This window comes from Pseudoliparis swirei, chromosome 18 (assembly GCF_029220125.1).
Source record: "Pseudoliparis swirei isolate HS2019 ecotype Mariana Trench chromosome 18, NWPU_hadal_v1, whole genome shotgun sequence".
NCBI classification, from domain to species: Eukaryota; Metazoa; Chordata; class Actinopteri; order Perciformes; family Liparidae; genus Pseudoliparis; species Pseudoliparis swirei.
The window spans coordinates 6,138,458-6,199,405 of record NC_079405.1 but is presented as its reverse complement, the minus strand read 5'-3'; the positions used below and the strand labels follow the sequence as shown (position 1 = coordinate 6,199,405).

At 44.6% G+C, this 60,948-nt stretch overlaps 4 protein-coding genes and 2 long non-coding RNA genes across 8 annotated transcripts; 1 reads left to right on the top strand and 5 right to left on the bottom strand.

Moving 5' to 3' along the window:
• The first annotated feature begins 409 nt into the window (after nucleotides 1-409).
• Nucleotides 410-25,745, top strand: LOC130208209 (solute carrier family 2, facilitated glucose transporter member 1-like). 2 transcript variants are annotated; one of them, XM_056437205.1, is made up of 10 exons: nucleotides 410-818; nucleotides 10,211-10,306; nucleotides 16,176-16,336; nucleotides 17,285-17,525; nucleotides 17,617-17,779; nucleotides 18,410-18,597; nucleotides 18,686-18,790; nucleotides 20,481-20,582; nucleotides 20,668-20,871; nucleotides 21,505-25,745. In XM_056437205.1, exons 1-10 carry the CDS (start codon nucleotides 804-806, stop codon nucleotides 21,703-21,705), a joined length of 1,476 nt encoding a protein of 491 aa, XP_056293180.1. In that variant the 5' UTR covers nucleotides 410-803; the 3' UTR covers nucleotides 21,706-25,745. The 2 variants fall into 2 exon arrangements, with proteins under 2 accessions (XP_056293180.1, XP_056293181.1); XM_056437206.1 differs by lacking the exon at nucleotides 410-818 and adding an exon at nucleotides 5,147-5,242.
• Nucleotides 25,746-29,446: 3,701 nt separating this feature from the next.
• LOC130207882 (uncharacterized) lies at nucleotides 29,447-33,972 on the bottom strand. The gene is made up of 20 exons (XM_056436619.1): nucleotides 33,948-33,972; nucleotides 33,772-33,867; nucleotides 33,564-33,688; nucleotides 33,103-33,246; nucleotides 32,958-33,032; nucleotides 32,696-32,860; nucleotides 32,527-32,623; nucleotides 32,230-32,444; nucleotides 31,995-32,151; nucleotides 31,713-31,921; nucleotides 31,503-31,620; nucleotides 31,108-31,304; nucleotides 30,926-31,040; nucleotides 30,677-30,846; nucleotides 30,524-30,606; nucleotides 30,315-30,445; nucleotides 30,038-30,227; nucleotides 29,822-29,963; nucleotides 29,630-29,747; nucleotides 29,447-29,549 (listed from the first exon to the last, which is right to left on the bottom strand). Exons 1-20 carry the CDS (start codon nucleotides 33,967-33,969, stop codon nucleotides 29,467-29,469), a joined length of 2,652 nt encoding a protein of 883 aa, XP_056292594.1. The 5' UTR covers nucleotides 33,970-33,972; the 3' UTR covers nucleotides 29,447-29,466.
• Nucleotides 33,973-37,261: 3,289 nt separating this feature from the next.
• LOC130207880 (uncharacterized) lies at nucleotides 37,262-41,754 on the bottom strand. Its single transcript, XM_056436618.1, has 19 exons — nucleotides 41,694-41,754; nucleotides 41,484-41,608; nucleotides 41,014-41,157; nucleotides 40,869-40,943; nucleotides 40,606-40,770; nucleotides 40,437-40,533; nucleotides 40,137-40,354; nucleotides 39,922-40,059; nucleotides 39,621-39,848; nucleotides 39,413-39,530; nucleotides 38,919-39,115; nucleotides 38,737-38,851; nucleotides 38,488-38,657; nucleotides 38,335-38,417; nucleotides 38,126-38,256; nucleotides 37,849-38,038; nucleotides 37,633-37,774; nucleotides 37,441-37,558; nucleotides 37,262-37,364 (listed from the first exon to the last, which is right to left on the bottom strand). The coding sequence occupies exons 1-19, from the start codon at nucleotides 41,752-41,754 to the stop codon at nucleotides 37,282-37,284; spliced, it is 2,598 nt and encodes an 865-aa protein (XP_056292593.1). The 3' UTR covers nucleotides 37,262-37,281.
• A 3,461-nt stretch (nucleotides 41,755-45,215) lies between these two features.
• On the bottom strand, nucleotides 45,216-46,243 carry LOC130208212 (uncharacterized). Of its 2 annotated transcripts, none has more exons than XR_008834375.1 (2): nucleotides 46,202-46,243; nucleotides 45,216-45,426 (listed from the first exon to the last, which is right to left on the bottom strand). It is a non-coding gene; the product is annotated as an uncharacterized LOC130208212 (long non-coding RNA). The 2 variants fall into 2 exon arrangements; XR_008834374.1 differs by lacking the exon at nucleotides 46,202-46,243 and adding an exon at nucleotides 45,752-45,920.
• Nucleotides 46,244-47,232: 989 nt separating this feature from the next.
• Nucleotides 47,233-47,920, bottom strand: LOC130208211 (uncharacterized). Its single transcript, XR_008834373.1, has 3 exons — nucleotides 47,726-47,920; nucleotides 47,459-47,567; nucleotides 47,233-47,338 (listed from the first exon to the last, which is right to left on the bottom strand). It is a non-coding gene; the product is annotated as an uncharacterized LOC130208211 (long non-coding RNA).
• A 7,003-nt stretch (nucleotides 47,921-54,923) lies between these two features.
• LOC130208204 (uncharacterized) lies at nucleotides 54,924-59,647 on the bottom strand. The gene is made up of 21 exons (XM_056437201.1): nucleotides 59,604-59,647; nucleotides 59,449-59,525; nucleotides 59,273-59,368; nucleotides 59,063-59,187; nucleotides 58,593-58,736; nucleotides 58,448-58,522; nucleotides 58,186-58,350; nucleotides 58,013-58,109; nucleotides 57,713-57,930; nucleotides 57,478-57,634; nucleotides 57,194-57,402; nucleotides 56,984-57,101; nucleotides 56,589-56,785; nucleotides 56,407-56,521; nucleotides 56,158-56,327; nucleotides 56,005-56,087; nucleotides 55,789-55,919; nucleotides 55,512-55,701; nucleotides 55,296-55,437; nucleotides 55,104-55,221; nucleotides 54,924-55,026 (listed from the first exon to the last, which is right to left on the bottom strand). Exons 1-21 carry the CDS (start codon nucleotides 59,621-59,623, stop codon nucleotides 54,944-54,946), a joined length of 2,730 nt encoding a protein of 909 aa, XP_056293176.1. The 5' UTR covers nucleotides 59,624-59,647; the 3' UTR covers nucleotides 54,924-54,943.
• Between the last annotated feature and the right edge of the window lie 1,301 nt (nucleotides 59,648-60,948).

The following is a 60,948-nucleotide window of genomic DNA, read 5'->3' as shown; positions in this document are numbered from 1 at the left end:
AATACATACATAAATATAACAGCTATATTTACATGTATGTTTTTTTTATATAAAAATAAAATATAGCCAATTAGCCATTATGCTGCATAGTAGCTATGTAAGTACTTTTTGTAATACTTTAAGGAAATTGAACTACTTTAAATATACTTTGGTTAGTGTTTGAATGCAGGAATTTTACTTCCAACGGGTGTGTATTTTTATTCATGATCTTACTAAAGTAAGGGATCTGAATACTTCCTCCTCCTCTGTGTGAGCGCGTGCGTGTGTGCGTGTGTGTGTGTGTGTGTTACGATGTAACCGCTCTGTTCTCGCTCATTGGTTGTTGAGGAGGGGCTCGAGCGTGGGCTCAGCCCATCGACGGTTGCGTCAGCTCTAATATATGAACCTCCGCCGGCTCGCGTCTCCATAGAGCTGGACAAGGCGGCCCCGACATCCTGGAAGAGTTTACACGTCCACGAGGCAGCTACCGTTGCTGTGACGACGCGGGAAAGAGAGAGAGGGGAAATAGAGAGAGAAGCTACTCGAGCTACCCGGGACTTTCGTAGAAGAAGAAAAAACCGCCACACAAAAGACTCGGAGCATTTCTCTTTCTTTAAAAAAGAAAATAACAACCGGGACAGTTGAAGGTATTTGCAACGGAGCAAAAACAACGACGACAACAACTACAAACCGTTACGATGACTGCCTTCTGAGCGAGAGCCAGCGGGAGACTTCCAGAGGACGTTCTTCCATCGTCGTGAACTCTACACAAAAGACTCAAAGACGAAAGAATACAACAAGAGCGTTTCGCCCGCACCGCAGCCATGGACTCGGGGAAGGTACGTTGTCGTACTGCCGCTGCGCGCGACTCCCTTCAGGCTCTTTAAATCCCGTCAAACCGGTTCCGTTGCACGTGTTTGTTGTGTTTTTCTCTCCAGCCCCACGCTGTCACTGAGCACCGGTTCAGCGAGTTCACGGGGGATTGTTCGCCCCCATTTTTTAAAAAAACCATGAGATACCTTCCACATGTGCCATGATATGACGGAGAGTGGTGATGCAGCGGTTATCTACTGCGTCGTTACGACTCATCAGCAGTCATTCAAAAGTACCTTTAGTCACTTTTATATGACACTGTTCTCCTGTATTAGATGTATCACAATCAACACTGTTGCTGGTAATATGATCCTCCTCATTGTGTCCTCTCTGTGGTGTCTCGCGCTTTGTGGGTATGATGCCGGATGACGTCACAGCAGACCGGTCATTGTGTAAAAAAAAAAGGCTACGTGACTGAAGTCTCATAGGAGCTTTTTAACCCTCCTGTTACCTTCACATTTACTAACATATTTTACCCTCTGGGTCAATTTGACCCCAGCAATTAAAATCTCCAGAAAATTATTAGAATGAATATTGTTTACCAAGTTTAAGTGTGAGGTACTTTATGTTTGTTTGTTGACTACCTAAATAGCCCTTTAAATATATAAAAAAGTTGATATTTCTTATACGTTTCACACAGTGAAAAACAGCCTGGGGTCAAATTGACCCCAAAGAACTCCGACGTTAAACATTGAATGGGGTAAAATTGACCCTAAAGGTAACAGGAGGGTTAAACCAAATAGTCTTTATAAGAGCCTTTTGAAGCAGTGTTTGTTTTAGTAATTTATAATACATTTAGAAATAGAAGTAGCATTATTCTAAGTATAAAGTACAGAAAATGTGCAGAAGTATTGGCAAAATCCACTTTAAGGACTCTTCATGCAGCAGGATAGTCCCTGCCACTTATTATGTCAACACTGATGGCAATCTCTCAGAGCCAAAAGTGCATTATCAAAGATAATGAAACCCAAAACATCTTCAGATTTATAAAGCTGGAATCATCTCACGATCAGGCAATCCTTATCAACTCATCGATTCATTGACGAATCGTTCCGGCTGTAACACGCTGTGGTTGAAGTAGTTGGAGGTAATTTCTACTCCAGAGTATATACTGTTGGCAGATTAATCCTTAGCAATGCATCGTATATTTATGTTGTTTATGCAAAATCTTGCTCTTCAAAGAAACAATAGATGTCATGAGTATGTATATTGTAGAACACAGTATAACGGTACCCTCTGACACATATGTTACTTCAGTAATTGTTCTGTTTTTGAAATAGTTTTCCATCTACAATCAATTAAAAATGTGAAGCCCCTGCTTTTAAGTTCGGGACAAAACAAGACATGGGAAAACATCCTCGCCGTCTCTGAGGACTTGTGATGGACTCTTAATCTGGCGTCTCATCGATTTGTTTCGTTGCAGCCCTGAACTCTGAATATTTGCAATACTTCAACAAACCGCTCATTTAAACCTCTCCTCAGTCAGAGACTGAGATGCTTTCAAAGTCAACATCTCGAATATGGCTCTGGTTGATGCTGCGTGTGGCTTGTGGTTATTGTCACACACGCAGACGCGCTGCACAGTGAAGCACGTACGCCAACATCCGCCCTCCACACACACACACACACACACACACACACACACACACACACACCCTCCCTCTGTGACCAGTTGGACCCAGTGGAGCAGCACCAGGCAGCCCAGTCTGACATGGCGGTCAGAGATTGTTTCCTTATCTGTCACCACTCGACTGAGCTGCTGTGGGCCTTTAGCTGGACGAGGGAGGGGACGGGGGGACGGGGGGTGAGGGGTCGTGGACGTGATGGGAACAGTTCGCCCTGTTCCCAGTTTCCACTGTGACACCGACTCAGCACATTTCCAGAGGGAGTGCGACTCTACAGAGGGAATACGCAGGTTGCAAACCCCGCGGTGTTAAAGACTCGACCCGTAACTTCTTCCCAGGCTGTTCGCCTCCTTCCCTCCAGCGGCTGTTTTTACCTCCGCATTGAAAATGCGGAAGGTTATGTTTTGATCGCTGTGTATTTGTGTGCGTGCGTGCGTGTTATTCGCATAAGTCAAAAAGTATTAAAATGAATCGCATGAAATTCGGTGGGATGATTAGTTATTATCCGGGGACCATTTGATTAGATTTTGGGATCGATCGGGTCAAAGGTCAAGGTCAAGGTCATGAAAAGGTCAACATCTTGAATCGCATGACATTTGGTGGGATGATTGGTTATTATCCGGGGACCATTTGATTAGATTTTGGAATCGATCGGGTCAAAGGTCAAGGTCATGAAAAGGTCAATATCTTCTTTTTACCATAGCACGGTCAATTTATATCCAATTGGCATACAACTAATGCCAAAATCTTTCATAATTCAATGCCCAATCTTGTGATATGCGAAGGTATGCGCTCTACAGAGTGCCCGTTCTCGTTAAATTTGCTTTGCCAAGTGAAGTTTTTTCTCCATCAAAACACGCCGCTTTAATAACGTCTTTTTTGTTCGTCGTCGGAAGGCTTAATCCCCATCAAGAGTAAGCTCTGTTCGGGTCTGAAGAACTCGCCTCAGCGCTGTTATTTACCCAACTAAGAATTAAAATGGTAATGAGGGTCAAGCATACAAGTGACCTGCGTTGTTTTGAAAACAAAAACATCCACTAAACATTTTATTCCCGACAGACTTTGACAGCAGAGGTATTCGGATCGGGAGTCCAGAGCCAACAACCCGCCTCCATTGTACACACTTAATTGCACAGGCCTAATACCTCTCCATCCACCGCCTTTCAGCCACCTGCCAACTCCTTCTCCTTGAGACAGTCCGGTAGATTTACTCCCATCCGCGTGACTGCCCCCTTCAGCACGTCTCCCGGCGTAACGGTCAGCCGCCGTTCCAATGAGGCGTAATGAGGCTTTGCTGCAACAACAAAAATAATTGGGATGGAGAGATCTTGGAGGTTTTAATTGAGCCGAACGGGCACGAGAGAGCGCTTGTTTAATTACCTTCGCATTGAAAATGCCGGAAGGTTATCTTATGTCAAAGACTTGACTTGACTTGACTATTTATTTATTTATTTATTTATGTGTATGCGTGTTATTCGCAAAACTCAAAAAGTATTGAACCGAATCGCATGCAATTTGGTGGGATGATTGTTTATTATCCGGGGACCAGTTGATTACATTTTGGGATCGATCGGGTCAAAGGTCAAGGTCAAAGGTCATGAACAGGTCAAAATCTTTCGCAGAACTCAAAAAGTATTGAACCGAATCGCATGAAATTTGGTGGGATGATTGTTTATTATCCAGGGACCAGTTGATTAGATTTTGGGATCGATCGGGTCAAAGGTCAAGGTCAAAGGTCATGAACAGGTCAAATCTTCTTGAATCACATGGAATTTGGTGGGATGATTGGTTATTATCCGGGGACCATTTGATTAGATTTTGGGATCAATCGGGTCAAAGGTCAAGGTCATGGAAAGGTCAAAATCTTTTTTTTACCATAGCACGATACATTGTTGTCCAATTGGCATGCAACTAATGCCAAAATGTTCATAATTCAATGCCCAATCTTGTGATATGCGAAGGTATGCGCTCTACCGAGTGCCCGTTCTAGTTCCCCCTTTTTTGTATAACCTGGAGGACCGTGAACGCCGCGCCGATCTCCGGTCCCGAGGACGAGGCGGCTCGGACGAGTCGACTCGAGCAGTTCCCTTTTTGACTTTCTCGCGATTTTCAATTGAAATGAGCTCGCTGTGACGAATCAGAGCTCTCTGGAAAGGGGCGGGGCTTAACCGATGCGTTTGACCTCTCAACTCTTGCAGTCTCTCGGAGTCGCTCTGAACTGTCTGCCGTCGTCTCAGCCTGTCGTTGCATAATAGGAGGAATAGTTCCGCTACCTGAAAATAGCTCTACGACTGAGAAGATAAAAAGGCTTATAGGATGTTGTAGGGACCTGTACAACTACTTTAAATATTGACCTTTTCAGCTGTTCTACTCCTTAATCTCATAATTATGAAATTATTCCACGCCTCACATTTGTGTCGCTGTGTTTATTTGTACTATTGGTGTCCTACATGGTCCCCTCCCTTCTTTTATATGCTGGATATTGATAACGATAATCCCGCCAGGGGGGGGGGGGGTTGCTTGTCTGAAGCCGTGAGCCTCACGGACTTGTGCATGCACAGAGGAATCAACACCCATCAAACCTGATCTCAAAGACCACATTCTGCACATGTAGTATCACGTCTCGAGGAAATGATCCTATGAAATAACAGCCCTTTTGTTTGTTTTCGCCACCTTACCGTTCCCAAACATGGAGTCCAACTGTAAATACATTCCTATCTGATCCCGCTGTGACGGGCTGAAGCTTCACTGGCTCCTGCAGATAAGTACTTTCCATGTTTACTAATAGTTTGTGCAGCGCAGAGAGATAAATAAGCACTTTTTTAATAATAACCAGCAGCACCAGGAAACTACATGGTGCATATTCAAGCCGTCGAGTCATTTTGCATGAATTTGTTTATGAAAGTTTCCATAGGCAAATATGCCGATCCCTTTTACATTATTACATTATTTATCACGTTGTCTGCCGATTGATTGGCTGCTGTTGAAATCAGTCGCAGAATTTGACCGGTCGTGAGGTAGATTCTGTTGATGCCATTTGTTTTGTTTTTCAACCTAAGTTTCTTTATTCAGGGTTCGTACGGTCATGGAAAACCTGGAAAAGTCATGGAATTTTAAAATGGTCATTTCCAGGCCTGGAAAAGTCATGGAACAAATTTTAATCATAAAAGTTTTCGGAAAAGTCATGGAAATATGTTATAATCACATGTTCATTTACGCCGAGTTTGAAATAATTAATATGTTTTTTGAAGAAAGACGCTCAAAATATAAGCCGGCGTACGCTCTCTATACGCAACTTTTTCTAAATTGTTCATGTTTATACCGAGATTTCAGTTTGGTCATGGAAATCTGGTTAAAAGTCATGGAAAAGTCACGGAAAAGTCATGGAAATCCATTGGTTAAAATGTGTAAGAACCCTGTTTATAGTGTAAACCCCCCAAACGGTCTCTGTACGCATGAATATAGAAGGCATTAGGGGCTTTAACCCTCCTGTCACCTTCACATTTACTAAGATATTTTACCCTCGGGGTCAATTTGACCCCAGCAATTAAAACCTCCAGAAGATTATTAGAATTAATATTGTTTCCCAAGTTTAAGTGTGAGGTACTTTATGTTTGTTTGTTGACTACCTAAATAGCCCTTTAAATATATAAAAAAGTTGTTCCTCGCATAACAAAAAAAGTTTAAAACCGAATCGCATGAAATTTGGTGGGATGATTGGTTATTATCCGGGGACCATTTGATTAGATTTTGGGATCAATCGGGTCAAAGGTCAAGGTCATGGAAAGGTCAACATCTTCTTTTTACCATAGCACGGGCAATTTTTATCCAATTGGCATGCAACTAATGCCAAAATGTTCATAATGCAATGCCCAATCTTGTGATATGCGAAGGTATGCGCTCTACCGAGTGCCCGTTCTAGGAGCCGATGCTGTTGGGAAATCGCTGTGCACAGTGTGCAGTAATTCAGTCTGGAGTTCAACAGCCTTTTTCACAGTTCATGTCCATTTTCTTTTTCTTTCTCACATCGTTAACTCGAAGGTAACACACCAAAAGTCGCTGAGACCCGCGCCGTCTGAATTCCAGAAGCGATTATTTACTTTCACTCATTACTGACGTTTATATAAACCCAAAACCTTTTGAAACACGACTGAAAATATCCGTAAATCCCTCTGAAACCCTTGTTAACGACGAGGCATTAACTACTCACTCCAAATCTAGCTTTCACTGATTAACAGTCATATTGTTTAAACCATTCACACGCTTCGTGGATGATTAGATTTTTAAAAATGTCTTTCATTCCATTCTAATTACCGTTAATCATAATTATCGTAATAGTTATTTTGCCTTTCTATATCCAAATAATATCCGTCGAGCAAAGTGAACTCCTTTAATCAGCTTTCAGGTGGTTGTAGATGAGCGCGTTATGCTCTTTAATGCCGGGGCCCTTATGGTTAGCTTAGCCATCCTGTGCGAATAAACAAAAACTCTATTTAGAAACGTAAACAAAGAACAGGATTGCTGAGCGACAATAAAAAGGGACTGGTTGGCCTCGTGTCGTAGCTCATATTCAAAGACCATGAAATAGCTTATTTGGGTGTGACTTCATTGTTTCTCCGGTGAGGAAGTAAAATATAATGCTGCTGCTTCTAGTTCCTGTACATACGAGGGACTGCCTCAAACTCACCTTTTTATGTTGCGTTGACAGGTAGCGGGGGGGGGGGGGTTGGCTGAAGGCCGGGCTCAGGGAGGTCTGCTAGTATCTAGGGGAAAGGTAAAGATGTCACACAGGCACAGACGGCACTGCTGGAACCCCACCCACACGTTTGACATCCCACATTTAGGGTAGTTTCTGCACATATGTGCAGCTATTCTCTCTGGGAGGGGGACGGAGGGGATTAAACATCCTGTTCGTTTACATTTACTAACATATTTTACCCTCGGGGTCAATTTTACCCCAGCAATTAAAACCTCCAGAAAATTATTAGACTTAATATTGTTTCCCAAGTTTAAGTGTGAGGTACTTTATGTTTGTTTGTTGACTACCTAAATAGCCCTTTAAATATATACAAAAGTTGATATTTCTTATATGTTTGACACAGTGAAAAACAGCCTGGGGTCAAATTGACCCCAAAGAACACCGACGTTAAACATTGAATGGGGTCAAATTGACCTTAAAGGTAACAGGAGGGTTAAACAAAGTCGAAGTGATTTTTTTCACAGTTGGGGGAAGACGAGATGAATCTGTTTACAGTATGAAAAAAGCAGCTGGTAGTTGTTAACTGCATTGCATGCGGCTCCTTTAAGAGGCCAGCCCACAATGCTGGAAAAGGGTGTGCAGTGTCTTCTGTTTATATACTAAACGGCCCTGTCCTGGACTGGATGACCTCACAACAAGACTTCCTATTGGTGCAGAAATGTAGGCGGGTCTTCGAGGTTTCTGCCTCCAAAGACACACATATGTTTTTTCCGCCCTTGTTATTATGGATCCTGGTTCACAGGAAACGAGCGCTGGGCTCCGGCTCCTGTGGTGATATTGCAGAGGAGGATGCACAATCATTTCTGAGGATTAGTATTTGTTTACTAAACATGGCGGGGGTCGGTTCTTGCATTGTTGTTTTTTTCTATGGGGGCTTAAATGAAAATTCAAACAGCAATGTAGCCTCAAGCTTTGACTCATAGTCTTAAGGAAGGAATCCAACCCACTGTACCTTTTATATTACAGCAGACAGGAAGTTAGAGGCAAGCTAGTTAAGACTCAGTGGAGCATTTTGCATCTAAAGAGACACATGTTTCCATCAAGAGTTGGTGAAGACCGATAATAGAGCTCTTAAGAGAGTAAATATTGAACTCCCGTGCTCTACAAACACGACTCCAAATCAATGCTTATGTTGCTTTTAATCCATCTCAACAGATTCTGTGTTCATAGATAATATCTAGAGGCAATGGGAGAAGAATTGGTGTTAAAAGAGTTCTGGTTTATCTTTGTCGTATTGACCAATCTTAAATTTAGAAGAAATATAGCTCCTCCCCCCCCACCCTTAGATGGTGCCAGACCGATAAGCCGATTGGTTCCCGGGATTCGCTTCAAGTTAAATTCGCCAAATCCAAGGAAGCACCAAGTACAAGTTCCTACATTTGGGTACTTGCTGATACTGAGTACCAAAAAGAGAACTTAATACCAAAGGGGAAAACATGTTGTATTTTCATCCGATGTTCCTCATTTACTTAACTGTAAAATGATCAGATGCACAACACGATGCTTGTTGCATCTCACCAGAATCCACCTCAGGGGTCACTCTGGTCTCCAGGGCAACGTGTGCAGGCTGGACCCTCTGCAACGAATTGATTTGGGTCCCGACTGTTTCATTTTGCTCGTATTGTCTGCATACGTTAAAGCAACTGTGGGGAAGGTCAAATCCTCTGTTGTTATAACACAAGGAACTAATCTGGTGTGAATCACTGTGGATAAAGGGCTCGCTGTGAATCACCAGCCGACACCTGAGTCATCCAGACAGGGTGACTGATGGTGAGATGTGAAAGAAGGAACTAGGAAGCAGCTCCTCTGCTGTTTATGTTGCTCTACATCTGATCAGAGGTCCGTGCACCTTTAGGGTGGATTAATGCGATAACGTGATATATGTTTAAGTCAACACTGAAACACTCAGACTTACAGTTCATTGACGCACACGAGACACCAGATTTGAACAACAATAAAGTCAATTGTAGCTTGAAGCTGTTTTGTCGTCCGTCTGTGAGGAGAACACAGACAGCGACGTACTCCACTCTGCTTTATTAACTTTGCGGTATGAGGGAAATCTCCACTAATCCACCGGGCTCGAGCGAGATCAAGCAGCACGTGAACTCTGTAATAACAGAAACAGCTAAAACTAGAACGGGCACTCGGTAGAGCGCATACCTTCGCATATCACAAGATTGGGCATTGAATTATGAACATTTTGGCATTAGTTGCATGCCAACTGGATAAAGAAGATTTTGACCTTTTCAGGACCTTGACGGTGACCTTTGAGCCGATCGATCCCTAAATCTAATCAAATGGTCCCCGGATAATAACCAATCATCCCACCAAATTTCAACTTTTTGAGTTATGAGAGTAACACGCATACAAATAAATAAATAAATACACGGCGATCAAAACTTAACCGTACGCATTTTCAATGCGACGGTAATAACAAACGTCCCGCGAAGCAGGTTCATCCGGTTATATCTGGGAATGTCTGGCGAGTAAAACATGGACCCTCCGCATGCCTGAGTCTCAGGAAAAGAAGTCAACAACTCAGTAAACAAGGTCAATAGGTGTTGGATGTACGCAGATATTTCCTCATATGTTTGTCACATGGTTTCATGTCTCAAAGCATCTTCTATGAACAGTCCAAATGCCGCACGTTGCTTGAAGTGGCCCGATGCCAAACATCTTTCAAGACATTTTTAGGATATTTAGATATCAAATTAGCCACTGACCAACCTGAACATTTTATTCGGTCTGAAGCACAACCGCGAGTTAAAAATAAGAGCGCACGATACCGCGGCATGGTTTTCCCAGAAAAAACTGGCATCAGCTTTATTTAGTAAAACGTACTTCATTGGAAAGATGATCTAACTTTTGGTCACACTATTTGCAAAGCAAATAATAATTGTTTTCTGCATTGGCTGAACGGGTCAAACGGGTCTCCCGGCTAACGGTGCTTCCTCTTCTCTCTATTGTCTTGCAGCAAATAACGTTTACGTTGATGCTGAGTGTTGGAGCGGCTGTCATCGGCTCCCTGCAGTTCGGCTACAACACCGGAGTCATCAACGCCCCCCAAAAGGTGAGTGGAAGGTCTGGATGGTTAGTTTCTTCTAGCTTAGCTTAATATATTGATATTTATTTTCCAAATACAATACATGGTGAGGGATAACAAGGCCAAGCTCCCTGATCTTTCCACCTGTCCGTCATCACCATAACACAGACTCACAATCACTGTATTGACAATTCATAACACAACAATCCACTTACAGATAAACATGACAACTAAAAAAACAACTTTATATATATATACACTACCGTTCAAAAGTTTGGGGTCATCCAGACAATTTCGTGTCTTCCATGAAAACTCACTTTTATTTATCAAATGAATTGAAAATTGAATAGAAAATATAGTCAAGACATTGACAAGGTTAGAAATAATGATTAAAATTTGAAGTGAAATTTTGTTCTTCAAACTTCAAGCTCAAAGGAAGGCCAGTTGTAGAGCTTATATCACCAGCATAACTGTTTTCAGCTGTGCTAACATAATTGCACAAGGGTTTTCTAATCAGACATTAGTCTTCTAAGGCGATTAGCAAACACAATGTACCATTAGAACACTGGAGTGATAGTTGATGGAAATGGGCCTCTATACACCTCTGGAGATATTTCATTAGAAACCAGACGTTTCCACCTAGAATAGTCATTTACCACATTAACAATGTAGAGAGGGTATTTTTGATTAATGTTATCTTTATTGAAAAAACAGTGCTTTTCTTTGAAAAATAAAGACATTTCTAAGTGACCCCAAACTTTTGAACGGTAGTGTATATATATATATATATATATATATATATATACATACAGACATATTTCAACTTGTTCTTAGAGGTGTGTTGCTTCTGTACCTCCTGAATTGCAAGAGGTTGATGTTACGCAGGTTGTTCAAACAGTATCTCCGAAAATATTCCACGGTGTGTTTTTAGCTCACCAATATTGGGTTTTGCGCGATATGTAAACAATATAAATCGTACCAAATCATTTCCTCCGACAAACCAGCCCCAGTGCTGCTTATTCACTCACTTGTTGAACTGAGAACAGGACATAAAAAGGAGGAGGAGGGGGGTGGGGGTTGAGGGGTGATATAATAATAGCAACATTCAGGCCGATGAGGTCCAAGGACATCTGCATTAACAGACTCTGAGGGATTGCTGTGGAGAAGAATGTGTACATGCCCAAAAATGGCCCTCGGCTGACCAGCGACAGGCTGGGAAAACCGAGACAAGGAAAGTCAGATGAGATGGAATGAAAGATGGAGACAGTCGCCCCCCCCCCCCCCCCCCCGACCAGGTACACCAAAGAAACCTCATTTCCCGGGGAATGTCGATATTGCATCGTGTGTCAACACCCTGTGGCTGCACAGCTGTCGGCCCACAGGTCACAGGTGTGTCGCTCCCTTTTCCTGTTGTTGTTTACCTTTGGCATGTGCAGAGCCCCCCCCCCCTCCCCCCCTGTGCGCCGGAGACGGACTTTCGCAGCTGCCGGCGGCCTCCTGCCTGTGAGGACGGCCGGAGCTTCAACCGCGTCGCCGCACGGTCAAAGCTGTGTTTTTTTTTCCTTACAAACTCCGCACGGGCGCTTTTGCACGTGGCGGCAGTTTTTCGTCGGTTGTCTGCGAAAAAGAGAGAGACGGGATAGAGCAGGGGTCAGGAACCTTTTTGACTGGGAGAGCCATAAAAGCCAAATATTTCTAAATATATTTCATTGAGAGCCATATAGTATTTTTAACGTATAATAAATAAAATATGTCTTGCTTTTAATGCGACTTCTGGTGCTGCATGATGCTACGGGGGAGGGGGTGCAGGTGACTTTTTCTTTGCTCGAGACGGCGAGCCGGGAAGTGTTAACGCGACACGTAGAGACAGAAATGACATGCTGTTGGTTAGAGACGGTCAATAACAGACGTTTAGTTTAATAAAAGAACTAAAACGTCTTTAAGAAAAGGACCTGACATTACTTCTGCTGTAATCTGGCTCGATAGAGAAAATTACAGGGGGGCGGGCGGAGTTTTTTTTTTTTTTCCAACTCAAAATTGTCTGCGAGCCATATGCCGTCACCGGAAGAGCCATATATGGCCCGCGAGCCGTAGGTTCCCGACCCCTGGGATAGAGTCTCGGTAAAAGAAGAGGGCAGTGCATGTCAGAGAGGGGATCTTTAGGCATTCAGACATTTGGGCAAGACATTGCGCAATCGTCATGGACTGCTAAATGACGGAAGTAATGAAACTCGATATTAGAACGCCTTTTTTTTTTTTAAGAATCATTTTGATTAAGAATCATGACACTTCTTGATGAATCTGCTGATCATTTTCTAGACGAACCAGTTACACGTTGTGCGAGGAGGCTCCAGAAACGGTTCCGGAACCGTAAGATATTTAATGCAGTTTACGGTCAAAACGGATCCTCACACTCGAGGAGCTCGGTGCGACGAAGGTTCGCTCGACATTTCCTCCGCATCAAAAAACGTGGCCAAGACCAGAGAGATGGTGGTGGACTTCAGGAGGAAGGCGACAGCTCCTACACCTCTGAGTGTCCTGGGAGTGGACGTGGACATGGTGGAGGAGTACAAGTACCTGGGCGTCTCCATCGACAGCCGACTGAACTGGAAGGCCAACATCAACGCTGTGTACAAGAAGGGGATGAGTCGTCTCTTTTTCCTGACAAAGCTTCGATCCTTCAACGTGTGCAGCAAGATGCTGGAGTTATTCTACCAGTCGGTTGTCGCCAGTGTGCTGCACTTTGCCATTGTCTGCTGGGGGAGCAGCATCGGAGCCGGTGACACCAGCCGTCTTAACAAACTGGTTAGGAAGGCTGGCTCCATCATCGGCTGCCAGCTGGAGCACCTGGAACAGGTGGTGGAGAGGAGGTCGTTGAAGAAACTGGTGTCCATATTGGACAACCCGGACCACCCTCTCCACCACCTCCTACAGGGACAGAGGAGTACTTTCTCCAGACGTCTCCTCACGCTCCGCTGCCACAAGGAGAGATACAGGAGAACATTCCTGCCGACGGCTATGAGGCTCTACAACAGTTCACCTCTTGCCAGATCACCCTAACCCTTCTTATATTTTGTGTTTTGGTTTTTTATTCTTGTGTGTTGCTGCTACTGACTCGACAAATTTCCCCTTGGGGATTAATAAAGTATATATCTATCTATCTATACCCCAAAAATAATCTGAATAGTTGGCTAATCTTCGCGGCTCCCGGGGGCCTAACTCGCCATTAGGTAATCCGGATTTACCGGACGTTGGGTAATATCTAATCCAGCATTGTGCACCGCTCCTCGGTGTCGCCGCTCAGGAGGGCCACAAGAGTGGCTGAGTGAAGGGGCTGGGGGGGGGGGGGGGGGGCTGGTACACACTGGGCCAGTGTGAAGCTGCCTCTTGGCTCTTTATCCAAACTCTCGCTCTCTCTCTCTTGCTCTCTCCCTCTCGCTCTCCCTCTCGCTCTCTCTCGCTCTCTTTCTCTCTCGCTCTCTCCCTCGCTCTCTCTCTCTCACTCTCGCTCTCTCTCTCCCTCGCTCTCGCTCTCTCGCTCTCTCGCTCTCTCTCTCTCTCGCTCTTTCTCGCTCGCTCTCTCGCTCTCCCTCTCGCTCTCTCTCGCTCTCTTTCTCTCTCGCTCTCTCTCTCTCTCGCTCTCTCTCCCTCTCTCTCTCGCTCTCTCTCTCTCTCTCCCTCTCTCTCTCTCTCTCTCTCATACACACATCATGCAGAGAGGTCAGAGCGATTTCAAGCGCTGAGGAACAGTTACTCAACACAGCCTCTCAGGCTCTCATGACTTAAGGACCACTTCAGAGGCTGTAATTCCACCAATGCAACTTTGACAGAGCGACAGCACTCCACATTATCTCCGGCGGCTCTCCGGTGCGATAAACGCCGCGGCGATGCGACGCAGGCGGGGCGCCGTGGCCGAGCGCTCCGACCGCGGGTCAGTGGGCAGCAGGTCCGTCTTTCAATCAGGGGGTTGGAGGTTCAATCCCCGCCCTAGTCGATGTGTCCTTGAGCAAGACTCTTAACCCCGAGTTGCTCCCTGAAGCTGAGTCTACGGTGTGTGATCGTAACAGGATGGTAAGTCGCTTTGGATAAAAGCGTCAGCTAAATGACATGTAGTGGAGTGTAATGATTAGATTCTCTCTTTCAAGGCAAATAATATCCTTGTTTGGAAATGTAATCAAAAGGACATCTGTGTTTTGCTTGTACAGTACGGTTTAATTTCGGAAACAACTCGAGAGCCTTTTATTTGCTCCCGGATGTTTTCTTTCTGTGCGTTTATCGCCGTTCATGGCCAACTGTCCGGCTGCTCCCCCCTAAAGCAGCAGCAAGTGATTCTGTTCCTTAAAGATGGCTTCCTGTGGGAGAGACGACACATGTAAAAAAAAAAAAATGTAAAGACGAGGAAAAGCTTTCTTTCTTGTTCGAAGACAATTTCACTTTTAAAAATATATTTTTTACCGTGAGCTGAATACGAAGCTCCACCTCCACATCTCACCAGCTCGTCAACATGATGCTGACGGCCTGCCAGCATCCACACACAGCCGGTCCCACTGTGTGCTCAGAGCCAGCTGCTCCGTCCCTCCAGACAAAGTCCTGGAAAAGAGACTTTAAATAACATCTCAATTATAACTTTTCAACATCAGCCACTCAAGTTAGTGTACGTGTCTTTGTGACTGTAGTCTTCATTTCACTTCATTTATTCTCTTCTAAGACATCTGGATAATGAGTTGTAATTATCCTGAAGGATTAAGAGCAGAACATGTTTTATAACACTTTTATAACATTTTATATGTTAGCAACACTGTAGCACGCGAAATTAACTACGAAAGGAAAAACTATACCGGCGGTGAGCTTTTTAAATGACGTCCTATGAGTTTTAACAATTAACATATCCTGTAGGTGCGTGACAGCAAATGTAAAACTCAGCAATCAGCTGGAGCTTTAAAAATAATGCCATTTTTTAATAAAGAGCAGATTTTATGGGTACAGCGTCGAGAGCGTAGGTGTGATATCACTGAGCAAGGTCCTGGGACGGAAACCTGATAGTGGAAATGACCCAATCATTGTGTGTATATATATATATATATATAATATATATATACACACACATATATATATATATACACATATATATATATATATAATATATATATACACACATATATATAATATATACACATATATATATATCCACACATATATATATATAATATATATATATACACACATATATATATATATTATATATATACACACATATAAATATACATATATATATAATATATACACATATATATATATATATATATATATACACATGCATGCACATACATACACACATATATATATATATATATATATAATATATACACACATATATATATATACACATATATATATATATATATATATATATATATATATGCCCCCCCATCATAGGTAAGCACTTAATAGATAATGGCATTGCTATTTTGAAATAGTTGATACGGACACTGAGTTTTCATTCCACAGTGGCACATGACCGAGCCGAAGCTGACATTTGGTTACGAGATGGTGGGGGCGGTGGGGGGGGCAGACAGGGTGTTGATCTTTCTGAATCAGTGTCACCATGACCCACACATAAACAAACAGCGCAGGCTCGCACGACTGTATTTGTCAGGGGGGTGGGGGGGGGGGAGGGGCTTGACGGTCATCCCTGGCTCTTCAACTTCCTGCCAAAAAGCAGTAGTGATCATACTGCCCTCAGCTGGTCACACAGCTCTACCATCACGGGACAGAATACAACGGGATCCTGTTTAGTCCGCTTCAAGAAAAAGAAAAAAACACCAATTTAAATGTTATCTTTTCTCTTCTTTCTTTTCAAAAATATTTCCATTTGTCTTCTTTCCCCTCGCCACAGGTGATTGAGAAGTACATCAATGAGACGTGGTTCGAGCGATACCAGGAGCCCATCAGCAAGGGCTCCCTCACCGCCATCTGGTCCGTCTCCGTCGCCATCTTCTCTGTCGGGGGCATCTTCGGCTCCTTCTCCGTCGGCCTCTTCGTCAACCGCTTCGGAAGGTGAGGTGGAAACGAGACTCTCGCTGCCGTTGATCTTCTTCTCTGGAACACGCAGACTTTGCCGGAAGCATTTCTTTCTCAAATGCAGTCAAAAACTAAAATATACATCCGGGATTATTTTCTATTATACCGTTATACTGGTATTCTATTACATCTTTTCTATGTTTAATGAGGCCTTGGGGTACTTTAGGCACTTCTCACTTCATTTAATATAAGGATGTTTTTAAACCCTCTCTTGGTTGTGGCGTGGAGGACCGGGCAGCGCTACCTTTCAACGATTTCATTTACATTTTATGGAAGACATAATTACTTGATTTTTACCTTCGCATTGAAAATGCGGACGGTTATGTTTTGATCGCCGTGTATTTGTATGCGTGTTATTCGCATAAGTCAAAAGGTATTAAACCGAATCGCATGAAATTTGATGGGATGATTGGTTATTATCTGGGGACCATTTGATTAGATTTTGGGATTGATCGGGTCAAAGGTCAAGGTCATGGAAAGGTCAAACTCTTCTTTTTACCATAGCGCGGTCAATATGTATCCAATTGGCATGCAACTAATGCCAACATGTTCATAATTCAATGCCCAATCTTGTGATATGCGAAGGTATGCGCTCTACCGAGTGCCTGTTCTAGTTTAAAAATGTAGAGGCGGACCAGACTCGATCGATAATTAAAGTGTCAGCAGGCGGTTGACTATCACTTTAATCTTTAATGATATGACTGTAGTGATAAGATTATATTGATTCTTCTCGGCGTTCATGTAGGAAACGAAAAAGACAGAAATAACATGACTATCACAAGAAAAAGAGAAAAAGTCAGAAACAATTTGGTTAAATTAAGAACGTTCAGGTCATGAAAACACACGAACCAAATGCCATTTGTAAATATCGTCCCGCGTCTGAATGAACTTGGTTAAATGTCTCTCGTTGGCCGTCGCCTGCAGGAGGAACTCGATGCTCATGGCCAACGTCCTGGCCTTCGTCGCAGCCATCCTGATGGGCTTCTCGAAGATGGCGAGCTCCTGGGAAATGCTGATCGCCGGGCGTTTTGTGGTGGGCCTCTACTCCGGCCTCACCACGGGCTTCGTGCCCATGTACGTGGGCGAGGTTTCCCCAACGGCCCTCCGCGGAGCCCTGGGCACATTCCACCAGCTGGGCATCGTCGTCGGCATCCTCATCGCGCAGGTCGGTAAACGGGGGGAGTCAACTTCTTCTTCTTCGCTTCTTTCTTCCATGTGGTTCATGTGCGTTCCCCGTGCGTCTGTGTCGACTCCAGATCTTTGGAATGGAGGCCATCATGGGCAACGACGACTTGTGGCCGCTCCTTCTGGGCTTCACCTTCCTCCCCGCGGTGTTCCAGTGCATCCTGCTGCCTCTCTGCCCCAAGAGCCCCCGCTTCCTGCTCATCAACATGAACGAAGAGAGCAAGGCCAAGGCCGGTGAGTTCACACACACACACACACACACACACACACACACACACACACACACACAGGGTGCGTACGGTCATGGGAAACCTGGAAAAGTCATGGAATTTTAAAATGGTCATTTCCAGGCCTGGAAAAGTCATGGAAAATACTTGAATATTAAAAGTTTTGTAAAAGTCATGGAAATTTGTTAAAATCACATGTTCATTTACGCCGAGTTTGAAATAATTAATATATTTTTTAAAGAAAGACGCTCAAAATATAAGCCGGCGATAGCTCTTAAAAGACAGTTTTCATGTTTATACCGAGATTTCAGTTTGGTCATGGACATTTGGCTTAAAGTCATGGAAATCTATTCGTCAAAATGTGTAAGAACCCTGACACACACACACAAAACTGTTGTAACCTGTAACTATTTTGTATTTATTTTGATCTAATAGTTTTGTGTTCATTCAGAAATTGTGTAGAAAAGGTATTTCTAACCTAAAATCTTGACAAAACTCTCAAATGTCACGCATCTAAAATGTACAAAGATGTCATCAAAACAAACGCACACAAAAAAAAAAGCCAAATAACAATGTCGCTGAGCCGGGGGGGGGGAGTGCAGCTTTGTCGAGTTAACGGCCCGCTCTCACATGCCAGTGTTGAAGAAGCTCCGAGGCACCACCGACGTGAGCTCCGACATGCAGGAGATGAAGGAGGAGAGCCGGCTGATGATGAGGGAGAAGACGGTGACCATCCTGGAGCTGTGCCGCTCGCCGCTCTACCGCCAGCCCCTCCTGATCGCCGTCGTCCTGCAGCTCTCCCAGCAGCTGTCCGGCATCAACGCCGTGAGTTGTCCACGCCTTGAGGATCCAGGACACGTGGAAATGAAATGAGACGCCCTGGTTCTAAATATCTGTTGGTGTTGCTCGCCAGGTGTTCTACTACTCCACTCGTATCTTTGAGAAAGCCGGAGTGGAGCAGCCCGTCTACGCCACCATTGGAGCCGGCGTGGTGAACACAGCGTTCACTGTGGTGTCGGTGAGTGCGGTCACAAATGCTCAGGTTTCCAAAAAGGGGGAAATCCTCTTGACGGTACGGATCAATAAAGGCGTTAAAAGGATTAAAGAGACTGTGGTGACGATGGTTGGAGGTTTAGTTTCGACGCGTGCAATAAACAGATGCAATGTTCAGCTTTTCACGTTAACGGTTATTCATTTTTTAAAGTCGTACGGCTTCCAACACAAATTAAAATATACGTTCTCTGTCCAAACCCATTCATCTGTTCCCAAACGACGAAATAAATCAAAACACATTCTCTGATCTCACAAGATCAGAAAACGGTGTGCTCCTGAAATCGAGCATCACCTGTCCCCAGTGCTCCTCCTGTTTCTATTGGCCGCTGTCTTAATTGACAGTGGCCCCCCGCCCCCTAGTGGCCAGGTGGGTAGTAAAACAAAAACAAACTAGAACGGTAGAGCGCATACCTTCGCATATCACAAGATTGGGCATTGAATTATGAACATTTTGGCATTAGTTGCATGCCAATTGGATACAAATTGACCGCGCTATGGTAAAAAGAAGATTTTGACCTTTTCATGACCTTGACCTTTGACCCGACCGATCCCAAAATCTAATCAAATGGTCCCCGGATAATAACCAATCATCCCACCAAATTTCATGAGATTCGGTTTAATAGTTTTTGAGTTATGCGAGGAACACGCATACAAATAAATAAATAAATAAATAAATACACGGCGATCAGAACATAACCTTCCGCATTTTCAATGCGAAGGTAACAAAATGGCTCTTCCAGAGACACCGTGTAGGATTTCACCTCTCGGCTTTCTCACGTGTTCACTCACGTTCCTGCAGTTTTTCACGGGTGTCGGGGAACTACGGTGGCCTTTAAGTTCAGTAGAAAAGTCAAAAGGCCCTCTGGAGGGCCAGAGTTTGGTTTCCATGAAGAGCTCCCTGTGGAGTGACGAAGGGCTCTTTGTAAGCTCACGAAAACACAGAGATGTTATGATTTCACTTCTTTCACATAGTCATTAATATTATATTCCACTTCTGCTCAGAGATCGCCTAAAACGCTACACTCCTCCTTTTAAGGTATTAAGTTTATAGAGAGATTTTCTCAAAATGATTGTGAACTCAAGTCATTTTCTAGATCCTTTATCACCTTCGCATTGAAAATGCGAAAGGTTATGTTTTGATCGCCGTGTATTTATTTATTTATTTGTATGCATGTTATTCGCATAACAAAAAAAGTTTTAAACAGAATCGCATGAAATTTGGTGGGATGATTGGTTATTATCCGGGGACCATTTGATTAGATTTTGGGATCAATCGGGTCAAAGGTCAAGGTCAAAGTCGTGGATATGTCAAAATCTTCTTTTTACCATAGCACGGTAAATTAATATCCAATTGGCATGCAACTAATGCCAAAATGTTCATAATTCAATGCCCAATCTTGTGATATGTGAAGGTATGCGCTCTACCGAGTGCCCGTTCTAGTTGTTGTTTGTGGACATATCCGAGGCGTAAGACGGTCATTGTGTCTACAAAGTAACGTAGTTTTTCCAAAACTATCCATGTAAAATATTTTCCAGTGCACTTAGTATTTTTCCCCAGCATCAAATGTAACCTCTTGGATGAACTCCGTATAGTTTGATAAAGGAGTGCATCTTTGGAGCACTGCACTCACCTCCTTGTCTATTTCCCCGTGCAGCTGTTTGTCGTGGAGCGAGCGGGACGCCGGTCTCTGCACATGCTGGGGCTGCTGGGAATGGCCGGATCCGCCATCTTGATGACGATTGCCTTGGCTCTGTTGGTAGGTCTCTCTCTCACGCGGCGGTCAGGAGTCCCACCCGGTGCGGACCGGTGCGTCACCTCCCTCTGGCCCTCTGCTCTTGCAGGAGCAGCTCAAGTGGATGTCGTACGTGAGCATCGTGGCCATCTTCTCCTTCGTGGCGTTCTTCGAGATGGGACCGGGTCCCATCCCCTGGGTCACCGTGGCAGAGTTGTTCTCACAGGGACCCCGGCCCTCGGCCTTCGCCGTGGCCGGTTTCTCCAACTGGACCGCAAACTTCATCGTGGGAATGGGCTTCCAGTATGTCGAGGTGGGTGGGAAAACAAAAACATTCAGGCATCTGGTATCTGTGGCACGTTTGTATTTTCGGGAAGTTTCCTGGAAAGAGTTCAATCATTTGGGGTTAATTATAGAGAAGAAACACAATTCTTAAGTTTCATTGAATTTACACAAATATTTTCAGGGGATTGTCACTAAATGTGAAGAAAATAAATATAATTTGTCACTCATTTAAATTTAAATAAATGTATAGTTTTATTTCAGGCTCACGGTCCAGATAGTACAACACATTAAATAGAATGAAATACATACACAATCACAAGTAAAATACATAGAACTGAGAAGGCTTTATAAACTATATACTGTACTAATGTCTCCACAGCTGGGACTGGTAGAACTTTATATGAGTTCATTTTCACAAATGTATAAATGTATTCATAACATCTCTTAAAACAGGAAAGTATGAACTCCTGCAGCAACAAACATTTCTTCACGTATCCTTTCTCCTTCCTCACATTTGGATACAAACTTCCCAGATTACTGCAACTAATCACGGCATATTTGAACAATCGTCACCACATGTGACGACATTAAGATTTGATCAGTTAGTCAGATTCATTGAGGATTCATCGCGTCGCTCTCCTCTCTCTCGTCTCTCTCGCAGGAGCTGTGCGGCCCCTACGTGTTCATCATCTTCACCGTGCTGCTGCTCCTGTTCTTCGTCTTCACCTTCTTCAAAGTGCCGGAGACCAAGGGTCGGACGTTTGACGAGATCTCGGCCGGCTTCCGCCGGTCGGCCGGCGGCAGAATGGAGAAGCACTCGCCGGAGGAGCTCAACAGCCTGGGAGCCGACTCTCAGCTCTGAGCCCCTTTTAACTCGTGGACGAGCTCTTCCTCAGAGCGAGGAGGAGGAGGAGGATGGGAAGGCTCGACCAGCTAGAAGTAGACACATCCATATTGGTAGAGTCGTCTTCACACTGTCACCACATTTCGGGCCTTTCTGACCAAAACGAAGGCCCCGTGTGATTCTCCTACATGACGTCCTCTGCTGCCCCCTTGTGGTCACACGAAGAAGCACACGCTCAATGGGCACTGTGTCGCCCCGGGGCGGAGATAAGAGGGGAGCTGAGGATAGACGGGGAAGGTTTGAAAAAAATATTTTAAAGGGTATTTTAAAAAGATTTAACAATCTTTTTGTTTTCACTGAACATACATATATAACTGCTCTGTGCTTGTGCTCTGCCCTTTGTAGCCTGTTACCAGACAGTCAGTCTGTCACTCTCTGGCTGAAGAGATCAGTTCACAAACACGTGTTTCTATCACTCTCACTGTAAAGCTGCATCACTGGAGACGGCAGCGCTGGAGATGCTGCACAGCTCCGCCTCTCCCCACCAGGTGGCGCTCTGCCCTAAAAAACACAAGCAGGTCCCAATGCACCGCTGATGTGAAATAACTTATTTGTACCTTTTTAGAGTTACTGAGTACACAGACTGATCAGTGCACTGCTGCGAGGATTCAAATCTCACTCATGAAACTAGAGCTCCACACATTATACGTGTTACTTATTCGACTCTTGCTGGACAATGTTTTACTCCTTTTTTTATTGTTCGATAAAAGACTTTCCTTCGTGAAGATGTTTTAGACTCTTGTCCGCAAAGAGAGTGATACATCAAGAAGCTAATCCACCATTTATGTATCTTTACTCCTTTTTATAGCAGTACGATCTGTGCGAGAGGAACATAATCTACACACGGCGGAGTAGAATAAATAAATCATCCGTTTGACTGACAAGAGATAAGTACGCGTTCACAATCAGCATCCGTCTCCCAGAAACCAAACAATTGTGAGATGTACGTTCCCCCTCTGACACAATAGAGCAGGCCTATTCAACTAGCGGCCCGCGGGCCGGATGCGGCCCGTTTGAGTTTAACTTTGGCCCGCAAGACTGCCTGCAAATCAGTATAGCTTGGTAAGAAAAAATAAAACTGACGGAAATAAAAATAAAAAGATCGCCCGACCTGGTTTCGATCCCTTTCACGCAAAAGGAGTCTGCACTCAAAGACACGCAGTCTGTGCGCTGCGCCACCAGATATTAGTTTCATCCCAAGTCATTTATATATTGGTGGCTGTAGCTCAGTGGGGTAAGAGGGCCGTCCTTCAACCGCAGGGTTGTGGGTTCGATCCCCGCTCTCCCCATTAGTTGCAAGTTGAAGTGTCCTTGAGCAAGGCACTGAACCCCCAGTTGCTTCCCGGGCGCTTCACCGCAGCCCACTGCTCCTTAATAACTAAGGATGGGTTAAATGCAGAGAACTAATTTCCCCTTGGGGATTAGTAAAAGTGTATATTATTATATTGATCCATTAAGTCACATTTCTTATGTTTTCATGGGAACAGTTTGGTTGAAGGGACCTGAAACAACTGGTTACCTTGAGCGGATATTTACACTTTGAAACATGTTCATAGTGATGCTTGTTCGCAACACTTTTGCCACACAATACCGACGCATTTTCGTGTGTGACTGTTTACCTGTGGAAATATACATTACTGTTTTTAATTTTTAGCCATTATTTGATCAATATTCTGTGCGGCCCTCACACCCCCCGTGATTTTCTTATTCGGCCCACTTGGTACTGAAGTTGAATAGCCCTGCAATAGAGCCTCTGACACAATAGAGCCTCCTCTGTAACAATAGAGCCTCCTCTGACACAATAGAGCCTCCTCTGACACAATAGAGCCTCTGACACAATAGAGCCTCCTCTGACACAATAGAGCCTCCTCTAACAATAGAGCCTCTGACACAATAGAGCCTCCTCTGTAACAATAGAGCCTCCTCTAAAACAATAGAGCCTCCTCTGACACAATAGAGCCTCCTCTAAAACAATAGAGCCTCCTCTGACACATTAGAGCCTCCTCTGTAACAATAGAGCCTCCTCTAAAACAATAGAGCCTCCTCTAAAACAATAGAGCCTCCTCTGTAACAATAGAGCCTCCTCTAAAACAATAGAGCCTCCTCTGACACAATAGAGCCTCCTGTGACACAATAGTGCCTCCTCTGACACAATAGAGCCTCATCTGACACAATAGAGCCTACTCTGACACAATAGAGCCTCCTCTGACACAATAGTGCCTCCTCTGACACAATAGAGCCTCATCTGACACAATAGAGCCTCCTCTGACACAATAGAGCCTCCTCTGACACAATAGTGCCTCCTCTAACACAATAGAGCCTCCTCTAAAACAATAGAGCCTCCTCTAAAACAATAGAGCCTCCTCTGACACAATAGAGCCTACTCTGACACAATAGTGCCTCCTCTGACACAATAGAGCCTCATCTGACACAATAGAGCCTCCTCTGACACAATAGTGCCTCCTCTGACACAATAGAGCCTCCTCTGACACAATAGAGCCTCCTCTGACACAATAGAGCCTCCTCTGACACAATAGTGCCTCCTCTGACACAATAGAGCCTCCTCTGTAACAATAGAGCCTCCTCTGACACAATAGTGCCTCCTCTGACACAATAGAGCCTCCTCTGACACAATAGAGCCTCCTCTGACACAATAGAGCCTCCTCTGCCTTCACAGCCTTCCCAGCCTCGTCCCTGAGGAGCGGCGTGAGGTCCGGTCGGCCCGATCCAGACTGAACGCTTCTGGAGGATCTTCACTTTCACTGTTCCCTCTATCGTCCCATCACCTGTCGGGCGATCCCAGAGTCTGTTCACTCACACTGCTCCTCTGTGACATCGAGGAAGCATCTTCAGAGAAAAAATCAAAGAAAAACCACAACTACAACAACAGCAACAACAACAACAACAACGGTGGACCAGAGGGAGCGTCGGCCTTTTGGAAGTTGCTCTATGTCCTGAAAGCCGCCGGTCCGTCTCGGGCCGAGCCCCCATCGCTCCTCCACGCGTCCGGAGGAGGTGGCCGCGCGTCGCTCTGCTGCCTCGAGTCCTGCGCTGTTGGTCGAGTCGCCGGCGGCGCCCGCTGTGTCGCTCGTTGAACCTTTCTTTTTTTTAAATGGTGTTTTCTTTCAATTATAAATTTGAGGAACGTTATCTTTTCTTTTTTTTAGCAGCACTTTATTTCTCACACAGACATTTATTTTTGTCGTTTTCCTTTTCTTTTTTCTACTCTCAGTGAGAACCCGTCGTGCCCGAAGAGAGGCCGACTCCTTGGCACTCGGCACACGTGTGTGAAACGGTGTCATGGGTTCAGATCTATTACGGTCTCGTATTCAGCAAATTGAATCTCATGAGGATCCATAATTGGTTTGTTAATTATTGTACATAGCCTCTCCATATGTTGTCATTTGACGGGTCTCCTCTCCCTCCCTGGAAAGCATTGGAACACTTTTTGTGCCTTTTGTCGTATCTTCACCAGCAAAACTCCTAAAATGGCCCCAAATGATGTCGTTCCCCACGCAGACGGATGTCTAGCAAATATCAAAACTATATTTGATGTACATTTTAACTCGGGCATTTGATTTGAATTGTAGTCTTTGAAAACAGATGTAAATATGAAACACTATCGCCTCACCCACTCCACATTTATTAAATATTTAACTGTAAGAAACTTTTTTTTCTCATATAGATAAATTAATTATTAGTACTGTAGCTGTTTTAGCCTCCATACTTACTACTGTTCCCGTTTTGATTTTATACCTGAAGACATGTGGCCTAAATAACAGCATATTCATTTTAATTCAGATTTTATCGAGACAAATTCAGTAGAGTCTTTTCATTTTTAGTGCACAGAGTATTCTAATGTTTGTAATAATAAAAAACATCTGCGTGCATGGTTGTTGGATATTGTACATATGGGTAGAGATGGAGGATGTGCTGAGCGGGTTGACGGTCTTGTGAAAGTGGTTTAAAAGACGAATAAAAGAAATCATGCATTCGGATTTAGACTTCTGGGGTGTCGATTTGTCGCTCGTGTTGGAATCGACTGCAGCGATGCAATAAGTGACGACCGTTGTCCACTCGGCTGGAGACGATGTGCATCGTCAACTTCTGAAGTTTAGATGAATGCTAAATGGTGCTGAGCTGCAGGCTGTGAAACCAGAACAATGAGCTGGAAGATGCTCAGATCACGACTTCACGACGTGTGCACGTGGGGACAGTCATCTCATCATTTCATAAGATAATCATTTACACATGTTGATGAGCAGCTTCAGCTAAACTCCAGATTGGGAGTTCATCTCGTGCATCTCTACTCAATGACTCGGGCGTTGTCATGTTTCAACGTTCTAAACTGAGCCGATTAAGAACATATGAGCCGAAACACGGACAGTAATAACAAACATTTATAGAAAAATAGGTCCTCCGCTCCGACTGTCAGAGTTCGGGCCCTAATAATAACAAGCAGCACGGCTATGAGTTTGAGGCCCCGGATATCCATTGTTAGAGACAGAATTTCAGGGTCAGAGGGATATTTTATACTCATTCGGACACGATCACTGAGATAAAGATGAACTAGCTCAGTATCAAATACACCATTCAATGGAGAAAGAATATCATAATAATATCTATTAATGCAAAGAATAGAGAGATGTCGATCGTTATTACTTGTATTTCTAATCCTCTCGTGCACTCTCGCTCAATGGAGACAGTTTCTATGTTCCCTTTCATTTGCCTCAAGTAAAGCTAAATGTAAGCAGATAACACTCATAAACAACTACCAATATATTATATATATAAATATATACATACATACAGTCCATATATATGTATGTATATATATATGTATATATATACATATATATATGTATATATATATATGTATATATATACATATATATATGTATATATACATATGTATATATTAGGGCTGTCAATCGATTAAAAAAAATTAACTAATTAATCGCACATTTTGAAATTCATTAATCGCGATTAATCGCAATTAAAAGTTAAAAGTTAAAAGTTCATTCTTTTTAAAGACCAAACTTCACACAGAGCTGTGTTTTCAAAGAGGCTTCTACCTATAAAGTGCCAGCGAGGTATTTAATATTGTGGATGATAAATTGTTTCTTCAGTGAAACATCCAGATTAGTAAAAAAAAAATAAGTATATTGAACACAGCAGAACCAGTGGCCTTGGTAAACTGACTGACATTCAACTATGTCACGTTAACCCTCTGGAGGCTGGGCTCATTTGATATATTTTACAACAACAACTAAATTCACCTTTTAAAGGCGTTTGCATATGACACACCCCCACGTGTGTTATACATCAAACATTCCAGAACAATCTCAGCTCTATTCAATGAGGCTCAGTTGTCCAGGTGCCGTGTTCTCTGCTCTCTGACTGACAGGCTGCTAATGAGCCTCACCTGTGGTGGGAGGTCCTTTGTGATTTACTGAGTGTTCATTGGTTGTTTTTTTCCCAAAATGTTGACAGACAAACGGATTGACCAATCACGGTGAAGGTTTCGTGTGACGAGTTCTTTCCGCGCCGCGTCACCCGACACGTCGCCCCTCCGTTCCTCTGTGTATCAGAGGGGGAGACGGGAGGAAGGAGGAGCAGGAGGAAACCCGACTGATTCATCCACGAGTTAAACTGATTTCTGCTCCTTATTTTCGCGGAGAAATAATTGTTTTATAAACGGAAACAGTGTTAAACCGTACTGCCGCGGCTTGACACTCGGTTTGAGTGTAAAAACTTCAACGAACACCGGAAGTAAACAAAGTTGCGTTAATTGCGTTAAAATATTTTAGTGCGTTAACGCGGCCAAATTAATCGCATAGATTAACGCTGACAGCCCTAACATACATATATACAGACATATATATATATACATATATATACGTATATATATATACATATATATATATATACATATATATATATACATATATATACATATATATATATACATATATATACATACATATATATATATACATATACACACATATATATATATATACATTCTTGCTGCACGCATTGAAGTTTCCCCAAGAAAAACTCATCTTTCACCCCTCTTGTACACAAATTTGCTGTTGGCCTTCCAGGTCAGTCTGTTGTTAGTGGAGACACCCAGGAACTGTTACAAATCTTCAGCAGTTGGAGCAATCAGCTTCCCCAAAGTCTAGCACCATCTCTGGTCTTGGCCACGTTCAGAAGCAGGCGATCAACCTGCCCACGACAATGCCATCCACTACTGCGCTGTACTCGACATCCATCCTAGATACACCCGACCACTGCACAATCAGAGAACTTCTGGAGATGGTCCGTCTAAAGTCGTGGTCTTGCAGCTTCGACCACATCTGCATACAAGCCTTTGTTGATCCGTCTCATGTGCCAAAAAAATAGCGGCCCTGAATGTATCACACATGCAATGCAGGGTTAAAACCAACAGGATATAAATTAAGTGAAGAGATAATTGCAGAAGTTCAATTTAGTTTATTCAGAAGTTTGACCAGAGGATAACACAATAGGCCCAGAGGTGATTTGCCTTTGGTTTGAGTCCGTTACTCCAGAAGATGATGGGGGAGGAGTTGAGGACACAGTTGTTTAACAAGAGAAACACCTTTTATCTCTCTCTCTTGATTGACTATTAATCAATTACAAGGTGGTGTAATGTGCATCTTTAGTTTAATCAGATTCAAGTAGGGCACCTTTTACAACTGGGTGAAGCAATGATGAAAGTGTAACATGTAATGAATGATGTTAGAGGCTAGGTGGAGTTGGACGGAGGTGAGACTCTTTAGTTTTGGGCCATGGTGCTTTGAATAGTGTCGTTTGCACACCTTTACAATTAAGACTTAAGGCTTTCAAGTCAATATTTGAACACTATTGTAATATTGAACTGAACGCTTGCCCGGAGGTATTTCGCATTTCCTCCAGTTATCCCACTTCCTTTCCTCACCTCGCTTCTCAGGCCGGTTACAAACTTCAAAATAATGTTCTTATCGATGTGTAATATTGTTGCCTTTAGCTGCTGTTTATACTCACATCAAGTACCAATTAAAGCAGTTGAATTGGATCTCAGATATTTGTACTTGTGACGTCTCAGTTGGGCGATACCTCTCGGGCCTCGGGGAACATATCGTTCATTGAGGGTCCAACTCTAGACTAATATTTACTCACGAAGAGCCCACGTTGACTTTCTGCTGCATACCCGTAACGACTGGGTGCTCGCTGATCTCGTCCTGCAACTTCCCCTTGAAAATGTACAAATAAATAAGTGTATACAGTGGAGCTAAAGTATGAAGGGAAAGCGGTGCGAGGTTTAGTGATGTTCAATTTGAGGAGGATGTGACCAGAAGTGATTTATTGTAGTCAAGAATGTTCTGCTGAAGCAGTCTGTTGAGAACGTACGCTACTGTTCCTGCAGCAGGAGGAGAGGGTGGTCAGGGTTCTCATATGGACAATACTTTCTTCAGTGTCCTCACCACCTGTGCCATCCTTTATACACCCGACTACTGCACATCAGAGAACTTGTGGAGATGGTCCGTCTAAAGTCGTCATCCTGCTTCTACCACATCGGTATACAACCCATTGTTGATCTGCCTCATGTGCCACAGTAAAAGTTGCTGCCCTGAATGCATGACATGCAACGCAGGGTTCAAACGAGCTAGATACAAATTGAGTGAAGAGATGATTGCAGAAGTTCAAATTAGTTTATTCAGGAGTTTGAGCAGAGGTTAACACAATAGGCCCAGAGGAGATTTGCCTTTGGTTGATGGAGTCCGTTCCTCTTTGTACTAGAAGAAAAAAAAAAAAGACAAAGTTGATCACCAACTGCATGTAGTTTGTTGACAAATGTTTCCCATATGTCCCGTACCCCGTTTTCTCTCTCGTCTGTAGTTCATCTGGTGTGCAGGTTCAACACACTGGCCTCTGCATGAACCATCTGCTTGCCGATGCGAGTCACAAATCTCTGCATCGCAGTGGACAAAGATCTGTAGCCGGACAGAAGGGTTTATTACACAGGGCTACTATGAGATGTGGACAATGCACACTGCTCATACGTTACCTCGTTCTTCAGAACCGCCTCATCTTTAGTAAAGGTGAACATCTTCATAGAGAAGCGTTTGATGTGGGATGGGACTAAAACCCTGGCATCTCTCACAACAGGATGGAAAACTGTCACATAGCTGTCATCAGGACTCACACAGCTGGGGAGGGATTGACAACATATTTGATTAATCACATATTTTGAGACCTTACCTAGCTTTATGCGACTCATTACCTGTCTACAATGATATCCCAGCTAGGCAGAGATGTCCGGTCTTCATCAAGTGTAGCCCAACAGTTCTCCAAGATGAGCTCCAAATTTGGGTCAGTAGCCTCAACCAGCTCTACCTCAAAATAAAGAGGCTGCCTCAGATATTTTACAACTGGATAATCTTCCGCTTGGTAGAAGAGCGTGTACCATGAATCTGGAGGAGAAGAGTCCCATTAGAAAGAGGCATTGTCCTGACTGGGTACAGACTTGCAAAAACAAGGTTTGATAAAGTCAACTTTACCCTGGGCTAGCCTCATTTGAACCATCAGCTGTCCTGAGCCGATCTCCGCGGTGGGTTCATAGAGTCTTGGTTTTGAGCTGAAGCCAACAGTCTGAGTCTCGTTGACCACATAGTAGCAGGAAATGGTTTGTCTTGGAGAAAAGAAAATACACTGAGGTGGACCTCACTAGAAAGTATATTCGATTAAAAGATTGGACGAGTCCCTCTACCTGTACTGAGGACCAACTGGTGATGCTCCTTTGTTGTAAGGCAAGGCAATCTCATTTTCATACAGCATGTAGTGGTCAAAGAACTGAGGACAAAAGGACAGAGGCATTAGCATTTAACAATAGTGTGGAGATTTAAGGTGAACCAACACTTACTGTTCTTGTGGTTCCACAGGACGCAACATTGAAAGAGAAATATGCAAAGCGATCACCACTGAATGCCGGTTTGCAAGACTGGTCCATTAGGGTCAGCCTACTTGGGACCATATTGGTCACAGAAGCCACCTTCACAGCCGTAGCCGTCATCGTTCCATTGGGGTAGCACTCTGCGAGTAGAGGTAGTAAGGGTGAAGAACATGTCCTATAGTCCCATCAGCAGAAACCCTAAACATGTTAAAGTCTTACCGGTTGTTGTTAAGGGAAAGTTGCAGGATAAGAAGAGATCAGCGAGCACCCAGTCGTTACGGCTATGCAGCAGAAAGAAGTCAACGTGGGCTCTTAGTGAGTCTGAGGTTATCAGCTGGAAGACAAAGAGGGAAGTTATCCAGTGCAGAAGCTTCAAGGTGAGAGGTTACAGTGAAACATACCTCGAAGGTCACGTCCTTGGCATCGTATGGAAGACTGACGCTGAAGTGTGTGCCGTTTTCTTGGAACTGGTAGTCAGCCATCTCAGGCGTCAGCTGTTGATGTCCAACCATTGCCTTGAAATCGTTGCCTTGACTCCCGTATTTCACACTGATGTCAAACTGGTTCTGGTCACATGTGCCAGTGATGGTGGGTAGCTCTAAAAGCAGACACAAGGTTGACCATTGGACTATCTTTAGCTTAAACTCTACGAGGTTGTGCAATGTTATATTTAAAATTAGACACCCAAGGTTTTTGGTCAGTTGGCATCCATATCACATCTTTCAGTCGTTACATTTCTCCCCACGCGACGCAATTGTGAGCTAGATACAGTGAATAGCGAAAAGTTCAATCTCACCAACATCTTGCAGAGACGCCTGCAACTCAACTGGGTGGGCAAATGGAGTTTCTTCAGGAAGGATGATAAACCCAAAGATCAGAGAGAGGAAGTATGTTGTAACCAAGGGTTCAGGATTCTGCAGATGTAAACAACTCAGTTATGTCACTGAAACCAATACAGAGCAAATAAGCTGGCGCCAAGTGACATTTAGCATCTAATTTCACTTGCATCTTTCAGGACAATATCTGCATCGAAGGGCACTAAAACAGAGATGCTCTTGGTTCCATTGGCGTGGCGATGCTCCTGGATGGTAAAACCTCTGGCATTGCTCTCTTCAACAGTGAGCACGCTGGTGAAGAAGGTGATGTTCCTCAGCACCACATCATGAAGAAGGGGCCCCAAGACAACGCTGAAAAGGCGAGCCTCTGGGACAGTATCTGAGGAACAGGAAAAAGGCTATAAACCTTCCTTTATTAGCCTGAAGTTGTCGGCTTCCAGATAATGACTTACTTTCTTGGACGTGGGGAGCGTGAAGAATAAGAGGGGTGGTAATGGGGAACAACACCTTGTATCTGGTATCATCTCGGGTGCCAGTGGTCCTCCACAGTACCTCGAGCATGGGCTCCACAATGTAGGTGATGTGGTACTGGTAATCTGGGGCATGGCTCTGCAATTATTCATGACATTTTAATAAAATATGCAAAGAAAAGTGACCATGCATTTCTAAGCTAGAGGACTTCCCAACCTTGTAGTGACCATCAGGCGAGCCCACTGGGATCTCAATGATGATGTGGAAATCTGTGGCGGACAGCGTGTACCCTCGTGCAGCCATCTGAGATCCATCAAGCCTCCTTCCGTTAATGCCCATGTGCATTTCTCTGATTTCAAAGCTGCCATCTACCAGTGGTGTCATACGGAGTACGTGCCAAGAGATTACGTTGTTGGTGAAGAGGACGCCACCTGTTAATGATAACAAAACTGTTGACTCATCCATATGACAGACTTAAGAAAACCATGTCCACACAGATTGCTCGAGACTTGCCTGTGGGACAAGCAGCTGCCAAGTCCACCACACCCAGACCATGTGGTGCCTTGTAGTAGGCTCTCACCCTGAAAACTTCCATGGAGACTCCATCCACCTAAGAGATGTCAGGTTTATAGTTATGCTTCCAAAGCCAACTTTTATGCAAACCACTTTGTGTGTTGCTTACCTCTTCTGAAGTGGTCTCTGCTGTATTGTAGGGGGATCGCATAACCAGACGGGTTGAGGTCACCATGGCACCATAACCGGCTTGTTCAGCCTCCCTCAGCACCATTGACACTGGTTCTGGGGTGTAAAATGTCAACTTCCAGATGCCATGTGCTGCCCCAGAGGCCTATAGGCAAGGGGAGAATTAATAATGTCCTCTGTTGAATGAGATAAGAGTGCAGGTTGAAAAGCAAGCCCACTGTAACAGGAATGTATACACATACATCAGGAATGACGTCGGTCTCTTTAACATCTCGAGTCTGCCCCTTAGCTTCAGGAGTAGCAATGTGGTGGGACACCTAAAAGAAATGGTGGCTTAATAGATTGTTAGAAACAAGTCGGTAGAGCTTTCAATATTAAGTGACCTACTTCCATGTAGTTCCTGTCACAGAGAATCTCTCTAGAGGCCCAGCTAGTGTAGCTGCAAGTCTGGCTCACATCATGGGTAACCACGTCTGATCCACTGCGGCCATACATGCGGAGCCTTAAGCCAACATTAAAGGTTTGATCGTCCTACACATGAAACAAGAACTTGGCTTTAGGAGAGTCAAGAGCTTAAAATCCTGCAATTTTTTAAACAAAAATGGCTCCAATTAGTGTTCTCCAATTGGGGAAACATCTTTATTATTTTTATAGTGGCTAAAATATATAAGGTCAAACATTGGCCATTTTAGATGGCCGCTGTTTAAAACGCATAGAATACTGATAAGCTAAAATAAATGCTCGTAAAAAGTTCAATTCTTAAGTCATTAATGCAACAAATGTGCAAACATGTTTCTCACAGGCAACTCATAATTAAATGTCCTCAAATAAAGTAAACTCAAACATACCTTATTGTCCACGTAGCAGCCCAGCAGAGACGAGTAGATTCTGGTGTTACCCCACGGGTCGGACTCCATGCTGTAGCCACACTGAGCAGCCAAGTTGGGTGTTATCACAATGTGCTGGGTGCCATCTGGGGGGGAAATAAAGACGAGCATGACAGGACACCTCTCCTCGTGTTAACCAACCATGCTTATTAGCAGACTGCATACTTACTGATGGCCTCCACCTCAAGCGCATTCCCCACTGCTAGGGCCTTGTCCAATGACAGCCTCATTAGATTACCCACGCAGTCTGAATGCAAGCCACTGCCTGTTAAAAGAAAAGGCTTGTGATGAGCAGTACACTTAATGGAACAATGGTAATGTCATTTAGTTTAAAGTCAGGCTTACTTGATGGTAAATTGACCTTCATATTTGGCCTTGCTTGAGCCAAGAGGATTACTGCAGCCATCAAGTTCCATAACAACCTTTAAGTAAAACACATCATTTAGAGACATTAAGTGTGCAGCTAGCAGTCGTTAAACAAAGAAATTAGAGTAACTCACATGTTCCCAAGTCTCCACATCTTGCAGTCTGAGAGCAGCCAAACAAAAGAACTAGAGGACTCCAAACACTAGCTGAGCTTGGCACTGACCACCCAGCACACCTGATAACAGACCCACTCTGAAGAGAAGTGACTGACTGCTTGCTGAGACATCACCAGCTGTTTTATACATCAGTTAATTACAATACACATGTGAGACATCACCAGCTGTTTCAAAAAGGACCTGTAACAGGTGATCTTCCATCCTGTGGGTGAACTCCAGTCTCTCTGGGAGAGGAGGACACAAAAGGGAGAGGACAGCAAAGGGAGTGAAGTTTGAAGGGAAGTCAACAAATGAAGAGAAGTTTGGGAGAAAACCGTTCTGATAAAGGAAATAGAGTGGTTTACCGGAAGGTGATGAGGGGGAATTTAAAGTAAACCCTTAAATTCAGAAAGGAAGATGAGCATGTCGGTCTTAGCTCGATAGCCCTGACTAGGGAAGTGACAAAAAAGATCGGAGACGTGGAAATGGCAAAAGTCCTGAGGGATGGAAACTTGTTTACACTATATTAATACGGAAGAACCGAAAAACAAAGCAATGCTAATAGAAAGTATATGTAAGAGCATTTTAAGTGAGAAAAGAGTGTTGGGTGAGAATTGAGTTACACGGTGTGTGATAACAGGTATTGCAGTCGATGAAGATCTCTAAAAAATCCAACAGAGTTTGAGAGTGGGGGAGAAGTGAGATGAAGAGATTGATAAGAACAGTTCATGGTGAAGGGCTTGAGCTAACATTACGTTAGATAGCGGTTAGCTACATTTAAGGTATGGTTTTCTGCAGTTCAAAGGTCGCTATGTCTATCTACGTCTGGCATCCTTGTAACTCATATCTGGGAGTAAGATGTGTGTGCGCTTTAAGTCATCTTTGCCTAATATAAAACAATCCACACATGTAACACACTTTCCTCTATATGTTGTGGCAGCACACAATATAATACAATACATTTTATCTTGCACAGGTAGGACAGACTCACTGTCGACCAATTGGAAGAATGGGTAACAATGGATTTTCCTGAGAAGAGCAGTATTAGCCTAGAACAGGGGTGGCCAACCAGTCAGAGACTAAGAGACACATTTTTTACTGTGTTACCGCAAAGAGCAACATGATGCGCACACACGCACACAGACACACACAAAACACGCACACACACACAGTCACACACACACTCACACACACACAGACACAAAAACACAGACACAAAAACACAGACACACAGTCACACACACACACACTCAGTTCAACCAAGTCCACAAACAATAATATAATATTTTACAATAGCGTTTTTCTTTTACTATGCATGTTGCTTAGTGGGACTTCCTGCATTCTTTGCCTTGAACAATCCTCTTCAATATGGCTTGATTCTGTTGTTGCCACAGGAAGCAATTCTTTCACATGGGTCAGTCAGAACAGGTCGATGCTTTGATTTCACATGTTTCAGGAAACAGACTCGCACACGCACGATCTTCAGCGAATTAACGTCCGCGAACCCCTCCGTAGAACGGCCCTCTCGACATTCGGCTGTGGAGTTTCTGCGTTTGGCCAGCGTGCCGCGAGTTTAATTTCATCTCGCCCACTTGCGCGTTTGACGAAAATACCGTCTTGAACTCATGCGGAGCGAACACCAACATAAAAAAACCCCACAAACTTCGATATGAACGTAAGAGCCGCATGGCCTAGAACAGTGGTCCCCAAACTACGGCCCGCGGGCCAGATCCGACCCGCCTCCACATTTGGACCCGCCCCCTGAACAATACCTTAGACGCTTTCCGTTTTATTATTTTTTACACCTGGCCCGCTGCCGTTGAGATTGCAGTGAGACGCGGAGAAAATGTGAAGTGGTGCTCTTCGCAATAAAACATCTTTGATGGGACGTGTCGCGTCTCGGCCAATCAGCGTTCAGATGTCCACAGCGTTTGGGAAGTTAGGTTAGCTTGAATGTTAGTCCGCTACATCTGCTGCTGTCACGCTGCACGGTGTAGCGATACTAACAAAGTACCCGTACGTTAAGAGCGATGTGATTTAGCATATTTTTAGTATCGATACTTCATTAAAAGAGCGATCAGAGCGCACGCGCTGCTCCGCTCCGTTAAATGCAGGGTTAGTATTAATCCCCCCCCGGCTGGCCCTCCAGCAGACAAGGGAAACGTTATGTGGCCCTCAAAGGAAAAAGTTTGGGGACCCCTGGCCTAGAACAATTGGATTGTTTGTTTTTTACAATACCGGTGCTAAACGGGTACTTTAAAAACGATACCGGTGCCTGAACCGATACGTTAAAAAAGATACACAATGAGGACATTTACAACCTCTTCGGCCATATTACCTGTAAAAGCCGTTATCATGGCCGCACTGACATCAGACTGTCAAACTCGTAGCTAGCTACCAGCTACGAGCCAGCTTAAACATGGTTATAATGGCTCTAATTTATTATTTGTTGGCCTACTTTTATGAATGCAAGAGTTGCAATCAACATTACGGTACTAATGAGTTCAGGCTGCTCTTGTCATCATTGGTATACACGTTTTCAGGGGGACCGGTATCTCCATCTCGCTCAGCCTGACCGCTGATGTGCTCACGCAGACAAACACGGCGCATGCCTCTGCTTTCAAAGTTAAATATGATCGGCTGTCGTAACCTGCTGACAGGGCGGAGTCAGAGAAGTTCAAAATAAGTTTCTCAATCGGCTCAGGCACCGAAAGGAAGCCCCGAAATGTGCGTTGCGTTTCGGTCCGGGTGGCACGTGTTGTGTAGGAACCGGTGCCACCCGGAACCCCCAATGTGGCACCCAACCCTAGTCAGGAATGTTCTGCTGAAGCAGTCTGTTGAGAACGTGCTCTACTGTCCCTGCAGCAGGTAGAGGAGAGGGTGGTCAAGGTTCTCATATGGACAATACTTTCTTCAGTGTCCTCACCACCTGTGCCATCCTTTATACACCCGACCACTGCACATCAGAGAACTTGTGGAGATGGTCCGTCTAAAATCGTCATCTTGCTGCTTCTACCACATTTGTATACAACCCATTGTTGATCTGCCTCATGTGCCACAGTAAAAGTTGCTGCCCTGAATGTATGACATGCAACGCAGGGTTCAAACGAACTAGATACAAATTGAGTGAAGAGATGATTGAAGAACTTCAAATTAGTTTATTCAGGAGTTTGACCAGAGGTGAACACAATAGGCCCAGAGGAGATTTGCCTTTGGTTGATGGAGTCCGTTCCTCTTTGTACTAGAAGAAAAAAAAGACAAAGTCGATCACCAACTGCATGTAATTTGTTGACAAATGTTTCCCATATGTCCCGTACCCCGTTTTCTCTCTCGTCTGTAGTTCATCTGGTGTGCAGGTTCAACACACTGGCCTCGGCATGAACCATCTGCTTGCCGATGCGAGTCACAAATCTCTGCATCGCAGTGGACAAAGATCTGAAGACGGACAGAAGGGTTTATTATACAGGGCTACTATTAGATGTGGACAATGCACACTGCTCATACGTTACCTCGTTCTTCAGAACCGCCTCATCTTTAGTAAAGGTGAACATCTTCATAGAGAAGCGTTTGATGTGGGATGGGACTAAAACCCTGGCATCTCTCACAACAGGATGGAAAACTGTCACATAGCTGTCATCAGGATTCGCACAGCTGGGGAGGGATTGACAACATATTTGATTTATCACAAGTTTTGAGACCTTACCTAGCTTTATGCTACTCATTACCTGTCTACAATGATATCCCAGCTAGGCAGAGATGTCCGGTCTTCATCAAGTGTAGCCCAACAGTTCTCCAAGATGAGATCCAAATTTGGGTCAGTAGCCTCAACCAGCTCTACCTCAAAATAGAGAGGCTGCCTCAGATATTTTACAACTGGATAATCTTCTGCTTGGTAGAAGAGCGTGTACGATGAATCTGGAGGAGAAGAGTCCCATTAGAAAGAGGCATTGTCCTAACTGGGTACCGTCTCGCAAAAACAAGGTTTGATAAAGTCAATTTTACCCTCGGCTAGCCTCATTTGAACCATCAGCTGTCCTGAGCCGATATCCGCGGTGGGTTCATAGAGTCTTGGTTTTGAGCCGAAGCCAACAGTCCGAGTCCCGTTGACCACATAGTAGCAGGAAATGGTTTGTCTTGGAGAAAAGGAAATACACTGAGGTGGACCTCACTAGAAAGTATATTCGATTAAAAGATTGCACGAGTCCCTCTACCTGTACTGAGGACCAACTGGTGATGCTCCTTTGTTGTAAGGCAAGGCAATCTCATTTTCATACAGCATGTAGTGGTCAAAGAACTGAGGACAAAAGGACGGAGGCATTAGCATTTAACAATAGTGTGGAGATTTAAGGTGAACCAACACTTACTGTTCTTGTGGTTCCACAGGACGCAACATTGAAAGAGAAATATGCAAAGCGATCACCACTGAATGCCGGTTTGCAAGACTGGTCCATTAGGGTCAGCCTACTTGGGACCATATTGGTCACAGAAGCCACCTTCACAGCCGTAGCCGTCATCGTTCCATTGGGGTAGCACTCTGCGGGTAGAGGTAGTAAGGGTGAAGAACACGTCCTATAGTCCCATCAGCAGAAACCCTCAACATGTTTAAGTCTTACCGGTTGTTGTTAAGGGAAAGTTGCAGGACAAGAAGAGATCAGCGAGCACCCAGTCGTTACGGGCATGAAGCAGAAAGAAGTCAACGTGGGCTCTTAGTGAATCTGAGGTTATCAGCTGGAAGACAAAGAGGGAAGTTATCCAATGCAGAAGCTTCAAGGTGAGAGGTTACAGTGAAACATACCTCGAAGGTTGCATCCTTGGCATTGTATGGAAGACTGACGCTGAAGTGTGTGCCGTTTTCTTGGAACTGGTAGTGAGCCATCTCAGGTGTCAGCTGTTGATGTCCAACCATTGCCTTGAAATTGTTGCCTTGACTCCCGTATTTCACACTGATGTCAAACTGGTTCTGGTCACATGTGCCAGTGATGGTTGGTAGCTCTAAAAGCAAAGACAAGGTTGACCATTGGACTATCTTTAGCTAAAACTATACAAGGTTGTGTAATTTCATATTTAAAAAGGAGACATCCAAGGTTTTTGGTCAGTTTGCATCCATATATCATCTTTCAGTCGACTGACAGATATAGATAACCTCTCCTCTGGCACCAATAATGTTACATTTAAAACATTTACATATTAAAAGTACCTGGGAAATTTCATGGCCATATTAGTTACATTTCTCCCCACACGACGCAATTGTGAGCTAGATAAAGTAAATAGTGAAAAGTTCAATCTCACCAACATCTTGCAGAGACGCCTGCAACTCGACTGGGTGGGCAAATGGAGTTTCTTCAGGAAGGATGATAAACCCAAAGATCAGAGAGAGGAAGTAGGTTGTAATCAAGGGTTCAGGATTCTGCAGATGTAAACAACTCAGTTATGTCACTGAAACCAATAGAGCAAATAAGCTGGCACCAAGTGACATTTAGCATTTAATTTCACTTGCATCTTTCAGTACAATATCTGCATCAAAGGGCACTAAAACAGAGATGCTCTTGGTTCCATTGGAGTGGCGATGCTCCTGGATGGTAAAACCTCTGGCATTGCTCTCTTCAACAGTGAGCACGCTGGTGAAGAAGGTGATGTTCCTCAGCACCACATCATGAAGAAGGGGCCCCAAGACAACGCTGAAAAGGCGAGCCTCTGGGACAGTATCTGAGGAATAGGAAAAGGGCTATGAACCTTCCTTTATTAGCCTGAAGTTGTCGGCTTCCAGATAATGACTTACTTGCTTGGATGTGGGGAGCTTGAAGAATAAGAGGGGTGGTAATAGGGAACAAAACCTTGTATCTGGTATCATCTCGGGTGCCAGTGGTCCTCCACAGTACCTCAAGCATGGGCTCCACAACGTAGGTGATGTGGTACTGGTAATCTGGGGCATGGCTCTGCAATTATTCATGACATTTTAATAAAATATGCAAAGAAAAGTAACTTTCATTTCTAAGCTAGAGGACTTCCCAACCTTGTAGTGACCATCAGGCGAGCCCACTGGGATCTCAATGATGATGTGGAAATCTGTGGTGGACAGCGTGTACCCTCGTGCAGCCATCTGAGATCCATCAAGCCTCCTTCCGTTAATGCCCATGTGCATTTCTCGGATTTCAAAGCTGCCATCTACCAGTGGTGTCATACGGCGAGGTACGTGCCAAGAGATTACGTTGTTGGTGAAGAGGACACCACCTGTTAATGATAACCCAACTGTTGACTCCTTTGTGACAAACTAAGGGAAACCATGTCCAGAAACAGATTGCTCGAGACTTGCCTGTGGGACAAGCAGCTGCCAAGTCCACCACACCCAGACCATGTGGTGCCTTGTAGTAGGCTCTCACCCTGAAAACTTCCATGTTGACTCCATCCACCTAAGAGATGTCAGGTGTATAGTTCTGCTTCCAAAGCCAACTTTTATGCAAACCACTTTGTCTGTTGCTTACTTCTTCTGAAGTGGTCTCTGCTGTATTGTAGGGGGATCGCATAACCAGACGGGTTGAGGTCACCATGGCACCATAACCAGCTTGTTCAGCCTCCCTCAGCACCATTGATACTGGTTCTGGTGTGTAAAATGTCAACTTCCAGATGCCATGTGATTCTGCAGAGGCCTATAGGTAAGGAGAATTAATCATTACCTCTGTTGAATGAGATAAGAATGGTGCAGGTTGAAACGCAAGCCCACTGTAAAAGGAATTCGTACACATACATCAGGCATGACGTCGATCTCTTTAACATCTCGAGTCTGCCCCTTAGCTTCAGGAGTAGCAATGTGGTGGGACACCTAAAAGAAATGGTGGCTTAATAGATTGTTAGAAACAAGTCGGTAGAGCTTTCAATATTAAGTGACCTACTTCCATGTAGTTCCTGTCACAGAGAATCTCTCTAGAGGCCCAGCTAGTGTAGCTGCAAGTCTGGCTCACATCATGGGTAACCACATCTGATCCACTGGGGCCGTACATCCGGAGCCTTAAGCCAACATTAAAGGTTTGATCGTCCTACAAATGAAATGCATGAAACAAGAATTTGGCTTAAGGAAAGTCAAGAGCTTAAAATCCTGCAATTTTTTAAACAAAAATGGCTCCAATTGGTGTTCTCCAATTGGGGAAACGTGTTTATTATTTTTATAGTGGCTAAAATATATAAGGTCAAACATTGGCCGTTTTAGATGGCCGCTGTTTAAAACGCATAGAATACTGATAAGCTAAAATAAATGCTCGTAAAAAGTTCAATTCTTAAGTCATTAATGCAACAAATGTGCAAACATGTTTCTCACAGGCAACTCATAATTAAATGTCCTCAAATAAAGTAAACTCAAACATACCTTATTGTCCACGTAGCAGCCCAGCAGAGACGAGTAGATTCTGGTGTTACCCCACGGGTCGGACTCCATGCTGTAGCCACACTGAGCAGCCAAGTTGGGCGTTATCACAATGTGCTGGGTGCCATCTGGGGGGGAAATAAAGACGAGCATGACAGGACACCTCTCTCCTAGTGTTCACCAACCATGCTTATTAGCAGACTGCATACTTACTGATGGCCTCCACCTCAAGTGCATGCCCCACTGCTAGGGCCTTGTCCAATGACAGCCTCATTAGATTACCCACGCAGTCTGAATGCAAGCCGCTGCCTGTGAAAAGAAAAGGCTTGTGAGAAGCAGTACACTTTCTGGAACAATGGTAAAGTCATTTAGTTTAAAGTCAGGCTTACTTGACTGTGAATTGACCTTCATATTTGGCCTTGCTTGAGCCAAGATGATTACTGCAGCCACCAAGTTCCATAACAACCTTTAAGTAAAACACATCATTTAGAGACATTAAGTGTGCAGCAAGCAGTCATTAAACAAAGAAAGTAAAGTAACTCACATGTTCCCAAGTCTCCACATCTTGCAGTCTGAGAGCAGCCAAACAAAAGAACTAGAGGAATCCAATCACTAGCAGCGCTTGGCACTGAACACCCAGCACACCTGATAACAGACCAACTCTGAAGAGAAGTGACTGACTGCTTGCTGATACATCGCCAGCTGTTTTATACATCAGTTAATTACAATACACATGTGAGACATCACCAGCTGTTTCAAAAAGGACCTGTAACAGGTGATCTTCCATCCTGGGGGTGGACTCCAGTCTCTATTGGGAGAGGAGGACACAAAAGGGAGAGGACAGCAAAGGGAGTGAAGTTTGAAGGGAAGTCAACAAATGAAGAGAAGTTTGGGAGAAAACTGTCCTGATAAAGGAAATAGAGTGGTTTACCGGAAGGTGATGAGGGGGAATTTAAAGTAAAACCTTAAATTCAGAAAGGAAGATGCGCATGTCGGTCTTAGCTCGATAGTCCTGACTAGGGAAGTGACAAAAAAGATCGGAGACGTGGAAATGGCAAAAGTCCTGAGGGATGGAAACTTGTTTACACTATATTAATACGGAAGAACCGAAAAACAAAGCAATGCTCATAGAAAGTATATGTAAGAGGATTTTAAGTGAGAAAAGAGTGTTGGGTGAGAATTGAGTTACACGGTGTGTGATAACAGGTATTGCAGTCGATGAAGATCTCTAAAAAAATCCAACAGAGTTTGAGTGGGGGAGAAGTGAGATGAAGAGATTGATAAGAACAGTTCATGGTGAAGGGGTTGAGCTAACATTACGTTAGATAGCGGTTAGCTACATTGAAGGTATGGTTTTCTGCAGTTCAAAGGTTGCTATGTCTATCTACGTCTGGCATCCTTGTAACTCATATCTGGGAGTGAGATGTGTGTGCGCTTTAAGTTATCTTTGCCTAATATAAAACAATGCACACATATAACACACTTTCCTCTATATGTTGTGGCAGCACACAATACAATACAATACATTTGATCTTGCACAGGTAGGACAGACTCACTGTCGACCAATTGGAAGAATGGGTAACAATGGGTTTTCCTGAGAAGAGCAGTATTAGCCTAGAACAGGGGTGGCCAACCAGTCAGAGACTAGGAGACACATTTTTTACTGTGTTACCGCAAAGAGAAACATGATGCGCACACACGCACACGCACACACACACACACACACACACACACACACACACACACACACACACACTCAGTTCAACCAAGTCCACAAACAATAATATAATATTTTACTATAGCGTTTTTCTTTTACTATGCATGTTGGTTTGTGGGACTTCCTGCATTCTTTGCCTTGAACAATCCTCTTCAATATGGCTTGATTCTGTTGTTGCCACAGGAAGCAATTCTTTCACATGGGTCAGTCAGAACAGGTCGATGCTTTGATTTCACGTTTCAGGAAACAGACTCGCACACGCACGATCTTCAGTGAATTAACGTCCGCGAACCCCTCCGTAGAACGGCCCGCTCGACATTCGGCTGTGGTATTTCTGCGTTTGGCCAGCGTGCCGCGAGTTTATTTTCATCTCACCCACATGCGCGTTTGACGAAAATACCCTCTTGAACTCATGCGGAGCGAACACCCACATAAAAAAACAACACAAACTTCGATATGAACGTAAGAGCCGCATGGCCTAGAGCAATTGGATCGTTTGTGTTTTTTCCGATACCGTTGCCTAAACGAGGCCTGAACCGATACCTTTAAAAAAAGGAGCACATTAAAAACCTCTTCAGCCATATTACCTGTAAAAGCCGTTATCATGGGCGCACTGACAAACAACGGATATCAGACTGTCAAACTCGTAGCTAGCGCTAGCTACCAGCTACGAGCCAGCTTAAACATGGTTATAATGGCTCTAATTTATTATTTGTTTTCCTACTTTTATGAATGCAAGACTAGCAGTGTGCATTTTCTACCTGTGAGGCGAGACTACTGACTACTTGGATCCTGCTAAGTGTCTTCTTTAAATTAGTTTATCTGCTGAGTTACTGTTGTATTTGTTGTTTGGAGCTGCTGGATTGTTGGTCTGTACTGTTTTAGGATTTGTTGGTAGAGAGGTGTGTCCTGATTACTGACACCTGAATCTTCACTGATTGGACGAGCGCTCATCACCTGGTTTCAATTGAGTGTCATTTGAATACCAACGAGCAAGGGGTGGTGTCAACGCGGCTGGAGGTAATTGGCACCAACTTTGGCTCATAACCGGATCGGGTCTTTAGCGTCATCGGACGAAGACTCGGAGGACAAAGACATAGGAGTCTTCCGTTGGAGTCTTCGTGGTGGCTGTGTATTCCACCATTTTGTGAATATGTGTGTCTTTTCCATACCTGTGCGTATCTCTACTCGTAGTTACTATAGGACTCGTTCATTCATGTACCGGAACCCCTCCTCGGTTATCCTTCCTACCCGTTCTACTCACACCCAGCACCTTGTCACGGGAGGCCTCTGGAACTGTCAGTCAGCCAAGCGCAAGGCCGGTTTCATCTCTGGCTTTGCCATGGAGCAGTCGCTTGACTTCCTGGCTCTCACTGAGACCTGGATCACAGCAGACAACACGTCTACCCCGGCTGCTCTCTCCTCTGCCTTCTCCTTTAGCCACACACCCAGACCCTCTGGTCGGGGTGGAGGTGCAGGTTTACTCATCTCACCCAAATGGTGTTTCTCTCCCTACCCGCTTCCACTCTTTATCCCACTGACTTTTGAGTTCCATGCTGTGACCGTTACTCATCCGGTTCAACTTCACATTGTTGTTCTCTCCCGTCCCCCTGGTTCTTTGGGAAATTTCTTGGAAGAGCTAGACGCCCTCCTGTCGAACTTCTCGGAACACGGCCCCCCGCTCATCCTTCTGGGTGACTTCAACATCCAGACAGAAGTCATGTGATCTCTTACCCACATAGCAAACTGACTCCGTTCCAGATCCGCCCCAAATCCGCCATAGACTCCGGGAAGGCTCCGCAAAACGGGTCCGGATCGGCGGCTAAATGCACACCGCGCCGGATCCGGAACAGATGCGCGCTGCGTAATATTGGCGGATACGGGGCGGATCCGCCCCGTATCCGCCAATATTACGCAGATATTCATAAAATATTGACCCTTCCATAAAGCGGCTCATTTGGCCCAGATCAAGCTAACAAATATGCATCAATGCAACAACAACAAAATGAAAACGTAAATAATGTCAAACAGTTTTTTATTTGAAAGGACAAATTTATATACACACATTTAAAAAAGATATATTTTAAGTCTGTTCAGTGTGGGGGACGTCTACAGTAGCACGCCTCCTGGAGCTACCCCGGTCTGCTGCCAGGTTGAACCACCGAATGGCGTGCTTAAGAACCTGGTCGTCAGTGGACGCATGTGTTGAGTGATTCTTTCTGACAGCATCTGTAATCACACAAGCAGATACAAAATCACATGAATACTCAGTGCAACATAAATCAGACATGCAGTCTAAAATCTAGTGGCTGTCTGGCACTTAAAGTGTGCTATGCTAAATATAGTCAAGTCAAGTCAAGTCTTTTATTGTCAGATACACAGAAGAAACTGTTCTCCAGTCTCTGTGTGCGAGACCGGATGATACGGTACCGCCTTCCAGAAGGCAGCGGGGTGAACAGGCTGAAGGCTGGATGATGGCAGTCCTTTAGGATCCTGCCAGTCTTCCTGAGGCATCGTGTGCGGTATGTGTCCTGCAGGGCTGGGAGCTCCCTACCGATGATGAACTCCGCAGTCCTGACCACACTGCGTAGGGCCTTGCGGTCCTTGGCTGTGCAGCTCCCACACTGTGATGCACCCAGTCAGGATGCTTTCTATTGTGCATCTGTAGAAATTGGTGAGGATGACTGAATCCATGCCAAACTTCTTCAGTCTCCTCAGGAAGAAGAGGCTCTGGGCGCTTTGACCACCTTGTCTGTGTGAGCAGACCAGGTGAGGTCGTTGCTGGTGGTGCTCCCGAGGAACCTGAAGCAGCTGACCATCTCCACTCCATAGAGCTAATATATCATATAACTATTATGTAAAGGTATAGTTGAGTAACATTCACCTAAATAGAGAATAAAGTTGCAATTCAAACATTTTATTTAGAAACATGGTTATTCGTAAGTTTGAACACAAAGACCTCCGGGTGAAATCAAATTGTTTTCATTCTATATGAGTTACTTACGCAGGAGCAAAGTCTTGGACGTCATTAGATTGAAAGATTTTTCCATTAATCCTTTCCAATTTATGGACTTGCCAACATCATCAGTGAACATGCGTGCGAGGATGTTCCACGTTGCACGTTTTACATCATGTCCTCCGATTGTTCCCAGGGAGGAAATCTAAAATGGATAGAAGAAGTACTATTAATATTTGATATTGTTTTAAAAAACATTACCATCAAACAGGGTATTATCTAGTGTTAATGACATACAATAGATTTTAATGAGCTTTGCGTGAGATTCTTAAAACAAACAAAAACTCACCACACTCTTCTTCATTAAAGCGTTGGCTGGATCTTTGAGCTGTTGCTCAAACATGTCCACTTCCTCCATTGTGGTCAACGGAAACGGGTCTCTCCACTCCACTTCTTGACCAGACATTTGTGTCACGCTGGGGCGAACAAAGCTGTCAATTTTGGAAGTTAATTGATGGACCTGCTGTGTTAATTGATGGACCTGCTGTGTTAATTGATGGACCTGCTGTGTAAGCGTCTCCAGCATGGCCATCATTTGAACTTGAGCAGCTATAAAAAAAAACATTAGAATAGCATTTAAAAAAGGGAGAGATTTTACATCAAATATGGAAACATCAAGTGTTATACAACTCCATTAATCCAATCGTCATAATCATATTCACTTGGATTCAATGTGACAGTGTGTATTGCATGTCTCGTATCCAATTTACCATCGTTAACATTGTAAAAAGTGAAATGATTAAAAAGATTCAATTTGAATCCCATAGCCGTTTGAGTTGTTGCTCACCGCAGCAGGCAATGGTGTCTGAACCACACCTCGCCCCTCGCCAGGTTGGCGTGTACCCTGCATGGCTTGTTCGCTGTCCTGCTGGTGATGAAGTCCGTGGTGGAGGAGGGGCAAGAGGTGGAGGAGGGGCAATAGGTGGAGGGGCAAGAGGTGGAGGAGGGGCAATAGGTGGAGGAGGGGCAATAGGTGGAGGGGCAAGAGGTGGAGGAGGGGCAATAGGTGGAGGAGGGGCAATAGGTGGAGGAGGGGCAACTGTCCTGCTAGTGGTTGGACCCTTTTTTTTTTTGGGGTGGCGATTTTCAGTCTCGCTGTCTGCATCCGAGTCCCCAAAGAAATGGCTAGAAATGGAGTTAGGAAAAAAATGTATTATTTGTCATACTATAACATTGAATGACAGACACTTTATTTTATTAAGGTAAAAGAGTTCTAAAGAATACAATTTATACACATTTACTCACACAGGCATTGGCTTTCTCCTTTTAGGAATTGCCTCCTCTTCTGAATGGAGATCAGATGTGTCACAGGACATATATTTTGTTAACCATCGCCTTGCCACCAAGTAATCATCTAAAAATTAAGTCAAAACACAATGAAAAAGTACAGAATTATGACCAGAACAATGTCATTAAAATGTTGTTTCCCCCCCCCATATGTAACATAAGGTAAATGTTTTTATGTATTTGTTTAAACTGCTAATTATTAGAATATTAATATAATTAGCATACCGCATGATCTAATTATTCTGACATCATGTGTCTGCCAGTCAGGCTGAGGTTCTTCGGCACTTCGGACCGCCTTGTCCACCCTTTCATCCCTCGGGTAATCTGGCCAAACGCAGCCACCACCACTGTACCAGCTTTGTGGCACGACTGCTACTGTTTTGCTGTCCAAGAATTCAATCAGATGGAACATCCTGAATTACAGAGGAAAGAAACAAACAGTGTCATCAGTCACAGAAATATAACTCTGTTCCAAGAACTTCTGAAAACAATTTTGCAACTAGAAAACAATTTAGCAACTATTAAAGTTCTCTATAACCAGGAGTATGACAATTACCATTTGGAAAACATGAGAATAGGTCCGGTCGCCTCAAGTGACTACTGCCAGTTGTGCTGCTTGGTGGAACTTCCAACTGAGAACTGTAAAGGCGAACTGTGTACCTGGAAACTATGACTTTTAGCTCAGAGCCAAGATGTTTTTGTCCATTAGCTTTAGTGTGTTTGTGCATTTAAGAACTTGATTTTCTTGAAATAAGAGTTTTAACAAATGTTTTATTGACACACCCAAGTCCATAAATCGACAATTTGTTTTGCAAATGCACATTAGATATCTAAAACGTATGAAATAGGGGTATAGCCACAAAACCATCCCTATGAGGCAAAACAGCACATTTCTGAACAAGCGCTGACATTTTAACACACTTAAATGGATCAGATGGTTGGACAATTTTATGAATATTCAAATAGTCAGAGTTGAAAGGGTAAGTGAAGAACAAAGACTTCTCTGAACACTCCTTGTATATCACATACACTCCATCATTGCATTCTACAATGTTATGTATATAACAAATTTCATTTCCAATGACAAAAACATTATCCCCGGTTGAAATTTTAACAGTCCACTTGTCACAGGCCATTTCACCATACTGTGCTTTCACTGACATGCCACCTACAAGTGGTCCAACAAAGTGTGGTTTTTTTAAATGGCTAACATTTAAAGGAGTGTCTGGTCTTCTTTTCTCTGACAATCGTCTGATAATTTGTGCAAGGAAACTCTGGTTTTCTGACAAGCTTTTCAGCGTGTGCAGGTAACTTTCATACGGAAATGCAGAGAATGAGTCGAGGCAACCATGTTGTTGAACTTCATCTGCCAGATGAACCAAACCGTGGATATTATAAACGATTTGATCTTTGCCATATATCTCACCAAAGTGACTGACAAAAGATCAAGTAGTGTGTGCATACTGTGCATTACTAGATAGTCTAGGACTGACTAAAATGGCAATACCAGAGAAGAGTAGCATGAAATTGCTGTACATATTTCTGTCCAGAAAGGTTCCTAGTATGACAGGTCCTGTGTACAGTAGAAACTGACGTAATTCTGTTGCCTTCCACCGATCCAATTCTCGTAGTGATCTAGGTTTTCGGGCAAACTCCACAGGAATATAGGGACGCATTTCTATCAATTTTGCCGACATTCTTTCAACAATGTTTGCAGGCATTCGGAAAATTAGAGGACCCCTGAGCCAGATGTGTAGCAATCGTCTAACAACACCCAAACAAACCAAATGCATGTAATCCAAAGGGAATTGCGAAACCATGCCGACACCGCTGCCAAGAAATGGATGTGGCCCCTCATGATGATGAAGCTCATCTACCATGTTTTCAAACGATTCGTCAGTCCTTACAGCAAAGTCTGTACATGGATATGTCATGCGTCTGTTAATGTATTTCCCAGGCTGCATACATTTGTCACAACCATGGTAGCCATTGTGGTTCTTTGTATTCTTAACAAATGATCTGGCTGGTGTGTCACAAATGACTGTGTCCAGTTGAAGCTTCAATGTCTTACCCTCTATATCAAAACCGTTTTCAAGCTGTTGCAACTCTGTAACAAAATCTTCAAGGAACTCTTTTGCTGAGCTGGGTTTCTTTGGTCCACAGAATAAACCTATTACGACTGGTTCTTTCATGGGAACATTCAATAGCAGACCAAGGATGGGCCACAGTTGCAGACTAGAGCTTTTGAATAAAGGAAGTCCATCTATATGTATTTGCAACTTCAAAATGAAACTGTCTGCTAGTGCATGCACATAATTTGACAGTGTATTTCTCAGCGAAAGCAGAATACCAAAATAGTGGTACTGTCCCCCAGCCTTTTCCAGGATGGAGTATTTAGTTTTAGTCCCAAGAAGAGTCCTGGCATCCCTTGGAAGGTCAGAATGGAAAATACGAAGTATGCCCAATAGTGCTGTCAAAGCAACCAAAGAAATGCCAAAGTGTGTGGCCCAGTTAGAAATACTTGCAGACAGGGACAAGGTTTCAAGTTGCTCATCAGACTGTTCAGAATCAGACGTCAGACTCTGCCCATCACTGGCCACAAAGGCAAAACCATCAATTATATCTGCTTCTACTTCCATGGCACCTTCCTCCTCACTAAAGCCTAATCCAGTTGTAGTGTCCAGACAATTTGCATCTTCTGTGCAATTTATACTTTCCAAAGACTCCCCACTGACATCTACATGTTCCCTCTCTGGTGTCAGTTGAAAGGCAGTTCTATCTGCGCAGTCGTCCCTAATTTGGTCAAGTCTTTTTTGAACATCTTGACGGACCCTGCGTCTAATGGTGGAGTTGGAGACAAGCCCAGTCTTTCTGTTCATTTTATCTAAAACAAACAAAAATAAAAATGTTTTAATAAAAACACTACGCTGTACATTAAGATAGTATTTTAATGGATTAAAACAAATCTGGTCATTTTAAAGTTAAACAGGTTATACAATTCCCTCAAATGTGTCTTTAAGTTGCTGTGAAAACTTCCCTCCAAAAAGACATGCTTACCTGAATTGTAGAGATCGATCCTGATGAACACTTCTGTAAAACTGAGGATGACATTTCAAATAGTAAATTATGTGTTGAGAACTCAATACATACGAATTAAATAAAAACAGGTTTGTGCTGGCCATCTTTATTAGCTTGCGAGCTAGCGCTCCTCGTTATTAGCTCGTGAGCTAGCGCCTCGTTATTAGCTCGTGAGCTAGCGCCTCGTTATTAGCTCGTGAGCTAGCGCTCTCGTTATTAGCTCGTAGCTAGCGCTCGTTATTAGCTCGCGAGCTAGCGCCCGTTATTAGCTCGTGAGCTAGCGCTCCTCGTTATTAGCTCGTGAGCTAGCGCTCCTCGTTATTACCTTGCCCAGCTTCAATCGCGCACCCTTGAGTTGGAGCTTAAGTATACTAAGTATACTTAAGCTCCAACCCAAGAACCACTGAAAATTCAGCGCTAGCTGCAGAAGATAGCTCACCCTAACCCTAACCGAGATAGTTCGAAAAATAGCCATAATTCGACAGTAGCAACACAATTCAACACTTACCTAAGTAATATGTCTGGCGCGAAGAGCTGCAGGTTTGAAAATTCCAGTTTGGAAAGTCGAGGCGCAGAAGTCAGAGGAGCAACGATTCAGGGGTGCTCACACTTTTTCAGCATGCGAGCTACTTATTATGTGACCAAGTCAGGGCGATCGACCGACGGGGTGGGCGGGGGGGCGGGTGCTAGTAAGTGTGCTCACCTGCCGCGCGCGACCCGAGAAGAGTTGTTGACGGGGGGGGGGTGCTAGTGACTTTTTCTTTGCTCCGTCCGTCCCGATGCGCGCAAACCGGTGTCGGGAGCACGGCGGGCAGAGGACTGTTAACGCGACACGTAGAGACAGAAATGACGTGCTTCTGCTGTAATGTGGCGCTATAGAGAAAGTGACAGGGGGGCGGGCCAATTTCTTTTTATGTCATGCGATCTACCAATACTACGCCGCGATCGTATTGAGCACCAACAACCGCCGCTGTGTGAACCGGATGCAGATGCGGGTGGATCCGGTTCACATGACCAAACCGAGTGCGGCAGTAGGGCGGATCTAGCGACCTGCGGGCGGATCTAGCGACCTGCGGGCGGATCTAGCGACCTGTGGCGACCTGAGGGCGGATCTAGCGACCTGAGGGCGGATCTAGCGACCTGTGGCGACCTGCGGGCGGATCTAGCGACCTGAGGGCGGATCCGCCCCGGAATCAGCTGCTATCTGGGTACTCTTACTGTCTTCCTTTGACCTCTCACTCAGTCCCTCCCCTCCCACTCACAAAGCCGGCAACCACCTTGACTACATTTTCACTAGAAACTGCTCTACCTCCAACCACACTGTAACTCCTCTCCATGTCTCTGACCACTTCTTCATCTCTTACTCTCTCTCGCTCTCTGGTACTGACAACCCACCCATATCTACAGATTCTGCACCTGTACGGCGCAACATTCGCACCCTCTGTCCCTCCTCCCTGGCCTCCTCTGTCCTATCTGCTCTCCCCTCAACTGGCTCCTTCTCACTTATGCAGCCTAACTCTGCCACAGACACTCTCCTCTCTATCCTGTCTTCATCTCTTGATTCTCTTTGTCCTTTTAAGACACGACCGGTTCTGAAATCCTCTCCGGCTCCGTGGTTGTCGGACTTGGTGCGCGCCGAGAGAGCCACCCTGCGAGCGACGGAAAGAAAATGGCGAAAAACGAATCAAGCGGAAGACTTGCTCTTCTATCAATCTCTTCTCTCCTCCTTCTCTTCCTCTATATCTGCAGCCAAAAGCTCTTTCTACCTGACCAAAATTCAGTCTTCCTTCTCTAACCCCAAAAAACTCTTCTCTATCTTTTCCAACCTCCTTGATCCCCCCTGTTCCCCTCCTCCTTCCACCCTTTTGCCAAGCCACTTTGTCCACTATTTTACAAACAAGATAGACGACATACGCTCCTCCTTTACTAATCCATCTTCTATCACCTCACCAACACTAACTTCTTCATCCCCCTCTCTTTCCTCTTTCACCCCCTTGTCTCCCAATCAAGTTCTTAGCTTGGTGACCTCCGCCCGACCGACCACCTGCGCCCTTGACCCCGTCCCGTCTCCCATTCTCCAGGCTATTGCTCCTGACCTTCTGACCTTCCTCACCCATCTTATTAACAGCTCCCTCTCAACTGGCTGTTTCCCCAACTCTCTGAAGGAGGCGAGGGTCAACCCTCTCCTGAAGAAACCCACGCTCGACCCGTCTGAAGTCAGCAACTACAGACCGGTCTCTCTTCTTCCTTTTCTCTCCAAAACTCTGGAGCGAGCTATCTTGAGCCAAGTGTCCTCCTATCTCCACAGTAACAGCCTTCTTGACCCTCACCAGTCTGGATTCAAGGCCGGCCACTCGACAGAGACTGCCCTCCTTGCTGTCTCTGAGCAGCTTCACACTGCTAGAGCAGCCTCTCTCTCCTCTGTCCTTATCCTTCTAGACCTTTCTGCAGCATTTGACACCGTGAACCACCAGATCCTTATCTCTTCTCTTCAGGACCTGGGGATCTCAGGCACTGCACACGCGCTTTTCTCTTCCTACCTTAACGACCGCACTTACCGGGTAACTTGGAGAGGATCTGTGTCTGATCCTTGTCCTCTCACTACTGGGGTTCCTCAAGGCTCCATCCTGGGTCCCCTGCTCTTCTCTCTGTACACAAATTCTCTCAGCTCTGTCATTCATTCGCATGGCTTCTCCTACCATAGCTATGCTGATGACACCCAACTGATCTTCTCGTTTCCACCGGCCGAAACACAGGTGGCGGCGCGAATCTCTGCCTGTCTGACCGACATCTCTCAGTGGATGTCTGCTCACCACCTGAAGATCAACCCTGACAAGACCGAGCTACTATTCCTTCCAGGGAAAGGCTCCCCCACCCACGACCTGACTACCACCTTCAACAGCTCTGTGTTGGCCCCTACCCTGACTGCCAGGAACCTCGGGGTGACACTCGACAGTCAACTCTCCCTGACAGCCAACATCGCTGCGACGATGCGTTCCTGTAGGTACATGCTGCACAACATCAGGAGAATATGGCCTCTTCTTACTCAGAAGGCGGCACAGGTTCTGGTCCAGGCTCTGGTCATTTCACGCCTTGACTACTGCAACTCCCTCCTGGCTGGTCTACCTGCTAAGGCCATCCGACCCCTGCAGCTCATCCAGAATGCAGCAGCTCGACTGGTCTTCAGCCTCCCGAAATTCACCCACACCACTCCTTCGATCTCTTCACTGGTTACCGGTGGCTGCTCGCATCCGCTTCAAAACACTGGTTCTGGCGTACCGTGCTCTAGACGGATCGGGCCCCGTCTACATCCGGGATATGGTCACACCGTACACCCCGGCACGTTCGCTCCGCTCGGCAACAGCCAATCGACTTGTGCCTCCTGCACCTCGAGCTAATCACTCGAAATCCAAACTGTTTGCTGTCCTGGCTCCTCAGTGGTGGAACGAGCTCCCCGCTGACATCAGGACAGCAGAAAGTCTCTACATCTTCCGCCTGAGACTGAAAACACATCTTTTCCGACTATCTGGATTAAAACACAGATTTGCATTTCAGTGGCACTTATTGTGGTGCGACTGAGTTGAGGAAGTGTTGCTTCCTGTGTTCTTGGTTTGTACTCTAGGTTGAATTGCACTTATTGTAAGTCACTTTGGATAAAAGCGTCTGCTAAATGACATGTAATGTAAAAGCAATCAACGTCACGGTACTAATGAGTTCAGGCTGCTCTTGTCACCATCGGTCTACACGTTTTCAGGGGGACCGGTCTCTCCATCACGCTCAGCCTGACCGTTGATGTGCTCTCGCAGACAAACACAGCGCATGCCTCCGCTTTCAAAATTAAATTTGATAGGCTATCGAAACCTGCTGACAGGGCAGAGTCCCCAGAGAAGTTCAAAATAAGTTTCTCAATTTCAATCGGCTCAGGCACCGAAATATCCGTTGCGTTTCGGTCCGGGTGGCACCGGTTGTGTAGGAACCGGTGCAACCCGGCACCCCCAATGTGGCACCCAACCCTAGTCACGAATGTTCTTCTGAAGCAGTCTGTTGAGAACGTGCTCTACTGTCCCTGCAGCAGGTAGAGGAGAGGGTGGTCTAGGTTCTCATATGGACAACACTTTCTTCAGTGTCCTCACCAGCTGTGCCATCCTTTATACACCCGACCACTGCACATCAGAGAACTTGTGGAGATGGTCCGTCTAAAGTCGTCGTCTTGCTGCTTCTACCACATCTGTATACAACCCATTGTTGATCTGCCTCATGTGCCACAGTAAAAGTTGCTGCCCTGAATGCATGACATGCAACGCAGGGTTCAAACGAACTAGATACAAATTGAGTGAAGAGATGATTGAAGAACTTCAAATTAGTTTATTCAGGAGTTTGACCAGCGGTGAACACAATAGGCCCAGAGGAGATCTGCCTTTGGTTGATGGAGTCCGTTCCTCTTTGTACTAGAAGAAAAAAAAAGACAAAGTCGATCACCAACTGCATGTAGTTTGTTGACAAATGTTTCCCATATGTCCCGTACCCCGTTTTCTCTCTCGTCTGTAGTTCATCTGGTGTGCAGGTTCAACACACTGGCCTCTGCATGAACCATCTGCTTGCCTATGCGAGTCACAAATCTCTGCATCGCAGTGGACAAAGATCTGAAAACGGACAGAAGGGTTTATTACACAGGGCTACTATGAGATGTGGACAATGCACACTGCTCATACGTTACCTCGTTCTTCAGAACCGCCTCATCTTTAGTGAAGGTGAACATCTTCATAGAGAAGCGTTTGATGTGGGATGGGACTAACACCCTGGCATCTCTCACAACAGGATGGAAAACTGTCACATAGCTGTCATCAGGACTCGCACAGCTGGGGAGGGATTGACAACATATTTGATTTATCACAAGTTTTGAGACCTTACCTAGCTTTATGCTACTCATTACCTGTCTACAATGATATCCCAGCTAGGCAGAGATGTCCGGTCTTCATCAAGTGTAGCCCAACAGTTCTCCAAGATGAGCTTCAAATTTGGGTCAGTAGCCTCAACCAGCTCTACCTCAAAATAGAGAGGCTGCCTCAGATATTTTACAACTGGATAATCTTCTGCTTGGTAGAAGAGCGTGTACGATGAATCTGGAGGAGAAGAGTCCCATTAGAAAGAGGCATTGTCCTGACTGGGTACCGTCTTGCAAAAACAAGGTTTGATAAAGTCAACTTTACCCTGGGCTAGCCTCATTTGAACCATCAGCTGTCCTGAGCCGATATCCGCGGTGGGTTCATAGAGTCTTGGTTTTGAGCTGAAGCCAACAGTCTGAGTCTCGTTGACCACATAGTAGCAGGAAATGGTTTGTCTTGGAGAAAGGAGAAAAGAAAATACACTGAGGTGGACCTCACTAGAAAGTATATTTGATTAAAAGATTGGACGAGTCCCTCTACCTGTACTGAGGACCAACTGGTGATGGTCCTTTGTTGTAAGGCAAGGCAATCTCATTTTCATACAGCATGTAGTGGTCAAAGAACTGAGGACAAAAGGACGGAGGCATTAGCATTTAACAATAGTGTGGAGATTTAAGGTGAACCAACACTTACTGTTCTTGTGGTTCCACATGACGCAACATTGAAAGAGAAATATGCAAAGCGATCACCACTGAATGCCGGTTTGCATGACTGGTCCATTAGGGTCAGCCTACTTGGGACCATATTGGTCACAGAAGCCACCTTCACAGCCGTAGCAGTCATCGTTCCATTGGGGTAGCACTCTGCGGGTAGAGGTAGTAAGGGTGAAGAACATGTCCTATAGTCCCATCAGCAGAAACCCTCAACATGTTTAAGTCTTACCGGTTGTTGTTAAGGGAAAGTTGCAGGACAAGAAGAGATCAGCGAGCACCCAGTCGTTACGGGCATGAAGCAGAAAGAAGTCAACGTGGGCTCTTAGTGAATCTGAGGTTATCAGCTGGAAGACAACGAGGGAAGTTATCCAATGCAGAAGCTTCAAGGTGAGAGGTTACAGTGAAACATACCTCGAAGGTCGCATCCTTGGCATTGTATGGAAGACTGACACTGAAGTGTGTGCCGTTTTCTTGGACCTGGTAGTGAGCCATCTCAGGTGTCAGCTGTTGTTGTCCAACCATTGCCTTGAAATTGTTGCCTTGACTCCCGTATTTCACACTGATGTAAAACTGGTTCTGGTCACAGGTGCCAGTGATGGTTGGTAGCTCTAAAAGCAGAGACAAGGTTGACCATAGAACTATCTTTAGCTTAAACTCTACGAGGTTGTGCAATGTTATATTTAAAATTAGACACCAAAGGTTTTTGGTCAGTTAGCATCCCTATCACATCATTCAGTCATTACATTTCTCCCCACGCGACGCGATTGTGAGCTAGATACAGTGAATAGTGAAAAGTTCAATCTCACCAACATCTTGGAGAGACGCCTGCAACTCAATTGGGTGGGCAAATGGAGTTTCTTCAGGAAGGATGATAAACCCAAAGATCAGCGAGAGGAAGTAGGTTGTAATCAAGGGTTCAGGATTCTGCAGATGTAAACAACTCAGTTAAGTCATTGAAACCAATACAGAGCAAATAAGCGGGCACCAAGTGACATTTAGCATTTAATTTCACTTGCATCTTTCAGTACAATATCTGCATCAAAGGGCACTAAAACAGAGATGCTCTTGGTTCCATTGGAGTGGCGATGCTCCTGGACGGTAAGACCTCTGGCATTGCTCTCTTCAACAGTGAGCACACTGGTGAAGAAGGTGATGTTCCTCAGCACCACATCATGAAGAAGGGGCCCCAAGACAACGCTGAACACTCGGGCCTCTGGGACAGTATCTGAGGAACAGGAAAAAGGCTATAAACCTTCCTTTATTAGCCTGAAGTTCTGTCATTTAACAAATAATGACTTACTTTCTTGGACGTGGGGAGATTGAAGAATAAGAGGGGTGGTAATGGGGAACAAAACCTTGTATCTGGTATCATCTCGGGTGCCAGTGGTCCTCCACAGTACCTCGAGCATGGGCTCAACAATGTAGGCAACGTGGTACTGGTAATCTGGGGCATGGCTCTGCAATTATTCATGACATTTTAATAAAATATGCAAAGAAAAGTGACCATGCATTTCTAAGCTAGAGGACTTCCCAACCTTGTAGTGACCATCAGGCGAGCCCACTGGGATCTCAATGATGATGTGGAAATCTGTGGCGGACAGCGTGTATCCTCGTGCAGCCATCTGAGATCCAGCAAGCCTCCTTCCGTTAATGCCCATGTGCATTTCTCTGATTTCAAAGCTGCCATCTACCAGTGGTGTCATACGGCGAGGTACGTGCCAAGAGATTACGTTGTTGGTGAAGAGGACGCCACCTGTTAATGATAACCCAACTGTTGACTCATCCATATGACAGACTTAAGAAAACCATGTCCGCACAGATTGCTCGAGACTTGCCTGTAGGACAAGCAGCTGCCAAGTCCACCACACCCAGACCATGTGGTGCCTTGTAGTAGGCTCTCACCCTGAAAACTTCCATGGAGACTCCATCCACCTAAGAGAGGTCAGGTTTATAGTTATGCTTCCAAAGCCACCTTTTATGCAAACCACTTGATGGGTGTGTTGCTTACTTCTTCTGAAGTGGTCTCTGCTGTATTGTAGGGGGATCGCATAACCAGACGGGTTGAGGTCACCATGGCACCATAACCGGCTTGTTCAGCCTCCCTCAGCACCATTGACACTGGTTCTGGGGTGTAAAATGTCAACTTCCAGATGCCATGTGCTGCCCCAGAGGCCTATAGGCAAGGAGAGAATGAATCATTTCCTCTGTTGAATGAGATAATGGTGCAGGTTGAAAAGCAAGCCCAATGTAACAGGAATGTGTACACGTACATCAGGAATGATGTCGATCTCTTTAACATCTCGAGTCTGCCCCTTAGCTTCAGGAGTAGCAATGTGGTGGGACACCTAAAACAAATGGCTGCTTAATAGATTTTTAGAAACAAGTCGGTAGAGCTTTCAATATTAAGTGACCTACTTCCATGTAGTTCCTGTCACAGAGAATCTCTCTAGAGGCCCAGCGAGTGTAGCTGCAAGTCTGGCTCACATCATGGGTAACCACGTCTGATCCACTGGGGCCGTACATCCGGAGCCTTAAGCCAACATTAAAGGTTTGATCGTCCTACAAATGAAATGCATGAAACAAGAATTTGGCTTAAGGAAAGTCAAGAGCTTAAAATCCTGCAATTTTTTAAACAAAAATGGCTCCAATTAGTGTTCTCCAATTGGGGAAACATCTTTATTATTTTTATAGTGGCTAAAATATATAAGGTCAAACATTGGCCATTTTAGATGGCCGCTGTTTAAAACGCATACACTACTGATAAGCTAAAATAAATGCTGGTAAAAAGTTAAATTCTTAGGTCATTAATGCAACAAATGTGCAAACATGTTTCTCACAGGCAACTCGTAACTAAATGTCCTTAAATAAAGTAAACTCAAACACACCTTATTGTCCACGTAGCAGCCCAGCAGAGACGAGTAGATTCTGGTGTTACCCCACGGGTCGGACTCCATGCTGTAGCCACACTGAGCAGCCAAGTTGGGTGTTATCACAATGTGCTGGGTGCCATCTGGGGGGGAAATAAAGACGAGCATGACAGGACACCTCTCTCCTAGTGTTACCCAACCATGCTTATTAGCAGACTGCATGCTTACTGATGGCCTCCACCTCAAGCGCATTCCCCACTGCTAGGGCCTTGTCCAATGACAGCCTCATTAGATTACCCACGCAGTCTGAATGCAAGCCACTGCCTGTTAAAAGAAAAGGCTTGTGAGGAGCAGTACACTTTCTGGAACAATGGCAAAGCCATTTAGTTTAAAGTCAGGCTTACTTGACGGTAAATTGACCTTCATATTTGGCCTTGCTTGAGCCAAGAGGATTACTGCAGCCATCAAGTTCCATAACAGCCTTAAAGTAAAACACATCATTTAGAGACATTAAGTGGGCAGCTAGCAGTCATTAAACAAAGAAAGTAAAGTAACTCACATGTTCCCAAGTCTCCACATCTTGCAGTCTGAGAGCAGCCAAACAAAAGAACTAGAGGAATCCAAACACTAGCAGCGCTTGGCACTGAACACCCAGCACACCTGATAACAGACCAACTCTGAAGAGAAGTGACTGACTGCTTGCTGATACATCGCCAGCTGTTTTATACATCAGTTAATTACAATACACATGTGAGACATCACCAGCTGTTTCAAAAAGGACCTGTAACAGGTGATCTTCCATCCTGTGGGTGGACTCCAGTCTCTATTGGGAGAGGAGGACACAAAAGGGAGAGGACAGCAAAGGGAGTGAAGTTTGAAGGGAAGTCAACAAATGAAGAGAAGTTCTGGAGAAAACTGTTCTGATAAAGGAAATAGAGTGGTTTACCGGAAGGTGATGGGGGGAATTTAAAGTAAACCCTTAAATTCAGAAAGGAAGATGTGCATGTCGGTCTTAGCTCGATAGCTTTTACTAGGGAAGTGACAAAAAAGATCGGAGACGTGGAAATGGCAAAAGTCCTGAGGGATGGAAACTTGTTTACACTATATTAATACGGAAGAACCGAAAAACAAAGCAATGCTAATAGAAAGTATATGTAAGAACATTTTAAGTGAGAAAAGAGTGTTGGGTGAGAATTGAGTTACACGGTGTGTGATAACAGGTATTGCAGTCGATGAAGATCTCTAAAAAATCCAACAGAGTATGAGTGGGGGAGAAGTGAGATGAAGAGATTGATAAGAACAGTTCATGGTGAAGGGGTTGAGCTAACATTACGTTAGATAGCGGTTAGCTACATTTAAGGTATGGTTTTCTGCAGTTCAAAGGTCGCTATGTCTATCTACGTCTGGCATCCTTGTAACTCATATCTGGGAGTGAGATGTGTGTGCGCTTTAAGTCATCTTTGCCTAATATAAAACAATGCACACATATAACACACTTTCCTCTATATGTTGTGGCAGCACACAATACAATACAATACATTTTATCTTGCACAGGTAGGACAGACTCACTGTCGACCAATTGGAAGAATGGGTAACAATGGGTTTTCCTGAGAAGAGCAGTATTAGCCTAGAACAGGGGTGGCCAACCAGTCAGAGACTAATGCCGTTTCTCAATCAGCGTACTTGTGCGTACTTTCCTCTACTTGTGTTCTCGTGACTCGTGAAACGTCATCAGTCGCAGCCCGAGTACATGTTTCAATTCAAAGTTTGCTTCTCGCAAAGCACGGTCAAAACACCCGGATGTGACTTGATCCTCCCACTTTCCGGAGGATGCATCAGAGGAGACTTGTGCGTACTCTGGCCTGCATATATCCCAGAATGCATTTCACCAGCAACCGGAAACA

Excerpts from the sequence above, each read along its gene's own strand:
- LOC130208204 (XM_056437201.1), bottom strand. The coding sequence starts at position 59,623 with ATGTGGAGACTTGGGAACAT. Across the intron at positions 57,635-57,712 it reads CGCCTGATGGTCACTACAAG|AGCCATGCCCCAGATTACCA; the intron begins GTTGGGAAGTCC and ends GAATAATTGCAG. Across the intron at positions 55,920-56,004 it reads CCAGTTGGTCCTCAGTACAG|ACAAACCATTTCCTGCTACT; the intron begins GTAGAGGGACTC and ends CCTTTCTCCAAG.
- LOC130208209 (XM_056437205.1), top strand. Across the intron at positions 16,337-17,284 it reads TTCGTCAACCGCTTCGGAAG|GAGGAACTCGATGCTCATGG; the intron begins GTGAGGTGGAAA and ends CGTCGCCTGCAG. Across the intron at positions 20,583-20,667 it reads CGATTGCCTTGGCTCTGTTG|GAGCAGCTCAAGTGGATGTC; the intron begins GTAGGTCTCTCT and ends CTGCTCTTGCAG.
- LOC130207882 (XM_056436619.1), bottom strand. The coding sequence starts at position 33,969 with ATGAAGGTCAATTTACCATCAA. Across the intron at positions 32,445-32,526 it reads GGCAGCTGCTTGTCCCACAG|GTGGCGTCCTCTTCACCAAC; the intron begins GCAAGTCTCGAG and ends TATCATTAACAG. Across the intron at positions 30,228-30,314 it reads TCAAATGAGGCTAGCCCAGG|ATTCATGGTACACGCTCTTC; the intron begins GTAAAGTTGACT and ends CTTCTCCTCCAG.
- LOC130207880 (XM_056436618.1), bottom strand. The coding sequence starts at position 41,754 with ATGAGGCTGTCATTGGACAAGGCCCTAGCAGTGGGGCATGCACTTGAG. Across the intron at positions 37,775-37,848 it reads TGGGATATCATTGTAGACAG|CTGTGCGAATCCTGATGACA; the intron begins GTAATGAGTAGC and ends ATCCCTCCCCAG. Across the intron at positions 37,365-37,440 it reads CAGACGAGAGAGAAAACGGG|TACAAAGAGGAACGGACTCC; the intron begins GTACGGGACATA and ends TTTTTCTTCTAG.